The sequence below is a fragment of the Perna viridis genome, chromosome 9 (genome assembly GCF_037379345.1).
Source record: "Perna viridis isolate PV_CMFRI_1.1 ecotype Kerala chromosome 9, ASM3737934v1, whole genome shotgun sequence".
NCBI lineage: Eukaryota > Metazoa > Mollusca > Bivalvia > Mytilida > Mytilidae > Perna > Perna viridis.
In genome coordinates, this window is record NC_142453.1 from 42,410,758 (window position 1) to 42,482,846 (window position 72,089).

General features: G+C 33.3%; 2 long non-coding RNA genes across 4 annotated transcripts; both read left to right on the top strand.

The window, feature by feature from the left end:
• The first annotated feature begins 12,388 nt into the window (after nucleotides 1-12,388).
• On the top strand, nucleotides 12,389-34,530 carry LOC148608607 (uncharacterized). 3 transcript variants are annotated; one of them, XR_015915118.1, is made up of 5 exons: nucleotides 12,389-12,536; nucleotides 30,641-30,801; nucleotides 31,460-31,526; nucleotides 32,204-32,277; nucleotides 32,613-34,530. It is a non-coding gene; the product is annotated as an uncharacterized LOC148608607 (long non-coding RNA). The 3 variants fall into 3 exon arrangements; XR_015915117.1 differs by having other exon boundaries at nucleotides 30,641-31,526; XR_015915119.1 differs by lacking the exon at nucleotides 30,641-30,801.
• A 22,617-nt stretch (nucleotides 34,531-57,147) lies between these two features.
• On the top strand, nucleotides 57,148-59,453 carry LOC148608608 (uncharacterized). The gene is made up of 4 exons (XR_015915073.1): nucleotides 57,148-57,239; nucleotides 58,044-58,152; nucleotides 58,640-58,743; nucleotides 59,315-59,453. It is a non-coding gene; the product is annotated as an uncharacterized LOC148608608 (long non-coding RNA).
• Nucleotides 59,454-72,089: the final 12,636 nt, after the last annotated feature.

The following is a 72,089-nucleotide window of genomic DNA, read 5'->3' on the forward strand; positions in this document are numbered from 1 at the left end:
CATATCACTTGAATGCCAGCAAAACTTTACAGGTATACATATGTAAATTGTCACAAGGTAAACCGTATATACATGTACATGTAATTTAAATACTAAAATACCTCAATTAATCTTTGTAGACTCTCTTCATTGCTGAACCTGGATTTGGAAGACCCCCATGGACGCCACATTTACAGATATATGCGATAATGTTGACAATAACTTATTTTAAAACGGTATGGAGTTGAAACTTTTTCGCACACATATTTATTATAAAATGATAATTTTCTCAAATCTCTCAGAAAGTTCGAATTATAAAGAAAAAGATAAAAAAGAAATCTGCAACTAAGTTTACCGAAACCAGGTGCTATTCTTTTTTAATTAAATAAAACAACAACAACACGCTTGTTTGTGTATACATCAAGCCGTTTTGCATAAACGTAACCATTGTAGATCAGTGTTAATTATTCGAAAAAGATATCAAAGAAAGTGATCATCTTCAATCAACGGCTTCAATCTCATTAATTACCTCAATATTACAACATGATAGTAAGCTTTAATCTTTTTAATACGACCGCGTCAATTGTCTTTCATTAAGATGGTTTACGATTTTCTTTTCTATTTTTATTTAACACTTATAAATATCAACATGCCCCATTTCGCATATAAACAATAGTCATGCATGACGTGTTCTCTGAATTCCGACCAGCGAAATGGCACGTGTCGATTAAAGTCCTTGTAACTCAATAATTTTAGTCTTTATTACATTCAAAATCGTGTTCTTATGTAAAAAAAAATAAATATCTTTCCATTGGTACACTTTATTTAAGATTATAGATGATATTTCATGTCCTGAATGCACTCAGGACTCCTGTGCGGTGTTTAGACGCACCCGTTGACGACGTCGTGTTGCAAAAGGTATAAATTTTACGATAAATTAAAATAACAAATAGGCCTTACTTAAAAATAAATAAAATTAAATAGATAGTACTTTTTTACATGATAATAACAATAAAAATAACCCACAAAAATAGAAAACAGAAAAAATGCTCGAAGTTGTATGCTTATATGTGCATGTGTAGACAGTACAACTCATACGTGTAAATGAATGACTATTGTAAGTACACTTTATCCATGCTATTGTATACACCCGGTTATAGGTTTGATTTATGGGCAGATTCGGGATTTCAGGTTAGGAGGCATAAGTACGGTTGAAGCCGAGTACGTAAAGCGATGCATTTTCTTTTGTTTTTTGTTTTTGTTTTTGTTTTTTTTTTTTTGTTTTAGTTTTTGGTTGTATGTTTGGTTTTGTTTATTTTTTTTATGGGGTTGTGAAAATTCAAGAATTCACAGGACACAGGAAATCTCGACCAATTATACAATGAACATACACATTTAGTAGGTATTATGTTGGCTGTCTTCTTCGTGTATATTTGAAAATACATTTATGGTCATCTATTCAGTTTTTCTTACATAAAAAATGTAAAATCCAGTAACACATGGAAATGCCAAGTTTATTGTTTCATGTACCTCCTAGCACACTATAATATGGAAGAATGTCTGACTTTTAGAATTGATTTCTTGAGCAATGCAATCAATAAATAATCATGATTATCCGTGCAATGTTAAAATCCCACTATGTAAACGTATGTACAGGTACATATGTAATTCGAACATGTTTTGGTCTACGATTAAAGAAGACGATCTGATAAAGATGGTTCTCATTACAAAACCGGTCTCTTATGTTAACGGAAAACAGTTACATGTAAATCAGGGTATTACTAGATGAACACAAGTAGATTTTATGCACGTGGCGAATGTAAATAAATGGATATGGGCAATTTATAGTTTATTAACATGATATCATTTTTCAATCGCTTATTGACTAGACTAACTTAAAATGCCGCCTTTGCTTTCTTTGGAACAGCAAATGGAATCTCATCGGTAGAAATATATAATCAATTGTGTTTCTCGGGGTGCCAGCTACATGTGAACGTAATGAAATATTTTCAGTTTGAATGCTATTTTGGGATCACCTACATGTTATAAATTCTCTTCACATATGACTGCTACCTTTCACTTCATAGAATCAGTTTTGAACAGTACTAGTACTCCTGTTATAAATCGAGCTAGCAGAGACATGTAATACACATTTAGGTCCACGGTGGTAGACATGAAAATATCAACTACATGTATTTCATATCGCCCCATTTATTTTTAACGAAAACACCCCAATTTTTGCAAAAGGTGCCAATGTGTGCGTATGGTCACATATATAATTTTCTTATGATTTGTTTTTAGAAGTTAATATATTTAACATCCTTACACCCAATACACTATCTAGATCGGAATTTTCTTTCTTTTGAAGTGTATTTATTGTAACACCTATGTAGCATTTATCTTTTACTATCATAACTTCTACATGTGTAATGGTTGCTTAATAAGATTCTCTTTAAAAAAATAATAAATCCGGCCCACCAAAGGTACATATACGATTTATAGTAATATTTCATATAAATATGTGTGTTAATTGTAATTTGTACAGGTACAGGTAAGCAATCGCTTCCCAGTGAGTCTCCACATGTAGGTGTTTATTTTGAATGATTTGTTACATTTACGTCTAGTTTAAGAATGTTACACTGACGCGCGAATGAATAAAACTAAATAATGTGCACACACCTATTTTACTTGTTTTTGGTAATAAATATAATACGAAAACCCTACGGAAATTGTTTGTAGAAAGTAACTACTATTATTTTACGAACACATCTTAAAAAACTAAATAATAATAATAAAATAACAGATTTATTTAACTTAATATTATTTCTATTATATAAAACTTCAACGAGCTAATTTTAACGCAAATATCTTTAATAAATGGAATAATAAAGATTGAAGAAAACACATTTATATTTAATTTTAATATACTGTAATATCAACCTTCTGTTTTTATTTCGTTTTTCTCATTAGTTTTATTTTTACACGAACCGATCACCGTTCCGTTCATTCAATTAAATAGGCTAGAAACCACTAATTCCACTTCCCATAGGCTTCTATGCTAATTTCACAATATTCAATGGCTTCTCTGGACTTTACCTTAACTTTAACCTGCAGAGGACTATATATCAGCATGATTCTACATATGTCAGCTCACAATCCTCAGAGTGGCATGTGGGGTTAGCAGACTTGCAGTGCAGTACTGCTCACCGGAAGTAAAGGGTCTATAAATAGCATGGGAAATCCCAGTGGTTTCACAAGATAGGGGTATATTTAGAAATCATTATGGAGATTCGGCTTCACATCACAAGAAGCAAAATGCACCTATAAAATGTACAGAAATGTTTTTCCTTTCAGAAACTGTTCAATTTTTTTAAATAAGATGAGACCTTTTTTCACAGCACTATAAGGAACAGAGGTAATTTCTGCGTAGGACTATTTTTGCGTACGTTCCAAATGCTCATTGGTTGAATTGTTGGTTTGTAACCTAAATAACGCATTGAAACACTCATCGGTCTCCGATCCCACCGGTTTGCGATCAGTCACCGGTCAATCAGTTTCCGGTCATCGATCCGTCAAATAGTCGCGCGGATCGGTTCAGGTACTGTAAAAGTGTTTTCGTAATGGTATATTGACAAGCATAATAAATATTCAAATGAATTGATGCCACATGACTTCGTTCTGTACCTAAATATTAAAATAGTTTTACCAACATCTTACTTAAAAATAACGTTTTCGTGATTTGACTTCTTTTGTCTATTTTGAATAAGTGTCATCGTTCTGTTACCTTAATTCAGTTTACAGCATACCAATAAAGTTTGATCTCAATATTAATAATAAATAACTAAAGGTAGGAATGCGTATCCTTTAAATCTTTGAAAGTTTAAACTGATATGGCAATAATTTAACTTTGTAAACCTTCATTAATGTTCTATTGTAATATATTTAAATCTTATCTCATTGCACTCACAGTTACAAAAGCCTTTCATTGCTATATATGCATATTATATTTGAAATATACAGCTTTTTTCGACAGTTTCTACCAATTCAACTTTAATGATAAATAAGTAGATAGCTATGATGTAAGAAAATTAGTTTACTGGTATAAATATCATAATAACATTTGTCTGCTTTAGATACTTTTTGAAAAAAAATCAGTTTTTATATGAAAAAAAAACCACCATTATTTTTCTTGCTGCATTAGAATCTGTCCATTTGAACCACGAAAAAAAGTCCAATAAAAAGTTGGCTGTTGACTTTTGTGACATTTCTTTTTTTAAATCAACCACACAGTTATATGGCAACTCATTTTAGCTATTTATTTTTAAGAAAAACAAAAAAATAAAAAAATAAATCATTTTTTTCATATATAAGAGGCAATGTATGGAAAATGACTATTTTCAAATCCTAACCACATACTTAAAATGTGTTGTAACTTGAAAACTATCCTATATGCAGGAGTATTACTTGCTTCAGGTTACCTGAATATAGATATGCTCATTATGAATAGTCAAGATAATAATTTTATTGAACTGATATCCTACAAATTCATGAAAACAAAATGCATTTCCAAATTTGGTAAAGATTGACCATAAATGCAAAAAACCAGAGCTACCATAAAAAATCAGGTTCAAAAGTTGGCTAATTCATCTTAAAAGTGTTACCTGCATTGGAGTACTACTTATTTAGCTGGTAAAAACCACTTGCTGAATATCCAACTTTACGTGAAAAAACTGGCTTACTACTAATAAACATTTCAATATAATCATAAAAGTTGTTGTTTTTCTGTTAGAGTATTCATTTTCATACTGAGAATTCAGAATATCATTGCCCTGCTACAAACATGAGTTTTCTGTTAATTTTTTTTTATAGTACCCTATTCCAGGCATAAGACTAATATCTCAATGTTTGCCAGAAAATATTACTTTTGAGGAAAAGCTGCTGCATTAGTCAAACTAAGCAAATTTGCAATTTATTCTGACATGTTAGATACATAAGCTGTACTATGAGTTCCAAATCATTATTTAATGCCCACTTGTGAGTTCCATATATGGAAATATTAATATCCAAACCTCCTTTTTTGTCTTCAACACAAGGGAGCCTCTTGTTTAAAGTAAAGTATATGTACCGGTACAACCAACTGTTCTAAACTATAGATATGGTCATTTCAATTATAATAAACCCAGAAAAAATGATACCAATATCATAGTTTAAAAAAAAATAAAGCTTTTCATATGCAGAAAATTCTGATTTTAAGCCATTTTGGTACCCCAGGCAGATACAAATGGACCTCAATATGACAGGAAAAGGATTTTTCTTTAAAAACAGATAGCTATGATGTAAGAAAATTAGTTTACTGGTATAAATATCATACTAACATTTGTCTGCTTTAGATACTTTTTGAAAAAAATCAGTTTTTATATGAAAAAACACCATTATTTTTCTTGCCCCATTAGAATCTGTCCATTTGAACCACTAAAAAAAGTCCAATAAAAAATTGGCTGTTGACTTTTGTGACATTTCTGTGTTTAAATCAACCACACAGTTATACGGCAACTCATTTTAGCTATTTATTTGAAAGAAAAACAAAAAATAAAAAAAATGTATGGAAAATGACTATTTTCAAGTCTTAACCACATACTTAAAATGTGTTGTAACTTGAAAACTATCCTTTATGCAGGAGTATTACTTGCTTCATGTTACCTGAATATAGATATGCCCATCATAAATAGTCAAGATAATAACTTTATTGAAATAATATCCTACAAATTCATGAAAACAAAATGCATTTCCAAATTTGGTAAAGATTAACCATAAATGCAAAAAAACAGAGCTACCATAAAAAGATCAGTGTTACCTTAACTGCATTGGGGTGCTACTTTTTCAGCTGGTAAAAACCACTTGCTGAATATCCCACTTTACTTGAAAAACTGGCTTACTAGGTCTCAGTATTGTATTAATTTTCCCATAGACTTCTACAGTCAAGTGCATATTTTTAGGATTTGTTTTGAAAAATATGTAAATTGATTCAATAAAACTTTCACTTATGTAGCATTTCATACAGAAGATCAGACAGAAAAGTATTCTTGAACTATAAATGTTAGATTTTCATTTAAAAAAAGTTCTTCATCTTTCAGTGTGATGTTTTCTCTATTCTACTCAATAAGTCATTGTTAATATCTTTTGACAAAATATTAGTTTGTAGAGAGGCAAAAAGAAAATGCACTATATTTATATAGCATCCACGTTTTGATGTACACCAGCTCAGGGATATGCAATACGATACTGGTACCTCAAGAGATAACACCTAAAAACGCAGGAAGTAGTCCAATTGATACTCCTTTACCTTCTTCTGTCACCCACAAGTATGTCCGAAATTCGCCTCCGAATGTATATACAATTCCGGGTTTGAAAAACCGTCCGCAATTAGGCGAACTTCCCCTACTAGAGTGCCGAAGTAAGTTCATGTAAATAAATAATTTTCCCCAAAAACCACCCTTTTTTACCTATTTACCACATATAACACCAGAAAAAGTTTATTTTGTTTCTTTCTTCCCAAAACGAGAATAGGTTGTGGCAAAAATCTTCAAGAACGTGTATACAAATTGCTCCTTGGCGAGGTGGTTTGTTTGTAAATACAACGGAGGCCTATGGGTAGTATTTAGTATTAATAGAAAGCTGGGTGATTCCCCTTCATAATAGGCACGAATCTGACCAATGAAATGGCTTAGGATGTAAATGTGTCAGTTAAATATAGACCAGGGGTTTTCGACAATGGAAAATATTTAAACTAGATGCCAATTTTTAGAGCAAATATTTTCATAGATGAATGTTCGATTTCGCTGTTTTTTTTTTTTTCAATGCAATCCGTTCATCAATGTTTACTTTTGATGTTTCTGCATGAAGATTATCATATAAATGCAATAAAAGGAATTTATAAGGATTTTCCACTAAGAATAATTTTGCATCGTAAATGTTGACAGGGAATGCTGGGTAATATATAATTACCTCCCCTTTCCCGCGGGACAATAGAGTGGAACTCTCCTGTCAGCGTGGCGTTCCCACTGATCAATACGTATTGTCCAAGATCGATCTTGACCTCGTCAATACCAATCCGAACATACAAAAGAAATAAAAAACATCGAGGTGCAACAGCTTCGACCTTATATCACATGGGTTTTATTTACTTATATTCATGAAATGAATTGGTCAATGGAGTGACATTTATCATACATAAATAAATGCAGACCGAGCACTTAAAATTTTATGTAGGCAAGGATTTAAAACGTGGTTTTAGGGTATGTGTGTGTGTGTGTGTGTGTGTGTGTGTGTGTGTGTGTGTGTGGAGTGCTTCCGACCAATTATGTATATTCTCGAGAAGTGTCTAAATTGCACGGACGGCCCAATTTGATGGCTTTTTTTTTTATTAATTTTGCATTTCGTTCAAGTTATTTAATTATATATTACTCTTTTTATAGCGAGATCATAAGTAACCAATCATCTTCGTCGTTACTAATTCACCCTGACAACGATTAATTTCATCGTGAAACACAGTTTATCGCCGATAAATAAAGTTTAGCGGCAGTAAACTCTAGTTTCAAATCGTAAATTGTAGTTAGTGCACCAGAAATACAGTTTATCGTAGACAAACTGTTATTCGCACCACGGTAACTATAGTTTACATTGATAAACAAATATTATCGACCGTAAACTATAGTTAGCGTGAGATAAACTAGGTTGAGCGGCCGCTAACTATAGCTTACGCGCGATAAACCCAGATCATCGAATTTTTTTTACTGTCGCGTGCCATAGTTTGTCTATCGTAAGCTACTCAGGTTGGTTTATTCATCACATTATATAGGTTTCCGTAGGCAATAGTTTCCATTGTTTAATGATAAATAAATTAAAACCATATTGGACATAAAAAATGTTATCATAAATATCGACATGGTCACCGTGCCTGACGAAATCAGAAATGTGTTTTAATATCTTATTAAAAAGTGATAGAGACGTAGCATGGGTTTGGATAATAGATTGCAGAAAATTAACAGAGTTTTGCACTTAAATAATTTATTTTGGCTTGAACACATGAATTTAGAACATAAAGCAAGTTTGAGTAAACGTAATCTTAGATAACCAAAAGTCTCATATACTAAGGCGCTGTGAATATTCATCTTTATTAATCAATAAAATTGAAAGATTTCTTCAGTAAATAAAGATCTGTGCGACACCACGTGATACTGGATTTTTTAGGGAGCTCTACCCAGCCCCGTATCACTGTGTATGTTTTGACAAACAAAGTGTAAAATTAAATATCTTTTTTACCAGGTACGTAAACCGTTGAAATTTGATATTTGATTTCTAACTTTTATAATTAGAATTTTAGAAGTAAAGCTTATAGCTTAGGTCTCATTAATTAAAATCCCCTCTGACATGTGACTGTGCTTCTTCTCTCCTCAATTACAGTCCTTCTGATCATATCACTGGAGATTTGAATATAATTGAGACACTTCTACGTAAGGTAGTTTCTCATGGATCAAATTAGAGAAACACAGCGCCTCAATTGAAAACTTTAATTTCAAAACCATAATTGATGCTGTTGAAAATTATGCCAGATCATGGATAAAGAGAGAAAAGGATCAAGGACCAGAAATCGAGTCCTTGTCAATTGGACACGTGCCATCCGATCGTTTGTACGGAATCGTATTGACAATCTCCAGAAGTGGGTCAAAGTAGTCCGGAAAAAAAGTCAACCAAATAATAAATAGGAGCTGGCCATTCCACCATTTTAAGTATTTAATCCACTGTTGTTATTTGTTATTTGTTTAAACCCAAATATATCGTTTATTATGATGTTATATAGATGGTACAATATTTTACAAAATAACATAAGTAACGCTCGATGTTACAAGAGCGGAGCATGATGGTAAGCTAACTAAAGATACAAAACGTGAACAGAATATAACACACAAAAAACTCCTCCCACAAATTATAAACAAAACATCTGACCAATGGCAAACTTTCTAAAGTTCAGTCAAGCCAAAATGTTTACGTGTCAAAAGCTGTTAATTAAATCAGTGTAATTTTCAACAGGTGATAGTGTCTTAAAATGTTATCAAAATAAAACTATAGATCTTTATCCTGTGATGGTGAGATCAATCAACAGATAGTCGTGAGAAAGTCTGTGCCTATACAACATTAATCTTAATCTTGATCTACCTAATTACCATTTACTATTTACTGACCCATAATTCACCAAATACATAACAAGAAAAAACCTAAATTTACAAAGGGAAAAGCACAGCAATAGTGTCACAAAGAAAATAAAAGAACGGGTTTGGTTGCAAATTACAGACAAAAATAAATGCTTTAGGTAATGCATACTGCACCCCTTTCCGAGGTTAGGATAAAGTGGAGGAATACGGAATCGGAGGCCAAAACGTCGTTCACACAAAATAAACAAGAAATGAGAAAAACTGGAGGAGGTCCGACACTAAAGCCTGTTCCTTCCCACTTCGAAAAGGTCATAAATCTCATGAGAGAGACCGCCAGCTTCAGTGGTGTTTCCGGCGGACCAGAAACGGAAAGCTTTGAAACTGGTATGAAACTTTTTCTTCAAACGGAGACCCCGACCATTCAATTACGTATGGCAGCATAAATATGTCGCCCGCTACAAAAGTGGAATTCCAAATTCTATTTATATATTTGACCTTCACCTATCTGTATGGAACTAGTATGTCAACATACTGACATAGTTTTCTTTTTGTCCTCGCTCATTGCCCCCATACATAACTCACGCTTTTTAGATATACATGGCACCTGTGTACACAATGTAGAATTCATTTATTCTCAATCCTTTGATAAAATGTAGTATCCGACGCCTTCTTATAACAGGGCCTGAGATGTGTAAGTCATAGGGGAAATTAATAGGTTAATGAAAGAGCTTCTTCACGAAAGTCACAAAAACCTTTTCACTCTTAGATGAAAAATGTTGAAATAGTCTAGATTATTTCGTATTATATCACAAACACCATAGTGTCATATAGTTCATTTTGATTAAAATTGATAAAGTCAATTTTAATGTTGAAATTTTATTTTTAAGTTCTAAAGTTCAAAATTTAGAACATTAAGAGTTTGATTATATGTATTTGAACATTGAAATATTTTGATAATGCATAAAGTTTTAGTTTTATTCTCCCAAAATAAAATTTCAACATTAAAATTGACTTTATCAATTTTAATCAAAATGAACTATATGACAATAGCACCCATAAGTAATTTTATACTCTCGGTATATGCTGGATGATACCTACGAAATCTTAACTCTTGATCTTTTTTTTTTAATTTTGCGATCTCAAAAATAAAAAAAAAAATGTTAGAGCTACGTTTCGCAGGTAGCTTGATGATGTTCCGTTGAACACATGTACCGTATATTTGTATTACAGCCGTCTATGGTTACTCATGCTTGTTGATCCAGAATAAATTCTCCTTCAAAACAAAATATTAATAAAAACTTACTATTTTTTAATGCAATAAACTTACCGGTAAAAAGTCATTTGCTGATGGCCACACAGGTCGAAATAAAATGAAATGAATCCAGATTCTTCATGACATTCGCTGAGGCATTTTGTAATCTGATGTTGATGCTAACGAAAGGAGGCTTCCAAATAGCCAAAATGAAATGACCTATATCAATCGCTTGTAATTCTAAACACTCCATGTAAAGCATTTCATTGAAACCAATGAAAGCCCCCACAAATTATTTAAAATAACAAACTTGCCACTGCGTATGGAGTGTTCATATCACAACTCATATGTTATGCAAGAGCTTGCCTAAACTACGCAGAATTCTTGTATCGCGCCAGAACTCTAACAAATAGGCTTCTTTAACAGGGTTATGTTGCTAGTGGAGTCTGAGTTGCTCATTTGCTTTTGTTACTTTGTATGTATGATTTTAGCTACTTTATGTTCTTTGTTGTGTATGTCTGTTTTCCATGTCTGGTCTTTGTCCCTGGATTTTATTCTTTTTGATTACCGCTATAACTTTGGTTTCCTTGATTACTCTTGCACACGTGACATGATATGATATACAAATGTATGGCAAGCCAAAGAGGACAAAAAATGAGCATTTTCTAATATTAAAAAATGATTTTTTAATATTACAAATTCATTTTCTTATATTACAAATTGGATTTCATATATCACAATACACTTTTTCAATATTAAAAAATATTTTTTAATATTCAAAATTCTCAACATCAATGTTTTGTAATTTTAGAAAATGAATTTTTAATATTACAAAATGAATTTCTAATATTAAAAAAATGATTCTGTAATACTGAAAAATTATTTTCTAAAATATAAAAAAAATTTTTGTCCACTTTGGCATGCCATACTGAACTGTAAAAGACGTTTTAGACGCTGTGTATAGAAAAGAACCTACTACACTTCTACAGCACCGTGTACACCAATCTCTAGTATTGCAAGTCAAAATGGACAAAAATGCATATTTATTAATATTTATAAATAAGTATAAATATTTATAATTTATTTAAAAATATTTATTATTCAATAATAAATATTCATAAATCATTTATTAATATTTATAATTAAATTACAAATATTTATAAATAAATTATAAATATTAATAAATGAATTATAAATATTTATAAATCAATTATTAATATTCATAACTCAATCTAATGTGGACAAAAATGCCAGTTTATAAATATTCATAAATAATTATAAATATTTAAAGTTGAATTATAAATATTTATAAATAAATTATAAAGATTTATAGATAAATAATAAATATTCATAAATGAATTATAAATATTTGTAATTGTCTTCCATTTATAAATATGTTAATTTCAATTATTAATATTTATAAATGATTTATAAATATTAACAAATGAATTATTTATATTTATAAATGAATTCTAAATATATATAAATATATGATAATTATTCATATTTATAATTCATTTATGAATATTTATAAATATAAATTATAAACATTAATAATTGAACAATAAATATTTATAACTAACATCATCATTAAAAATATTTAGAAATGAATTATAAATATTAATCAATGAATTATAAATATTAATAAATCAATTATAAATATTAATAATTGAATTATAAAGATTTATAAATAATACATCTTTATAAATATTTATAAATAATACATCATTATAAATATTTATAAATGAATAATAAATATTAATAAATGAATTATATGCATGTGGACAAGCTGATTTTTATTAGTTTAATAATTATGTTTTCAATTATATTTCAATTCTTTTAATTTGATCTGTTCCCTACAGTGGTCTGAGTTTCTATACGCTTCACTGCATTTTGCATTTACTTCACATTAATTGTGCCTAAAATCTACTGACTGACTGTTATTGGTTAAATAATACTTAGATGTCCTAAATTTTCAACTCGTGAGTAGTATTTTATTTTGGTATAAATACTCAGAGTTTTGTACAGTATTTCAATGTGGAATTAGAAGGCCAAGATGTACATATTTGAAAGCAGTATAGCAAGCAGATGAGGTATTTATGATGTTCATTTTCTCATATACTTATTTTTCATTGTTCGTACTGGCATTTTGCAATTTAGAGCTTTTAGCATTTTATAGTTTTATTGTAATCTTTTTATTATCTTGATTTTGAATATCATTGATCAGTTTAATTGATTTGATGCTAAGGTACCTTGTTATAGTGAATACTTATAACGAACTTTAATGGTCATTTTGTGTAGTATTATAGTTAACTACTTGATTGTTCAGTTGTGTTCAATCTGTTTCGAATATGCAAATGTAATCTGATTGATATTATTTGTTTGAATATTTGCAGTAATGCTCATTTATTTGCATATATTTGATACTTAATTTGATTTGTGCGTGTATTTATATGTATCGTTGCTCTTATTTTATAGATCTTTTCAATGCCTTTGGAATCTGAATTCAAAGTAATTCCACATTCATGTTTTCTTTGGGCCATTAATTACTATCGAACCCCACTAGGTCACATATAAATATTTATAAATAGGCATTTTGTCCCCTTTGGCTTGTAAGTAATAGTGAAAATAGACTTGCCACGATTGAACTTATCAGTTACGAATAACAGGTAAACAAAAGTTTGTGTATATGTGTGTGGAAATGATCATGTGGCTGGCGGGAAAATCCGAGTAAAACGAAAGTAGAAAATTGTAATATGTTCTGTAAATAATAATAACCACATAGAAAACATCTGGTAGCAAATTTCAGTCTATTTATATTAATTCACTTGCGGAATGCAACTTTTATTGAGTTGTGAATAAGTCATAAACCGTTTCGCGATAACCCTTAGACGGGCCCTCTCTCTCTGATGCAATCATATTTTATACTCTTAAGCCCTTTGGCTGCACCACCGTGGTTGTCTTTGGTAGTTTTTGTTATCAAATTTATCTTATTCAATATTCAGACTTAAATAAGTTTTATTTTTTCATTTAAATGGCAAAATTCTGTACTGGAGTATTATACTAAATATAATAAAAACGCAAAGGAATAAGTACTGCATATATACTGTACATAACGCTATCGATACCAGGGGACGAATCAAAACAAGTTTTGGTGACCATTTGCAGGATAATGTATACATTACATTAAATAGCGATAAAGCAGTTTGTTACCCTGAGAGAATTGAGAAAAAAAATTTAAGCGTAACCAAGGGTGACGATGTTTTTTCAAGGGGTAACCAACTCTCTCAGTATCACATTGTGTACGTCCACTGGCATTAATCACACCCCTCAATTCAAGGCATCGGTGATGGACTTCGTCCTGCTCACGAGCAGAAAATGTCAATAATGTTGTTTTTTTTTTAATTTTCTTGTGTATGGTTACTTAAACCGACTGTTACTGTTCGTCTTTACAAGGCAGAAGTGACAAAAACAACAACAACAAAACAAAAAACAAAAACAAAAACAAAATTCAATAATCCAGTGTATAGAAATTTAACTGCAATGACGTAATCCTCCTTTGAACACTTACTTTCTTACTTTTTAGTTTGACAATACAGTTAGAAATGTTTAAGTTCATGAGATTCAAAGCAGACCTGGCATTATAATTACAAAAAAAATATGCAAGTTTCATTTATTGCGTTGCGCAAATCGAACTGGCACCAAATATTTACTGGGACCAGTTTAGCTCGATCTTCACGAGAGCGTAATAGACATGTGATAGTATACACATACTGCCTGTAGTAGAGGGTGTTACCCTGTAGTATCACACGAGGTAAATATATGACCCGAGACGAAGTTTACAGAGTGTGATACGATGCGTAACACTCTCTACTACAGGCAGTATATGTTATATTATACTGAATACGAGAGTGTGATATATCGTGACGTCGAGAGTGATGTAATGTGACGTCGAGGGTGATATATCATCCAAAATCATTGCTCAGTGGGGGCAGGGCAAGTAAGGATGTGCAAGGAAAAAACTAAAATAACTCATCACACATTACCCAATCAGAATTCAAAATGTTTGTATTAAGAATAATAAAGCAAAATATTACTCTCGTAAATATCCAGACAATTGACATGAAGTATAATTATTTTAGCCTCAAATTTATTAGTCATTTGTTAGATAAATCAGTCATAACCTATCAGACAGAACAAGGTCAATACTATGGAGTGGACTTTCTATATATCAGCAAGTACCGTGAGTTTTACCCGATACAGTCACGTTTGTGCAAGACTCGTAAGGTTGAACCTTTAGGTACAAATGGAGGATGTCGGGTGAGACTTTTTGTGCGAGGGTAATATTTTAAAATTGTAACAGCAAGCTAAATCAATCTTTTCATTTTAAAATCTGCCTTGTTAAATTATTGGGGAAATATAATTTTTCTCCAAAAGATGAGTAACAAAAGTGGTTTTTCAAAACAAACAAAAAAATTCAATTGAATTTTTAATATTAAAAAACGATTTTTTATTATTAGAAATTGATTTCCTTATATTAGAAAATGCATTTGTTGTATTCAATTAGATTTTTTAATATTAGAAAATCATTTTGTAATATTAAATAATGTGACTGATTTTGCAATATTGCAAAGTGATTTTCCAATATTACAAATTCATTTTCTAATATTACATATTCAATTTGTAATATTACAAAATGTGTGATGTTTTATAATATTAATAAATCAGGAATTTGTAATATTAGAAAATGAATTTTTAATATTATTACAAAATGATTTTTTAATATTACAAAATGAATTTCTAATATTAAAAAACCTAAAATCTTTTCTAACATTAAAAAATCTTTTCTAATATTAAAAAATCTTTTCTAATATTAAAAAAAAATTATTTTGTAATATTAAAATTCATTTTCTAATATTATAAAATATTGATTTTTGTCCACTTTGGTTTGTCATATTATTCGGTATTTTTTTAACTATGTTTATAAAAATTAATAATATGTTAACCATTATATGATTCATATCTTATTTCAGTGTAAAATTCGAAGTTCTTGCTGTTCAAAGCTGTTGTGAATTGTTGTTCACAATCCTTAACTGACAATATAACTTTTGTTTTTGGCAGTGTGATGAGATCGATATTATATATTAATACGGAAGGAAATTATTCATTCTTATGAGACAACCCCTTATATTACAAGCCCGACATGATCTGACCTTTTAATGGAGACTTTTTGTTACCATGTGTGTCATAGTTCTAAATATAGCACACTTCTGCGTAGTTTAAACTACAGTGAAAACTTCATCCTAGAAACCTCGTTTGCCATGGGTGTTCGCTGAATAGGCAAACAGAGGAGATGCACGTACGTACGTGGGTACAGGTGAGCTAATGGAATCTTCTGTCGTCTTCTTATTTGAAAAACACAACGCACGAGAAACATTGATGACGAAGAAAGTCAATCGGCCGAAGGGCATAGTCTCAATTTAAAACATCACAATTACAGTTGCGATCACTTCTAACCTCTCTTAAATTCTGTCAGGATTTCTGTTCTACGACAGCGGCTGATCCAGGATTTGAGTTTGGGGGGGGGGGCGTTAATTGAATTAAATGCTGTACATAGCAAGGCAAAAAATATTATGGGGTGAAACTTGTGGTGAAATTTGTTTTCTTACCGATTTAGGGGGGGGGGCGTACGCCCGGTACGCCAGTCCTGGGATCTGCGCCTGCACGACAGCAGATAGAACAGAAATCCTGACAGATCCTGACAGAGGCTCTCCTGGGTCAAGACACATTTTGTCCTATTCCCTGACAGATCTTGACGGAAACTGTCCTAGGTCGTGACAAAGAAAATATGAAAAGATGTTCTAAACTGTCATACCCCAGGACAGTTCCTGACACTAAATCTTTCTATTCTGTGTGCCGTAATTTAGAACAGGAAGTCCGCCGATTAATAAATGAAACTGTGTGATTAATGTAAATTAGCTAACCCGATTAGGAAACAAATCTTGATTTCAAAATGTACAATTATATATAGACAGCTCGTCGTGATCATCATCCCGCAATCACTCGAACGTTGTTCATGTTCCAATTTTCGTGGATCACGGTCCAGTCACTCATCGTTCAAAAATTATCATTGTTTACTTGTATAATGTTTTTTACATTCTGTCATACACCTGTAATATTAATTAAATCAAATTATTTAGCTATAAAATTAAAGGTCTATGTTTCTGTTCTAAGTGTAAAAGTCGTAACATAACTTTCAGATGTTTGGTAATTCTCACGAAGTTCAAGAGTAATCAAAGGAACCAAGGTTATAGCGGTAAGAAAAGAATGTAATCCAGGGACAAAGACCAGACATGGAAAACAGACATACACAACAAAGAACATAAAGTAAGTAAAATTATGGAACGCCTAAACTGTCTGTTGAGATACACATTTGTTTACGTGTTGTCAATTTTATATTACTTGCTGTGGTTTTATAATTACATGTGGTCATTTTGTATTTACCTTATGTAGGAACCTCTTCTCGTTTTGTCTTTACGTTCTGCCATTTCGTCTTTACGTTCTGTCATTTTGTCTAAGAGTAACCAAGGGAACCAAGGGTATAGCGGCAAACAAGAGAATGTAATCCAGGGACAAAGACCAGACATGGAAAAACAGACATACACAACAAAGAACATAAAGTAACTAAAATCATACATACAAAGTAACAAAAGTAAATGAGCAACTCGGACTGAAAACTGGGAGCATGGACCAGGTGCACCGGTAGGGTAAGCATCCTCTGCTTTTCTAAAAACACCCGCCGAGTTGCTAATAAAAAGTCAAGTCCGGGGTAGATAAACGAGGAAAGGAAAACTATGACCCGTTGAATATATCAGTTTTCAGGTGCTGATGGATACACCATAACGATCCACGAGTTCACGATGATGACCATAAAACTTCTGTAGTGATGACTTCAATCTTGTAGCAACATAACCCTGTTCCAGAAGCCTATTTGTTAAGAGTTCTAGCGTGATACAAAAAGTCTGCGTAGTTTAGGCAAGCTTGACAAAGTACTTTTTGAGTGAAAGGTACTTTCAAAAACATAAGGGTCCCAAATCATTCTGAAAAATGTGAAAATTGGCAATTTTGCATTAAATGGGTGACTGACACCTAAGGCTAAATATTTCGGTCATAATTCTTCAAAATGCCACTTTTAGCGAATAACATGAGTGATAACACTTCTAATTTCCCTACATAGTTTCATATGTAGAAACTAAAATGTTACTTTCATATTAGTGACTCTGACAACATTATTTCAATAAAAATTCTGGAAAATGTATGAGTGCAGGCAGTTTTATTTTTCATGAGGGTCTAAAAGTATTGACTAAAATGCTTATTTTGTCAATACAACTATCATGTGACTCATAAATTTCTGCAAAAATGTCATATTCAAGCATATGTATGAGTGCCCACACTTTTAATTTCTATGAGGGTCTAAAAATAATGACTAAAATGCTAAATTTTTCAATATAAATATCATGTGGTGGCTGCGACATATTATTTTGAGTCAAAATTCTTTAAAAATGTCATATTCTTGCAAAATGTATGAGTGCGCACACGTTTAATTTGCTTGAGGGTATAAAATAATGACTAAAATGCTAAATTTATCAATATTATTATCATGTGTGTGTGTGGCTGTGACACATTTGTTTGAGTCAAAATTCAAAAAAATCTTGTACTTGCAAAATGTATGAGTGCTATTTTTTTTGTAATATATCCACCACGTGGGTGACTGCAACTAATATATTTCGGTCAAAATTCTTCCAAATGTCCCATTCTTTCAAATTGTTTGAGTGTGAACACTTTAAAGGTCCATAAAGGTCTAAAATTTCTGTATAAACTGTTTAAAAATGTCAATATTTATAGGAAATCTGTATCATACCGGTGTCTAGATCTGCAATCACCGTCATCGATTCTCCGACTCGGGGATCGAGTTGAATATAGGATAAAAGAGCGCAATTATTTGTAATGCATTTTCCATAGGGTACCTATCTTGTTTGAAAATTAATTTCAAGAAAACTACACAAATTAGTAGAAAATGTGTTTCAGTTCCTGAAACTAGAAAAGCATACTTTTTATTTGCACAAAAAAGTATATGGTCATGCGGCAAAAGTTGACCTAAATTTCAGTTGTTATGGACTCTTGAAAATTCAGCATTTTCAAGCCATATCCAACCAATCAAGTACCACCTTGTATTCAGTACTAAGTACCATGTTTTAAGTTCCCGGTAGAATGTAAACAAATAATTGCGCATTTGTATCCTATAACGACTTAATTATTCGGGTTAGTGTATCTTCAAGAATTGTTGGGCATGCGCATGGCATCAAGTTGCATTCATTTTGTGTAAAATTTTATCAGAACTGGCCTGACATTTGCTGTTTTAATTTTATTTATTCTGCAGATATGGCGAAAATGAACTAAGTCTGGACAATGTTTTGAGATGTTTCCTTACTATTAAAGGTGAATCCTATTCTCATTGCCATGCTGGTCAAAGGAAGAACAATAGCCATCTATACACATGTATATACACAATATGTGATTTAAACTGTGCAAAAGAGTGGACCATAGCAATTTAAGTTAGTCTCGGGTGTCTGTTTATTTTTTCAATCTCTACAAAAAACTTAACTCTGCAAAAATCAGGCCAGTTTTTTTTTTATATAATTTTACATTAACTTGATGTAACTTTTCATATCTAGGGGAGGCTATGCCTTAGCAAATTTCTAGATGCACATATTTGTCTGTAGTCAGAGGGAAATTAATTGTGAATTTGATGCCATATATTTGTCGAAGTTAAGGTAATGATGAACCATAAAGCATTGTCTTATTGATATATTTCATTTCTATTTGATGGATGCGAGTGGTGTTCAAGACTTCCTGGTAACGTGGTTGTCGTTTTGGGAATCTGGGTCACATGAATTAAGTTCATGGATTCTGTGTAGTTGGACAACTCCGTATTGGATCTATCCAAAGCGTTAGATAGAGTTTTGCGATCATGGATTTTCTATCAGTTATGGAAAAGCAACATTCAACAAGAGAAATGTTGGCGAATACTACGAATCCTACACAGTATGGCATGGTATCAGGGTAAAAAATAAGCATTTAAACATATGCTTTATTCGATTTATGCATATGCTAAGATATTAAAGCGTATCCTTAATTCTAAGAAAGCATTTTCTTAAATAATTTAGCATATAGATAATTCGATTTTGGCATATGCATAAATCGAGTTTAGTATATACATAAATATGTATTGTTTACCCTGATGCTGCGACATAATATAGCTCCGTGTCAAATAAATTCAGTTCTCCGATCCATTTTAACAGGAAATGTGCTTTTAGCAAGGTTGTGTACAATCACCTACTTTATTTGTAGTATAAATAAATGATTTGATAAAGATATTAGATTGTCACGGGTTTGGTGTTGATCCAGCCGATAAATTAACAGCTCATTGTTTGCTGACGATATAGTACTCATAGCAAAGTACGAAGATGAGCTTTATCGATACTTGATATAGCTGATGGATTTGCTAGGAGGCGGAATTTAAGGTATAATCATAACAAATTATAGAGAAGCTATCTATTAACTTTATAACATAAAAACTTGGAGGGGACAAATGAAAATTAGTACCTCGGTGACTACTTCTCACGATCACTTGGTTTTAGTTTTCATGTAAATGATCATTTAAAGAAAACTTTGAGCGGTAACTGAACTTCTCTATTAGATTCTTAGGTGAGCATGGAAGTTTCAACCGCCGATCTCATAGGTTTGTGCTGTGTGGTTTGTATAATGCTGTAAAAGTGGGCAAAATTCCTTAAATGCATTTTTTAAAGAGTTTGTGTTTTCAGTGAAAGTAATTTCTTTATTTTTGATATTCGCATTTTAATTATTGAAATAACTTCTTAAAATTTCATTCAAAATTGGGATTTTAGAGAAATGATTTTTATGGATTTAAAGGTGCAGGTAAGTAAATTGTGGTAATTTGTATTGTATATGTGAGTCAAGTAGTCTTTAGCAGGTACACGTAATACACTCAATACGTCAACAATTCTAAAACAAAGTCGGAATGTGTTAGCTGAAACAAATGAATGGTACAATAAAAAATTATCGAGAAATTTTGAAGAGTTGAAATCGCAAGTCTATGGTATTGACACCACGGTGAAAACACTAGCTTCCGATAACCTAAAGCACCAATCAGAAATCGACAAAGTAAAACAAAGCAACATTTAAACAGACAAAGAGGTAAAACACATGGAGAAAATTTATAGATGAATTAAAATGTGACTTGCAGGGTATAAGCGACTTCATGGATGATTCCAAGAAGAATCATGACCAAAAGGTGAAAGACGTCAATCAAATCAAAACTAAAATAAGTACAGTTGCAAACGACTTGGAAGACCAAAACATTGAACTAAAACAAGAAATAAAACATGCCCTGAGTGATGGAAAACGGGAAACAGAAGAACTCCGCAATACCGTGATCGATTTACAATGTAGATCGATGAAATACAACCTTGTGTTTACTGGTCATTGCGAATGTGAGAATGAAAATACCGAACAACTGGTAAGAAACTTAATTCGAAATGAATTGAGAATAAACTACAGACTAGAATTAGGAAACGTTCACAGGTTCGATAGTGGTGCCGCACCCGGTAAACACGGAAAACCAAGACCAATTGTGGCAAGATTCTTATATCATCGTGACAAAACTACAGTACTTTCCAACTCATATAAACTTAAAGTCAAACCTTTTGGGGTAAATCAGCAATACCCAGAAAGCATTGAGCAAGCTCTGAGAAGTCTCTACCCAGTAATGAGGTAGAAGAGAGCAGAAGGGTATCACGTAAGAATGGTCAGAGACATCTTATACGTTGACGGATTAGTTTATAACGATGAGCAAGATGAATAATACGACAGTAACTCTGAGACGGAGCTCGTGCCACTCCAGTTGGACGTACACCTAATGACAACCCTTGTAAAAAGAGGCGTCACATTTCCATACCTAACCACCCATTTTAGGGATCTCCTGGAGAAGCGAACAAGAACCAAGGAAGATCAATAAACTGTGATGAGTTATCTAACTCTGTTAATAGCAATGATTGTAACAGTAACACTGTGAAAACCAGGTTAAATATGTTGTCTTTGAATTGTTGTGGCATTAAGAATAAATCACAATTTCCTGATTTTATAGATTTGATAAATGAGTATGATATAGTATGTTTAACAGAAACTAAAACAGATGATTTCGATTCAGTTGTAATTCAGGGGTACAAATTTGAGTTTAAAAACAGGAAAACAAACAGTATTGTAAAATCAGGTGGCATTGCCTTTGGCTACAGGGAGGAGCTCGTAAACATATCCAAGTCATTAAAACACACAGTAAACTAATGATGTGGGTGAAAGTTTCTTCAGATTTTCTCAAAACAGATCAAGATGTTCTTATATGTAATATATACATATATATACATAAGTTTAAGATTTTCAGTCAATTATAGGTACATTTTACTCACTGGTGACTTTAATAGTAGAACGGATATTGATAATGATTTCAATACTGTTTTAAACGGTTAACATGATTTCAGTGATATTGTACATACTGATTATGCCTATAGGCTTAACAATTTTAATATGTTGCATAAAGGTTACAGACCACCAATTCAACCAATGAGCATTTGGAACGTACGCAAAAAATAGTCCTACGCAGAAATTACCCCTGTTCCTCATAGTGCTGTGAAAAACGTTCTCATTTTATTTTAAAAATTGAAAAAGTTTCTGAAAGGAAAAACATTTCTGTACATTTTATAGGTGCATTTTGCTTCTTGTGATGTGAAGCCTAATCTCCATAATGATTTCTAAATATACCCCTATCTTGTAAAAACACTGGGATTTCCCATGCTATTTATAGACCTTTTACTTCCGGTGACCAGTACTGCACTGCAAGTCTGCTAACCCCAGATGCCATTCTGAGGATTGTGAGCTGACATATGTAGAATCATGCTGATATATAGTCCTCTGCAGGTTAAAATTAAGGTAAAGTCCAGAGAAGCCATTGAATATTGTGAAATTAGCATAGAAGCCTATGGGAAGTGGAATTAGTGGTTCCTAGCCTAAACGTTGTAGTCATGATATGAACAAAAATATGTATGGCAATGCATTGTTGGATATTTGTAGATCTAATGACTTATTTATACTGAATGGTAGGGTAATTTAGGTTACAGACCACCAATTCAACCAATGAGCATTTGGAAGGTACGCAAAAATAGTCCTACGCAGAAATTACCCCTGTTCCTCATAGTGCTGTGAAAAAAGTTCTCATCTTATTTTAAAAATTTAAACAGTTTCTGAAAGGAAAAACATTTCTGTACATTTTATAGGTGCATTTTGCTTCTTGTGATGTGAAGCTTAATCTCCATAATGATTTTTAAATATACCCCTATCTTGTGAAAACACTGGGATTTCCCATGCTATTTATAGACCCTTCACTTCCGGTGACCAGTGCTGCACTGCAAGTCTGCTAACCCCACATGCCATTCTGAGGATTGTGAGCTGACATGTAGAATCATGCTGATATATAGTCCTCTGCAGGTTAAAGTTAAGGTAAAGTCCAGAGAAGCCATTGAATATTGTGAAATTAGCATAGAAGCCTATGGAAAGTGGAATTAGTGGTTTTTAGCCTTAAGCTGAAGCCATGGCAAAATGAAAAGTTTCTTGAAATAGCTTTAAACTACTTGAAGATCTTGTTAACTTTGCCATGAGAGGAATACACTACAAAAATCGTTCAAAATATGCATTTTTTTAAGTTATAGGTCCAAATTATAGAAAATTGGTCTTTTTGGCTGATTTTTATGTCCTATCTTGTAAAAAGTGTAGAAAATTTAGTAAAAATATCAAATATTAAACTTTGAGGGCTATATTTACCTAAATATGGTGGTAATAAGCACTTGAAATCAAGTTTTGTGTAGATTTGAGCAAAAATTAGGTTAGAAATGAGGAAAAACTCACTTTCATTACTGCGGTTAAGGCCATATCAGCATTCCCCTATGGCAACATGGAAAATCCATTATTGAGTACTTTTTTTGCTTTAGGTGCCCTTTACTGGTCATGTTTTAATGTGAAAACACTGTATTTACAAATTTAAAGCCAAATATATCACCTTTTGTGAAAATTTAAAGATTTAGGATTTTTGACGTGTGATCAAGAAAAAGGGGGAGGCATGTCAGAAATAATTTTTTAAAAATAGACCAATTTCTCAGAAAATGATTACTTTTAAAACTATTTCTTCATTGATATTGTTAAAAAACAAATTGTGATTGATATTTTTTATTTGAAAAGTCAGAAAAAGTTCTTTGCAAATATTTAATGCATTTAAGTATGGTAGAATATTGTCACTTTTTTGCTCGCACAACTTGGTTACCCTATATTTAAAAATCAAATATTTAAAAAAGTGCTTGTCACATTTCACTGAAACTTTGCAAATGCATTCAGTATGTGTGTAGGAAGATACCTGTATAGTTATTTATTTTTTCTAAGACAGAAAGTGACACTTTAGGTTACAGACCACCAATTCAACCAATGAGCATTTGGAACGTACGCAAAAATAGTCCTACGCAGAAATTACCCCTGTTCCTCATAGTGCTGTGAAAAAAGTTCTCATCTTATTTTAAAAATTTAAACAGTTTCTGAAAGGAAAAACATTTCTGTACATTTTATAGGTGCATTTTGCTTCTTGTGATGTGAAGCTTAATCTCCATAATGATTTTTAAATATACCCCTATCTTGTGAAAACACTGGGATTTCCCATGCTATTTATAGACCCTTCACTTCCGGTGACCAGTGCTGCACTGCAAGTCTGCTAACCCCACATGCCATTCTGAGGATTGTGAGCTGACATGTAGAATCATGCTGATATATAGTCCTCTGCAGGTTAAAGTTAAGGTAAAGTCCAGAGAAGCCATTGAATATTGTGAAATTAGCATAGAAGCCTATGGAAAGTGGAATTAGTGGTTTTTAGCCTTAAGCTGAAGCCATGGCAAAATGAAAAGTTTCTTGAAATAGCTTTAAACTACTTGAAGATCTTGTTAACTTTGCCATGAGAGGAATACACTACAAAAATCGTTCAAAATATGCATTTTTTTAAGTTATAGGTCCAAATTATAGAAAATTGGTCTTTTTGGCTGATTTTTATGTCCTATCTTGTAAAAAGTGTAGAAAATTTAGTAAAAATATCAAATATTAAACTTTGAGGGCTATATTTACCTAAATATGGTGGTAATAAGCACTTGAAATCAAGTTTTGTGTAGATTTGAGCAAAAATTAGGTTAGAAATGAGGAAAAACTCACTTTCATTACTGCGGTTAAGGCCATATCAGCATTCCCCTATGGCAACATGGAAAATCCATTATTGAGTACTTTTTTTGCTTTAGGTGCCCTTTACTGGTCATGTTTTAATGTGAAAACACTGTATTTACAAATTTAAAGCCAAATATATCACCTTTTGTGAAAATTTAAAGATTTAGGATTTTTGACATGTGATCAAGAAAAAGGGGGAGGCATGTCAGAAATAATTTTTTAAAAATAGACCAATTTCTCAGAAAATGATTACTTTTAAAACTATTTCTTCATTGATATTGTTAAAAAACAAATTGTGATTGATATTTTTTATTTGAAAAGTCAGAAAAAGTTCTTTGCAAATATTTAATGCATTTAAGTATGGTAGAATATTGTCACTTTTTTGCTCGCACAACTTGGTTACCCTATATTTAAAAATCAAATATTTAAAAAAGTGCTTGTCACATTTCACTGAAACTTTGCAAATGCATTCAGTATGTGTGTAGGAAGATACCTGTATAGTTATTTATTTTTTCTAAGACAGAAAGTGACACTTTAGGTTACAGACCACCAATTCAACCAATGAGCATTTGGAACGTACGCAAAAATAGTCCTACGCAGAAATTACCCCTGTTCCTCATAGTGCTGTGAAAAAAGTTCTCATCTTATTTTAAAAATTTAAACAGTTTCTGAAAGGAAAAACATTTCTGTACATTTTATAGGTGCATTTTGCTTCTTGTGATGTGAAGCTTAATCTCCATAATGATTTTTAAATATACCCCTATCTTGTGAAAACACTGGGATTTCCCATGCTATTTATAGACCCTTCACTTCCGGTGACCAGTGCTGCACTGCAAGTCTGCTAACCCCACATGCCATTCTGAGGATTGTGAGCTGACATGTAGAATCATGCTGATATATAGTCCTCTGCAGGTTAAAGTTAAGGTAAAGTCCAGAGAAGCCATTGAATATTGTGAAATTAGCATAGAAGCCTATGGAAAGTGGAATTAGTGGTTTTTAGCCTTAAGCTGAAGCCATGGCAAAATGAAAAGTTTCTTGAAATAGCTTTAAACTACTTGAAGATCTTGTTAACTTTGCCATGAGAGGAATACACTACAAAAATCGTTCAAAATATGCATTTTTTTAAGTTATAGGTCCAAATTATAGAAAATTGGTCTTTTTGGCTGATTTTTATGTCCTATCTTGTAAAAAGTGTAGAAAATTTAGTAAAAATATCAAATATTAAACTTTGAGGGCTATATTTACCTAAATATGGTGGTAATAAGCACTTGAAATCAAGTTTTGTGTAGATTTGAGCAAAAATTAGGTTAGAAATGAGGAAAAACTCACTTTCATTACTGCGGTTAAGGCCATATCAGCATTCCCCTATGGCAACATGGAAAATCCATTATTGAGTACTTTTTTTGCTTTAGGTGCCCTTTACTGGTCATGTTTTAATGTGAAAACACTGTATTTACAAATTTAAAGCCAAATATATCACCTTTTGTGAAAATTTAAAGATTTAGGATTTTTGACATGTGATCAAGAAAAAGGGGGAGGCATGTCAGAAATAATTTTTTAAAAATAGACCAATTTCTCAGAAAATGATTACTTTTAAAACTATTTCTTCATTGATATTGTTAAAAAACAAATTGTGATTGATATTTTTTATTTGAAAAGTCAGAAAAAGTTCTTTGCAAATATTTAATGCATTTAAGTATGGTAGAATATTGTCACTTTTTTGCTCGCACAACTTGGTTACCCTATATTTAAAAATCAAATATTTAAAAAAGTGCTTGTCACATTTCACTGAAACTTTGCAAATGCATTCAGTATGTGTGTAGGAAGATACCTGTATGAGCATTATTTATTTTTTCTAAGACAGAAAGTGACACTTTAGGTTACAGACCACCAATTCAACCAATGAGCATTTGGAACGTACGCAAAAATAGTCCTACGCAGAAATTACCCCTGTTCCTCATAGTGCTGTGAAAAAAGTTCTCATCTTATTTTAAAAATTTAAACAGTTTCTGAAAGGAAAAACATGTCTGTACATTTTATAGGTGCATTTTGCTTCTTGTGATGTGAAGCTTAATCTCCATAATGATTTTTAAATATACCCCTATCTTGTGAAAACACTGGGATTTCCCATGCTATTTATAGACCCTTCACTTCCGGTGACCAGTGCTGCACTGCAAGTCTGCTAACCCCACATGCCATTCTGAGGATTGTGAGCTGACATGTAGAATCATGCTGATATATAGTCCTCTGCAGGTTAAAGTTAAGGTAAAGTCCAGAGAAGCCATTGAATATTGTGAAATTAGCATAGAAGCCTATGGAAAGTGGAATTAGTGGTTTTTAGCCTAAAGGGAAATAAGACTAGTTTATTTACGTGCAAAATCTGTAATGTTGTAGATTATTACATTTGTAGTTATGATTTATTTTACAATTTATTGTTCAAATGCAAGTTCTTGAATTTTCTGTTCTTTTCTCAGATGTCCAGTGTCCTTTGTCATTTCAAATGAATTGATATTAATACATTTGTTGCTAGTACTGGGGCAAATAAAGCTAAACATTCTGGAAATAAAAGGATAAAGAGATGGGATGATAACAAGGAACAAACTTTTATTGAAGGAATAGATTTGAATATTTTGGCTATCTCAGAAAATGACCTAGAAAGGATAGACCCTAATACTATCTCTAAAGACGACATTAATAATATTGTCGAAAAAGTTAATACAATTATTTTGGAATCGGCAGACAATGCGATGGGCAGTTATACACCAAATACAAGCAACAGAGGTAATGTGACAAAAGAAAATAAACCATGGTTCGATAAATACAGTTGGGAAAAGCGTAAGTGCTTTTGGATCGCTAAAAGAAGATATAATACTTATAAGACTGATGCTGAACTCCAAAACATGCGTAAAGCAGAAAAAAAGATTATAAGCATCAGATGAATATTTCAATTAAAGCTTACAGAAAAGAATTTAGAAAAAAGATGAAGAATAGCGATCCTAAAACATTTTGGAATAACTTAAATAATAAAAACGGAAAACGTGAACAACTTTATGGTATATCTACAGAATCCATTTTCGATTTTTTCAAAGATTTAAATTCTGCACCAGCAGACGAAGATAATATCCCTATGCAACCAGAGGCAGAAGAATTAAATGAGCAGTTAAATTTAAGAATAAGCGAGAGCGAAATTTTAAAATGTATTAAGGGTTTAAAGAGTAATCAAGGGAACCAAGGTTATAGCGGTAATCAAAAGAATATAATCCAGGAACAAAGACCAGACATGGAAAACAGACACACACAACAAAGAACATAAAGTAACTAAAACCATACCTACAAAGTAACAAAAGTAAATGAGCAACTCGGACTCCACTAAAAACTGGGAGCATGGACCAGGTGCACCGGTAGGGTAAGCGTCCTCTGCTTTTCTAGAAACACCCGCCGAATTGCTCATAAAAAGTCAAGTTCGGGGTAGACAAACGAAGAAAGGTAAACTATGACCCGTTGAATAAATTAGTTTTCATGGTGCTGATGGATACATCATAACGATCCACGAGTTCATGATGACGACCATAAAACTTCTGTAGTGATGACTTCAATCTTGTAGCAACATAACCCTGTTCCAGAAGCCTATTTGTTAGAGTTCTAGCGCGATACAAAAAGTCTGCGTAGTTTCGGCAAGCTCTGGCATAACGTATGAGTTGTGATATGAACACTCCATACGCAGGAGCCGAAGGGATGTTGCCACAGATGAAAGGAAAGTTGACAATTTTGAATGAAAAGTCATCACGTTTGTCGTAAAGTTTGGTCAATAGTTTTCCTTTACCATCGATTTCTAAGTGTAGGTAAAGATATGAGGCCGACTTCACAGTGTCTGTAGTATCCTTTATCTCAAGTTCTTTTGGGTAGATGCGATGTATCAAATCCCCGAAATTAGGATTGTTTAAAGATAATACGTCATCTATATAGCGGAAACTGAGATTGAAGGATCTACCCAAACTATATTCTTTCTTTCTGATCAAATCAGCTATAAAGTCAGCCTCATAAGAGTGAAGAAATAGGTCAGAAGTAAAGGAGCACATTTTGTTCCCATTGGAATACCGACCGTTTGTTGAAAAACACGTCCACCACACTGGACAAATATGTTGTCGATTAAAAGTTCCAGCATTTTGTAAACATCTTCATCTGTATATTTGGAAGATGAATTGGAATTATTTCTTACAAAGCATGAGGAATCTCTACCAAGAACTATATATTTGTATCTAGGTGTACTATCTTTTTTGGAAAAACAACGATGTATAATGTTTTTAAGTCGGGATTTTAACTGAGTATGGGGAATAGAAGTATACAGTGTTGAAAAATCATAGGTTTTAATGCTATTATATTCAGAAAATAGTCTTGAACTGATGAATGAAAAATGGGAATTAAAGAATGGGAAATCATGTGGTGATGATTTTATCATCAAAAAGTTTGTCAACATTATTTTTGACTCAGGAATAATACCAAGCTCGTGGCTAGTAGGCAATATTCTACCTTTTTATAAGAATACAGGAGAAAAATCAGACCCAAACAATTATAGACCAATCACCATTCTAAGCTACATGGGAAAATTGTTCACATCAGTATTAAATTTGACATTGGATTCTTTCCTTGAAAATTTTAAATTATTGCACGAGAACCAATTTGGATTTAGAAAGGGTCATTCTACTGTAGATAGTGTATTTGTTCTTTACCTTTTGTTGGAACTATTGAAAAAGAGGAAGAAAAAATTGTACTGTGTCTTTATAGATTTTGCCAAGGCCTTCGATACTGTCTGGCATTCAGGCCTGTGGTCAAAACTTCTTACAATTAACGGGAAAATGTACAAAACTATCAAAAATATGTATAAACACAAGACAATTTAAATTTGCAAAACACTGAATTGCAAATCTTGTGCCGTTTTTCTCCAACCTACCATGTCATGTGAGTAACCATTGGATGCAGATTCGCATGGGATTTAATGAAATGCATTTTATTTTACAATTTTTGATAAAATAAACTCATAGTTTCAATTTAAAAATCATGGGATTATTTTTGTCCGATGGGATTTTTTTGTCCCATAGGATTTTTTGTTTGTAAATCAATACAGTTAAAACATATAAAAATGGGTACATGTGTATGAAGAGGTATTATGATAAGATACCAGAAAGTACAAATGTGTGTGTAGATTGAATGAAGCTATAGAATTTAGACAATTTTACAAATGTACTTACGATTAGAATACTAGGAGTGTGAAATGTGGTGCACGATAGGACGTTTCCATGTGTTCTTACCTTTTGGTCCGTGATCAAATCATAGCTTGTCACATTACACCATAATTCGTTTCTTTCCCCTGTATTTCCAAACTCATTGAGAAACTCTTCGCATGAGAATAAGCACGCAAGAATAAGAACTTTCACTGCTTTCAAAATCTTGGGTGCAATTAATATTTTAAACTCGTTCTTTCCAAAATAGAAACAGGTTAGTATCATTCATTCCCGAGTAATCGATATTGTCGTTTACTAAACGAAAATAAACGCGATTTGAAGGATCACTCAGTCATAACCATTTTACTGCTACAAGTGGGGCTGCATGTACTGGACTACAAGAGCAGGTCTCACTTCCAGATAATGTTTACTAAAACCGTGTAAACATGATGGCTTTTCAAAGGGTATGGTCTGGATAAGACCCCCCTTTTTTGTTGGAATTTTTTTTTCAATATTTTGCCATTTTTTGGGCAAATGAGGCAGAGTCAAACTTTATAGTTTGCATATTTTAAGCAATGATTTTTATTTAGGTACTGCAATCGTAATTCTTCTACAAGCGATGGAATAAATATCGAGTGAAAAATGTGACTAAAACAGTATAAGCAATGACCATTTTGGAATTCTGGAATAATACATTTTGTATATGTTCCATAAGTTTATTTGTGCACGCAGTAAGACAAACTAGATAGAGGTAGGTACTTTCTCACATAAGATACTGTACAATTTTTTTTTTTTTTTTTTTTTTTTTTGGTTAAAATGTAGATATGGACAGTTATGGGTACAAATGTAACTTGTTTATGTTGTTAATCTTCTGTATTAACAATTCAGAAAGGCTTTAAATTTGAAATTAACAATATAGATATGATCATTTGAAACCATAATAGATTCAGTGCTTCTAGACCCAAATGTAGTTTTGATTTTAGCATTTTAAATATAAAAATACTAGTTTAGTTTTTCAACCTGTCCATCACACACTGAAGATTGGATGCAAGTTTTCATTAGTGGAAATTGGGGTGTAAGATTTCTTGAGTTTGAAGAGAAATTGTGTTACGATTTGGAAATGTATATATATGGCATATAAGTTGTACCGATTTCATTTTTTCTTCTCATGGACTTTCATCAGTGGACTTTGTACTGTCATATTTTAAAAAAATTGGAATATTTTTTTGGCGCCACTTTTTGCTCTTATTTCTGAACATTGATTAAAAAAATTGGTGACAGAATTTTGGAAGCCAGTGCAGCCCCTGTTTCAGTTACATGTTTATAACTCCGTTTTACTGTCTATATACAGAATCTGAAAGTTATCTACTTTTGAAATAATGCATAATAAGTATAATTTTGTTTTGAAGGTGCTCAATGTTGCTCAAGAGAGATTAGAGGATACATGAAAGGATTCTTAGTAATGACTCGTAAAAGGTGAGTGACGAATAAAGAACTTGCAAAATTAAATATTAAACCAACTATGTCTGAGGAAAGATAAACAAGCTCTAGCTAGATGTTAAGTTCTGGTAAAAATCACTATTACTTGCTATCAGGAGATATCTCTTTTTATATACAGATGCTTTTGTTATATGATTAAGCCAAAAACAAATATCTTTATTGTGTGAATATTCAATTGCAAATAGAGTTTGTCAAGTCCTATTCTAAAATTATACTTGAACTGGACCATTATTTTTAAGCTCTTCTCTTTGCACCACTAACATACCCTGTGTTTGAAAGGTAATCAAGGGAACCAATGTAATAGCGGCAATCAAAGGAATGTAATTCAGGGACAAAGACCAGACATGGAAAACAGACATGCACAACAAAGAACATAAAGTAACTAAAATCATACATACAAAGTAACAAAAGCAAATGAGCAACTCAGACTACACTAAACTTGTTCATTGTTTGAAAGTTCAACGACAGCTTTCTCCACAATCTCTTAATTAATTTTGATTAAACTTACCCCCAGCATGTTGGACTTAACATTGAATGTTACTTATGTGCATTACAAGATAACTGCTTTAAGGATGCTTGCAATGAAAATTAATTCAACTAAATTGAAAGGTACCATATGTATTATAATGCAGAATTGTTTTTCACCATTTCAGGGACCAGCTACCTGCTTGCCTCTATGGTGAATGACTAATTCAGTATATGCAAACTTGATAGCTAATCATATCAGGTATACACTGTTCTCCAGAATTTTTGTACTCCTGCTTTTTGAGACGGGACATATTATGGCATACTGGTGTTCGTCCATCTGTTCTTCATACTTTGCACAATAAATCAAAAGTGCTGCCACCAACTTATATAGAAAGCACTTTATCTGCGTGTCTGTTTGTCTGTTCATGTTATCTTTTAGATGTCTGATTGCAAGTAATTTCAGCTGCTGATATTAGAAATGAACATATATCAAGTAAGAAAAAGTAAGATCACTTTAATTACAAATAAAATGGTATTGTAAAATATTTTATATATTTTGTTTGCATAAAGATTTTTGCTTGTTTTATTCTACAGAGACGAGAAAGGAAGCATTTTTCATGGGTTGAAGCTGACCAAGAAGAAAAAGAAGTGCCAAAAAGCTGATTATGGACCTGAATTTAGACTTCCATTACAATTTTTATAATTTATTTAAATACTAAGATAAAAGTACTGCTCATACAGCATTCTAAGTTTATATTCTTAAACAGCATATTTATAGTCAGAGTGTCTTTGAATATTTATTTTCTATTTCGTTGTTTTACATTTGTGGTTGATAAGTGAATTTTCAAAGTGATTTCATTTCAAAGCTATAAAAGATTAAAAACATCCCAAAACAATACAAAAAACCTCTCTCTTTTAGTCATTCAGCTTTTTTATTCATACTGCAAAATGAAAAAAGAAAAAATGCACTAAGTGAATATGTAAGATATACACTCTCTATGACTATCATTGTATTTTAACACAAGAAATCCCATGGGAGAAAAAAATGCATAGGACACCAAAAAATCCCATGGGATTCTATGAAAATCCCATGGGATAATGAAAAATCCCATGGGATAAAAAAATCTTTATAGCTTTTTGACAGTAGGAATATTAATGGTTTAGACTCTGTGACAGAGGACATATATTCAGAATTAAATCAATATCTAAAACTTTTTGTGATACTCTATGCAGACGATACAGTTTTACTATCTGAATCGCAATCTGACCTACAGAAACAATTAGATCTGTGACTTGAATATTGTAATATGTGGAAGCTTAAAGTTAATGTAGAGAAAGGTAAGATTGTTGTATTTTGGAGAAGCAGAATGCTAAATAATTTGTCATTTACATATAATAACGTATCATTGGAAATTGTGTCTGAATTTAATTATTTAGGGGTCTTGTTTACAAGGTCAGGAAGTTTTTCAGCCGCTAAAAAAGCTCAAGCAAGCAAAGCCACACGTGCTATGTACGATGTAATTCGTAAGAACTTATCAATCGCTTGTCAACGTAACCTATTTGATAAAATAGTAAAGCCGATTTTGTTATATGGCAGTGAAGCTTGGGGATTTGGAAATAATAAGGTATTAGAGGGAGTACATCTTAAATTGTGTAAAATTTTATTGCACTTGAAAAAGTCAACCCCTAAATTTATGGTCTACGGGGAACTTGGTAGATATTCTTTAGACATCAATGTAAAACTTCGAATGATCAATTATTGGGGAAAGCTTGTACAGCGGCCAGAAAAACTTCCATCAATATTAAATAGACTTGAATTACAGAAGTACGACATTAATATAGAATGGATAAAACATGTTAGATCTATTTTAAATGGTTGCGGAATGTCATTTGTATAGAATAGCCAACCGTTTACAAATCTAACTTGGTTGTATAACAATGTAAAACAAATTTTAATTGATTAGTTTAAACAAAGTTGGTATTCAGATATAAACACATCACCAAAAGCCTTAAATTACCGTCTCTTTAAGGATATATTGGAATTTGAGAATTACATTAATATTCTTGATGACAAAAACATCGTTACGATGTGCAGATTTCGTACACTTAACCATCATTTGCCCATAGAAAAGGGAAGATGGCAGAATATTCAAAGAGAGCAAAGGAAATGTACTCTCTGTAATTCAGGTGATATCGGCGACGAGTTTCACTTTTTGTTTGTTTGTAAAATTTTGGAAAACGATAGAAAAAGTTATTGAAAGAAAAGTATATCTGCAGACAAAGCTGTTTAAAATTTAACGAAATGATGAACACAAAGAATGTTTCAGTGCTTGTTCAATAATGCAAATTCATGCAAATTATTAATAAAAAGAATCAATCTCCAGGATAAATGTTTCAATACTTGTACAAACTCTGTCTTACTTTTTACACTATATTTATATTATTTACTGTATTAATGTATCTTTATACTATTGTTTATATGTGGTTTATGAGAATAAAGATGTATATAATGTATTAATTAGTTGCCCAAGTCAATTAAAGGATTACTTATCCCGCGCCCGAGCTTGGGTACTTCTTTGTCGGAAATTTTTCATACGGAAACATTGTAGTTTTTAGCTAATTGAATTAAAAGTGTCAAGCCTTACGAGGTTCATTTATAAGTCATGCGCATCCGCACTTGACTATGTGGAAATAAATTGGATATAGGTTGAACCTCGTCTATTTTAAGGTCTGTTAAATTGTGACTGATTTTGATTATAATAGATTTTTGGTTGACGTATTTTTCTTTCAAGTTTTGAGATAAAGCTTCTATATTTAATATTTGAAGTTGGAAATATCATGATGAATTTAGGTCTTTGCAACATGTCTAGTAAACAACACGAAAAGGTTGCTTCAAAGTTCTGTCTACTTGTATATTTTATTTGCTTGTAATAATGTTAAATGGAAAAGCTAAATTGATGTCTTATTTTGTATTTATATATTTTGGAAATTACTTAAATAGACTTGACTATGTGGAAATAAATTGTGTATACGTTGAACCTCGTCTATTTTAAGGTCCCGCTGAGGTGTGTGTCCGCCGAGTCCCGTAGAAATCGCAATTAAAATCATGCGAGTTTCCTCACAAAAATAAAACAACACGGAAAAGAATCAAACACGAATCAATCGGTTACATCCGCTGAAAAGACCACTTCACAGCATGATATTAGTCACAACTGACAACGCTTGTTATATGTTAGAGTCGTAACAGTACATGTATCAATTAAGTTGCGAGATTGGTTGAACGTCTCAAAATCGTGTCTTCTACAAGAACTCGACTGGGAACCGATCAGAAATTTTATTGACAGGCTCGCGAATTGGTATCTTTCTTTGACATGCTAAGAAAGTTACCTAACACGCGATTGAGTAAAGTAGTGTTTAATGAGCATTTCCCCTCAACCCGAAGACTACATGTGACTATTTAACATGCACCAATAATATCCTTACGTCGATAGGACTTGATTGTTGTCTTACTTCAGAGATAAAAAATGGGCACTTTTCATAAAAGTTTTGAACAATATGTCCGAAATAAAGAATTTTATGAAGTAAGTAATAAAAGTAGCCTTGTGGCATTCAGGGATTTCAACATTGCACGTTGCAAAACAATTATATCTCCTTGATGTTGGGGAGAGAGTAGAGAGGTTACGAATGTCCCACGGTGGTGCGGTTTTTCTACGCTCATAAGATAAGTCATTATAGTTATATAATACACCTGATTTGCAGTAATTGAGAGATGCATTTCGATATTTGGGATCCAGATCTACTTTGAGCATGTTAATTTGTTGAGAAAATTACCCTTGTAAGAGAAATTTGAGAAATTGACTTAGTAAACAAACTTTAACGACAAGATAAAACTCCGAGGTAATCGAACGTCATACCCGAGGTGTACTCCACTAATTACAGCTCACAAAGTTCTGTGTGAGGGTTCATAGGAATCATCTTTTGTCGATTGGAGATCTGACGATGAAAAAAAAATAAACGTCCTGCTACCAGGCAACAAAAAAGCATGATGTACCGACAAAATCTGGTGATGACAGTGAGGACAACACCACTGAGGAGGAACCAGATGAGGAGTCGGAGCAGGAATTGGAGTGTAATGAATATTGGATACCAGATCAAAGTACATAGAACATCACAAACTGTGATATAGAAACTGTGGAAAGACTGGATGATAAGACTCTAGGTTTCACGGGTGACGGCCTTGATGGAGCCCAGAGTGGCGAAAGACACGGAAACGGTTTTGGAGGGGACGCTCTCCCTGTAGACAATGATAGTTCTGCAGAATCAACCCCTGTTAGTGAAGATGTTTCCGGTTCGGTGACTGCTCAGGAAGCTGATGCTGACACTTCCGTTCCGGATGAGCGTGATTCTTCACTTGATGAGGCAGATGATCCCACCAGAGCTCCTAGTATACCAGCAACACGACGGAGAATAATACCAACACCACCACGTGATTCTCCAGAGAAACAGAAAACCACCTGTATATTTGAAGGACTACATTGTTTCCAAACAGGCGATTCAACATCAACCGGAATGTTTGATGAAAATCAACTGGTTACAGTCTGAAGCGAGAAAAGGAAGATTTAAGGGCTTGGAGATGGAACTGTCCAGAACCATACTTAACATCATCAGTAGTGTTTAAGGATTTAGATGTCGAGGACGCCATTTTCATAGTGGGGGAGGATGTACTTTGGATGACACGGAAGTCATTTTTTTAAACAGACGGGAGAATGTAGCAGAGTGTTTATTTGTTAATGTTAAATAAACATATATTGTTTTAAGAAATAAATATGTATTGACATAAAATAAAATTAAAATATTAACATTCCCTTGTAGCGTAAATTTTGGTTAAAAGGGTTAATTCCTTTATTCTTGTACATGTACTTGTAAACTTGCATATGTACTAGGGTCAGAGAGTTTTGGTAGTGTTTGATTGGTTCTTGAGTGAGTTCATGCTTTTCGCGGTTGATTTTGTATTCATGAGTTTAGGTAATTTTGTCTTTGGGTTTCGAGCTGGACAGACGCTCTTAACATTAGTTCAGCTGTGCATTGATTCAGTTTCATGCAGTCTTATTCGTGTATTCTCAGTACACTCTGACCTTCGACAGAAAACGTCAGTTGCACTATTCTTTTCTATTCCATTTTCACAATTAACGATGTAATTAACAGGATAAAATTAAAGTACACTTTCTTGGCTAAACCTCTGCGCTTGATTGCACCACGACATGTTCGATTCCTAACGGCTGTGTGACATATTTTATGAGTGTGATAGGGACAATCCAAGCCAAGATGAAGGTTAATTATTTTATAACTATAAGTAAACAAAATTTTATAATTCGTAATCGCGCAGTTTGGCGCGTAAATATTTTTTTACAAATATTGTATCAAGTTACGTACGATATTTTTAGATACTGGTTATGGTGGCTCGTAATTGTGAATTCTATATTATTTGTATTTTATCAGCAACACACACAAAGCTTCGTGCAGAATGTATACCTATAATTGTATTCGTTTTTGGGTATTGAAATGATTACCACTAAACTGGTGTCATGTAGACCGGACGTATTTCAATCCACAATTGGTAGGTTTTTTTATATTATTTGTAGGTTATCGCATATGCAATTTCATAATTGAGTTATCTCCGTTATTTATACACGTATATGGTCATGAGTACATAGCACATTCCAACTGCATATTTACACCGTGTTGAAAGTGTAACTTTTAAGTTAAAAGGAAGCGTGTTTTTATAGATTTAATTGATATACATGTAGCTGTACTATTAAGCACTAATGAAATATTTCATATTATAAATACATGTAACATGTATGTGTAGATTGTGATTTTATTTCATATTGAGTTCGCATAATTCACTAAAATTATTTGTTGTTACAGATTTATTAACATCTGGTAATAAAAATCGAACTCTAGTTTGGGAGTATAAAAGTCGCCCTTAGTCCCACCTTTTACAGTTAGAATAGATGACCGATTATGTACAATTGAAAATACTATTAGTAAAATAGACGAGCTCGGAAATATTAACAATTTAATGGCCAGCCTTAAACAAATGAAAGCTAAGGTAGAAACCATTGAGTCATCAGTTCAGCAGCTGAAAAAAGACAACCGAAGCACATGAACATGATATAAAAACATTGAAAATTACAAACACAGATTAATAGAGAGATGAGCATGCGCCGACAGAGATGGTAGGGTAAAAATCGCACCGGTCTTTTTTGGATTTTTGATGCATAACAGAAATTACTACGTGCCAAAATTGATATGAGAGTCTTTGCTGATATATAATTTGAAGTTGATTTAAATTTTTTCTGAAATTTGTATCATTATTATGAATTTGTGAGCTTGTACTCACGCCCTCATAAAACATAAACAAACATAAATGCCTCTTTGAGTGACGATTATATTACACGTCCCAACCAAACCCGTCAACAGGAACGCCTAGTAATAAACGTTTAAGCCCAGATAGTCCAGACAACTTGCCTGGAACGTAGAAACAAAAAAAATGCAGATAGACGCAGAAATTCCCTAGGCGATCTTAGTGAAATTAAACTTGGTGAATCAAACTTGCCCAAAAAACAGACTGCCAGCAGAAAGAATCTTACTGATAAAGTCTTGGAAATATTGTCAAGTCCAGAAATCTTAAATTCAATAATTCCTGTCCTCGCAACCAAAATCAGTGAGTCAGTGATCTTAATGGTTGAGTCGCAAGTACTAGAACATGTAGAGGCTGCAACCAAACCTTTGCTTGAACAAACTGAAAAGCAAAAACCTGCAATTCAAGACCTTGAGCAAAAAAGTTGCAAACAATTTATTGAAACATCTGTCCTACAGAGAGCAACTCAAGATAACGTTATGTCTGTTCAAGAAAATTTCGGAGAAATGGGTGCTCAAAAACAGAAAATAGCCGAACTAGAAAATAGGATCGAAAACCAAGAGCAATACTCGCGTCGTACAAGCTTGCGTTTCCACAATGTTCGTCTGAATATAGCTGAAATATTGCTGCTCGGACGTTAAACCCCAGCAAACAAACAAAAAATCCACAATGTTCCGGTGCCTGTAGATGTAGATGGTAACATCAAACACCCAACTTGTTCTAAATATTTGTAACGATAAACTCCAACAAAACATTGGTTAAAATGACATCAGCAGGTCGCACGTCATTGGAAAGGTCAGAAATGGTAAAGCGCAGATCATAGTCAGATTTCTTTTCTACAGAACTCGTCAAGCAATTTTCACCAGTAAGAAGGCACTAAAACTCACGTGGATGGGACATTTATTACAGAAAACCTTACAAAATTTAGAACAAACTTAGTCAAGAGCCTAGCGATTTAAAAAAAAACAAGTTGAGGCATACTGGACTTCTGATGGCCGCATTTTTGCCAAAGTCACTACTGGGAGGCGTAAGATATTAATAAACAATTTCAATGACCTCAATGACCTTATAAATTGTGTCAGTTGTTCCCAAATAGTCTAAAGCCAAGTCGAGGTGGAATTGTCGAGTGTTTAAGACAAATCACCTTTACAGAAAATTCAGGTTTGTTTTAACTTACTTTAGCCTTAACTTAAGAGTTTATATTCTGAAAGGGAACTTCATTGAGTATGTACATGCACAGCCCAATGCAATAACTTCATTTTTGTTGTTATTATCATAGTTTTCTTTTTTTTCCTCTTCTATTTTATTTTAGAATATTGAAATTAATACAAAGCACATTTCATATTACTATAAAAATTGTAAATCCCATTTTTAATACATGTAACAGTATGTTTTCTTTTGTTATTTTCCTTTTATTCTCAATTACCTTTTTAGATTTTGTTGTGGTGGCGATTATGCAACACACGTAAAACATCTTTTTTTATAAGATCTGCAGACCTGGCTCCTATGGCTCATATGTTCACCCCCTTTTTTTTTAATAAATGGCAGGTAGTTATCTTGTGAGCTATAGAGCAGCCATATGTCTCTTTAACAACAGGAAAATGGCTTTTGTACATTCGGCACCCTCACATTTATCATACAATAGTATATTTATGACAAACTTACAGTGCACGTTACATTAGGTCTATTCGTTCTTCAGTCAGTAAACCTGAACATTGACATAGTTTTTTTTCTGCTTTTTGTTCTCCATTATATTTTATTGATGAGTAGTATTGAACCTAATCCAGGGCCTGACATCAACAATTCCTTTTCCAACATTCACGATAAATCCATTTCATTATGCAACATTAGAATTAGAAGTATACGAAACAAACTTGAATTCCTGAACACATTTTGTGAAGAATTTGATATATTAACAGTCACCGAAAATCACTTAGATCCCAGTGTAAAATATTTTAGAAAACCAAACTGACAAAACGCTTTGTGTTAAAATCAGTACCAAGGGAAAAACATTTCTATCAGTTGAATGAAAAGATCGTAATTACGGGCTATGGAACCTCATAACTGTCTTATCTGATCAATTATATTTATACGTGGTGCTGTTTTCTTTATATTCAGTACTTTCTTATTTATATGCGGTTGTATTATCTTTATATGTAGTGGTTTTATCTTTATATGCGGTGGTTTTACCTTTATATGCGATGGCTTCACCTTTATATGCAATGGATATGCGGTGGTCTCAACTTTGTATGCGGTGGTTTCATCTTTATTATGCAATGGATTTACCTTTATATGCGGTGGTTTTATTCATATATGCAGTGTATTTTTCTATATCAGCACTCTTCTTTATATGATGTTTATACGTCTTTATATGCTGTTCTAACTTCATTATATGCTGTAAAACGCTTTGATCATCTCACTGCAAGGCGTAAATGTTCGGAACTTTGAAACTTGATCAATTTTGCACAGCACAATGTGAAAATAATGGAGAAAATATGGCAGGAATTAAGCTTCGAGAATATTGTAGAATCATTTTGAGGGGAAAATAGCACCCGACATTATTGGATTTCTATCTATTTCTCAAATGGAATAGTTAGGTGTAGTGGATGTAGATCGGAAATGATGAATTACGTCTGAAATATTTGCCTTATGGAAGTCGAAAACTAAGTATAAATGGTGGAAACTTCGAAATTCGGAAAGAATTACTTGAAAAGTAATTAGAAAGCAACATAATCATGGACATCAGTAAGATTCTGTCGGTTTCTGAAAGTATTGTGTATAGACAAATGAGGATGTACAAGTTAAGCACGCATGATTTTGATGACGTTGCAGATAATGCACTAGACCAGGTAGTCAAACAAATCATGCATAGAAGAATGACCTCACAGTAGAGAAATAATGATAGGTCAGCTTTTACGGCAGAAAAACACAAAGGCTTTTATTCCGTCAATTTCGCGCAAACCGTTACACAATTATATTGATGCTAACGTTTTAGAATTTCATGCGCGATATGAATTAACTTTCTTTTGCCAGACGTTTATCTCCAATCTCCTATTCACTACGTTAAGGACAGACCAATTAACTTGGAAAGGGGGAGGTGGCTTGTTTTCTGTTCAAAAAATTCTTCTAATTTGTTTTTATTTGGCGAAATTTAATTGCACCCTCATTTGAGGTGATATACCCATATATCAAATATCAAAAAATGCTAGTGGAGCTTGAACTCCAGGTATTCTGTGGAAGTTTGTTCCACAGTTTAACTGTTGCAGGCAAAAAGTATTCAGAGTAGAAGTTAGTTCTTATGCGAATTTCTGAAATATTGTGTGATTGTCTAGTATAATGTCCGTGCAAAAATGAATCAGCCAAGTTTGGAATTAACGGTTGCAAATACTCTAGAGTTTCCTTGTTGATAATCTTAGATAATGATATGAGTCTATGTTTTCCCTTCTGTTCGAAAGTTTTTCCATCCCGTTTCCTCACAAAGTTTATTGATAGATGTTGATTTGCACCACCACCACCCCCCCCCCAATTTAGTTGAGTTAATTTTCATTACAAGAATCCTTAAAGCAGTTATCTTGTAATGCACATAAGTAACATTCAATGTTAAGTCAAACATGCTGAGGGTAAGTTTAATCAAAATTAATTAAGAGATTGTGGAGAAAGCTGTCGTTGAACTTTCAAAAAATGTAACAAGTTTAGTGTAGTCTGAGTTGCTCATTTGCTAGTTCTTTGTCACTGAATTACATTCCTTTGATTGCCGCTATTACATTGGTTCCCTTGATTACCTTTGAAACACAAGGTATGTTAGTGGTGCAAAGAGAAGAGCTTAAAAAATAATGGTCCAGTTCAACTATAATTTTAGAACAGGACTTGACAAACTCTATTTGCAATTGAATATTCACACAATAAAGATATTTGTTTTTGGCTTAATCATATAACAAAAGCATCTGTATATAAAAAGAGATATCTCCTGATAGCAAGTAATAGTGATTTTTACCAGAACTTAACATCTAGCTAGAGCTTGTTTATCTTTCCTCAGACGTAGTTGGTTTAATATTTAATTTTGCAAGTTCTTCAAACGTCATTCACCTTTTACGAGTCATTACTAAGAATCCTTTCATGCATCCTCTAATCTCTCTTGAGCAACATAGAGCACATTCAAAACAAAATTATACTTATTATGCATTATTTCAAAATTAGATAACTTTCAGATTCTGTATATAGACAGTAAAATGGAGTTATAAACATGTAACTGAAACAGGGGCTGCACTGGCTTCCAAAATTCTGTCACCAATTTTTTTTTAATCAATGTTCAGAAATAAAAGCAAAAGTACATGCATATATTTCAAAATCACTGGAAATTTCAAGGTGATGCGTAATTTATGTAGGTTCCTTTTCCATGTATTTACAGTCTGAACTTAATTACTTTAATTATGATTGTGTATTTGCATTTGTAACGTATATTATCTTCTGTTCAGTTGTTAGAATACTGGGATATGTACTGTTGTTTGTTGTAACATTGTACTGGTGAGCATGATTGCCTTACTTAGCTTATACAGATATTGATTTGAATTGATCTTTACAATGAATTTAAAAAATCAAAATCTGCAGTCAAAATGTATACGTAAAACTCAAATTTTCGTTTATTACGAGAAAATGACTACAGGTATTAACAGCTCGATATTCCGTTTTACTGTTAATTAAGTACAATATACAGGAAGTGGTCGGTTTAGCTGGGGGCACTTATAATCTAGGTAATAAATACATCCCGTAATATGGCTTCGTACGTGTTTCGTGTGGCAGATCAAGATATTTACAAAATAGAAGCTGACATAGGACCCTAAATTTACCCAAGAAAATTATGAAAATGATACATTCTATTCACTTTTATCGAAAATATGTGAAGCAACTATTTGTTTGATTATTTCTTATGCACAAATGTCACATTAAAAAATCAATTTATAAGGGGACTAAGGACAGCCGCCATAAAACCTGGTTTAATCCTCAATGTCCAAAGGAAATGAATGTACCGAGTGACCATGACCATTGCAATGGTTGCAAACTTTCCGGTTGTACTTTGATAATACCATTTAAATTTTATGCAGACTTTTCATTTTGACTCTTATATAGAGTTTATCACTACGATAACTTTGTTAATAACCATTCATTTGTTATGGACAAATATTCATGTTTGTCTCTCACCCTTTGTTTTACGGTAATATTCTACACATAGCACGGAAACCTCGATACTCGTCCAATAAGTAAACTAAACCGTTGAATAGGTTTATTCGTAAGGGATATAATGTTATGATATTCTTGTCAGATCTTTAAGAATGACATTTTTTTGGTATTTCATTGATTCGCTCATGGAGTCTTTAAATAGAAATCGGACCACTATAGGAGAGTTCGCCAATTTCATTAGTGATGTCATATTCACTAATTTTCATATCATTAAGTGTCAAATTGGTTGGCAAATAAACAACGAAATAAACAATTAGCAAATTCATGATTAGAATCCCAATTTTCAAAACTTTATAACTTTGTTATTTTATATCCAATTTTAATTCTGTAAAATGTTTCACTTAGATAAAATAATTCATATTTTGTGTGTAAATTTTTTTACTCTTTTACTTAAAAAATAAGTTTGAAATGATATTTATATGTAAACCTCTATTATCATTAAAAATTATTTTAAAATTTGTATGCTCACATAGTCTAATTACTGAATATTTATTTTAAAATTCCGTGGATAAAAAGATTGGCAGTGTAGAGAACCAAAAGAATTTTTCAATTATCTTAAAAAACGAAAACGTTATGATGATATAAAGGTGATGCCCCATGCCACTCAAGGGATTTTTTGCCAACCAAATCCAAATCACAAGTAAGTGATGACATCACGAAGAACTCTCCTATATTTTAAAACAGTTTTTGGCATGACATGGGTTGTGTCCTTATTGATGACGTGTGAAGCACCGTGGCTCAACCGCGCATGGGAAAAATTGAAATTGATTTTACATTTGATAGGGACATCCAGACTTGGGACCGGCAAGTTATCCGGGCGGAGTTAATGTCCATTTAAAATATTTTTCAATACTAGATCCAATACAAGGTAAATCTATTTAAGTGCAGATTACATCTTTTTGGCATTTTTTGGATATATATATTATTAACTTCTATTTTATTTTCATATTTTTATGAAATATTTGATATCACTACCTTTTACAGGTAGACTGACACAATTAGTGTCAGTCTTTTTAAGCGCAATTCAACCACGGGGAAATATGTTGGGACAATTAAACTAGTTTTTCATCCAATTGGCGCAAAAGTTGAATCGAAAAACGCGCAATGTACACTTTCATTAAACTTCAACGTGTAGACACTTGGTAACCAATATGAACTGTACAAAATAGTATGTTCGGTGTACACCAGGTATAGACTGTACATATAGATTCCACCGTATAGTGTTTCGAAAAGTAGAATGGGTGAATCTTATTACACGTATGTACAATGCAGTTTAATGCATATCATATAAATTGTAGCTATAACCAGAGGTATGACAAACTTTAGAGCTTCAGTTTCCCTACATGTATGTAGGCGATTTTGAAATTATACAATTAAGGATTTTTACTGTAATGTTGGAATATACTAGTATACCTTTGTCATCATCTCATCTGTAAAAGCTTCTTGTATATAACAAGAACGCACTTTTGTACACTATATACACACGGATGATCAGAACTGTACGGGAACGAACATCTTCTACTGCAATATTGGACAGGTAAATCCTGTCACCTGTTGAGTCACCTGTTCTGTCTGAGCCATAAAACAATTATTTTTTTTAAAAATTACCTCAGGGCGATTCTATTCGTCACATGGCCTGTGTAGTGTCGTACGTGAACTTAACCGAGATTTTTGGGTTCTAAAAGGGGTGTGTCATAGTATAATATTTCCTCATTTTCAGCAAAATTTTGCATGAAAATATCCATATTAATCCAATTATATCATTTTAATACTTCTTTTTTAAATATAACAACCAAAGGATTTTGATATGCTATTATAAACGTCCTTGTATATAATTATATTTACTGAAAGGCTCTGATTACTAGTGAATGAGTTTTTTTTTCTTTTAATTTATATAAGGTTTTTATAATCTTACTAACGAATTAAAACCGTACATGTAACAGGGGGTTATAATTAATTACAGGTCTATGCGTGTAACTGTCACCAATGATTTTACAGTCCATGCTGTAATTTACATTACAAAACCGAATTACTGCAGCCCGTGAAAGAGGTTCGCTTGCATGGAAGTTATTTTCTGATATGGCACTATCTTATGGACGAACGGAAATGCCAGCATCTTACGTTAGATCTGGGTATTAAAATGTACACGTACTATGTTTAATCAAGACAAAGTGACGAGAAAGTGCAGTTTCATTCGTTAGCCCAAGGATTTATATTATATATAGCATTTACCTAAATTTAACTCCTTCGCTAGCTATGAAATAACTTATTGTACAACTATTTACTACGTTACTGGAATGCTCATCTTGTGCGTTCCTGCATCGATAAAACAACAAGTGTTACACGAAAGGATAATTACAGAGGAAACCTCGGATATGTATTGTCAGTCAGTGGCGAAACAGGGTGCCGAAATCACGAATGACACAAGACGCTTTTATATACGGTTCATTCCCCGCTATGACCTCGTCCCAGCAGCGAGATAAGTATTGAGGTACCAGTATCGTATTGATATTCTTGAGCGGGTGTACGTCAAAACATGGAGGCTAATAAAATAGAGTTCCTTTTTTAAATATCATTTAGCTCACAGATTTATGTATATGCTTGTGCATGATCTTTTAGATATACCCCCGCACTTGCATGTTTCGCACATTTGCCATAACAGTTTATGTATTAACGCTGAACATTTGTCCCTTGAACTGCCAGAAATTAATAATAGTAGACAAATTTGTAAAAATGTGGACCCCCCAGCATGCCAGCATCATTCAACTTACCCAGATTGTGTTTTTTAGTTGCAGAATGTAAGTTTTAAGTCCTAACAAAGTCTTATTTTCCTTTTGAATATCCATGTTCATTGCACGTTTTCTTTCGTGTTTTCATTTGCATCACTTCACAAGATTCAGAGTCAGCTAGTCCTTTTTTATATGTATCAGGCTCATCTGGTATTGAGTCATAAGTCTTAAAATTCCTGATTGCAGAATCAATTCTAGCTTTTTTCACCTTTGGTGTCTTTTGTCTCTGTCTATCATATTCATATTTCTCATTCTGTCTTTTCAGCTTGGTGACCGGACGCGAGTTTGGTGGAAGTGGTACACCAAGAGCCTCACACTTCAGAAGTGCAGATTCCCCTGGCCCATGATTAATCCTGTGTGCACTTGAATGAGTACGAGCAGAATAGTTCCTCGGGTGAGTAGATTCTTTTGGATCTGACTTGCGATAGCCTCGGTTTACGGCCTCACACTTTTGTGTCGTTGTCCCAAAGCGAGTCTTAACCAAGTTTGTCCGACCAAATCGAATGTTTATTATATTACGCACAAGTATCTCATCATCATCTGTCATGTACAAGCATTTTGCTTCCTCATCTGGCATAAAATCTTTGCCCCAGTGATCTTGCTCAGTACCTTTACATACATAGGAGTATGATTTGCACTTTTCTCCACAATGTCCTGTATAACATGCAATGATACTGTCTGCTGCATAGCTAAGTCTGTTCACAAGCTTGTTCATGTCTCCTGCACACTCCTTCAGAGCAAAGTTGAACTCTATTGTGCATCTGTTGCTTAAGTCAATAGCAAATCGTCTTTGGAGCATAGTACGGTCTGCCTTAGTTACAAACTGTAGCATCATTTCACTGAATTTGGCATTGTCACAGGCTCGCACTTGTGATTTGGCTAAGTGTCTGGTGTCGCGAAGGTTCTCAGGTATGAAATTTAAATTTTCTTCTTGTTTCCGGCTAAATCCTCTGAATGCATGGCTGTCCCCATCTGTTGTTAATTGTCCAATTATAAGTGGTTCTTCATCTTCATTTAGCATATCAGCCAGTATTTCACCATATCTCTCTTCATTGCTAATTGTAGCACTCCATTTCATGTTTCCTGAACAGTGACCAGGGTGGCCTGGACACTCTGGATCTCCTCCAAGTGATCTTAAATAGCTTGCTGTCTTACAAAGCTTGTTTGCATCATGAAGTCCAATAAGTTTCTTCTTTACTGTCACATTTTCTGCTAGTGAGCTTGTAGCCTGGGTAGCAGGCTGAAACGGTGTTGTTTTACGGTGACCGAACAAGGATTTGTTGTATTGTGTGTCAGTTTCAGCTGGTATAGGTGTGTTTTCTGGGAACCCATGTCTTAGAAGTGTCCTTTTTACAGTTTTTCTTTGTTCCTTCATGTCTTTTTTGTTCATTTTCACAAGTTCTTCTCCAGTGGTGTTTGCTTGTCTCTGCATGTTTGTACTAAATGGTGCGGGATGACTGACAGTGCTCATAATCTGGCACCATGCACTATTTGAAATGCTACTGTCTGCTAGTGCAATCTGCAGTCTGATATTTGGTGCACCTGCCTTTCTGCCTCTCTTGCCTGAGTCTACTTCTTCATAAAGAGGAACCATTTTAGTTTTGTATCAACACAATGTACATACCACACTTTCCATCCAGCACATGGTATGCTGTCGCTCTTTTGAGTAGTCAAACTGGAAATTGCCTGGACAGTCTGGAAATTGGTTTACATGTTCATGAAATGCTTCAGTGAACAGCTTACAAGTCTTATCTGCATGTAGAAATCTGTAAGTGTCCTTATTGCCTTGTATTTTAGGGTGCATGTACTTTTCAAATATGTTCTCCTCCCCAGGTTTTTCTCTAAGTACTGTGATTTTTGGTGGGTTTTCCATTTTTTTCACATTCTCTTCCAAAATAGGTAATGCTTGTGGGTTTAATGTTTCCTCTGCTCTAGTGTTTGCATCTGGTCTATGAAAAACAGTCTTTTGAGGCTCAGTTTCCCATTTTATGGTAGGCACTTGTCTTCTTTTATCATGTCCATGCTTGAAATAGCCACTTTTTGACTTGTGTACTTTTGGCATTTTTGCACTTTGAATGTGGATTTTTGGAATTCTGTGTATATATACTTTTCTAGAAATATTTGTATCATACTTGCTAAGTGCCAAGAGGTTGCATTATTTCAAAATTTGCATTAATGTGCCAACAGTGTCATTTTTACTGGTATGATTATGAGGCTGATGAGTGACCCGGAGCTCCAACATCTAAGCAGTTTAAGTGGCTATTCTAGCCTAGGTGTGAAGTTTCATAAAATCATTAACCATCACAGTTATTCAGCATTAATTGTTCTTTTAAATGTTCAGTAATATATTTGGCTCAAAGAAAACAAAAAGTTAACAGTACAACTTTTATTTTGAAAAAAGTCAAATATTCATACATGACAATAATAAAAAATCACATAAATTACATAATACAGAAAAGGTCAACAATTTTCATAAATTTCAAATATTTAGAACATCTATTACAACTTTATGACAAATTATCCCAAACATCTTAAAAATTGTGTTTGAAATTTAAAAATTAAAAAAACTAAAAATTTCACTATTTCCATTGAAATTTCTTATTTCGCAGAATAGGGTACATGTATAAATTTGTCCGCTACAACCATATTTCCCATGGAAATTTAAAAAAAAATTACAAGGTATTTCAAAACATATCACATTAACTGTTAAATTTTTTTAAAACTTTTTCGCAAACTTTGCCTTTAGTAATAGGTACCAGTATCGTATTGATATTCTTGAGCGGGTGTACGTCAAAACATGGAGGCTAATAAAATAGAGTTCCTTTTTTTTCTTATTTTTTTTTAAAGAGCTGCATTTAATTTTGAACTTGAATTTTGGCCATATTTAAAGATGTATCCAAGTAGAAAAAATGTGTGATTTTTATTTACAGATTCAAAGACAGGAAAGAGGAAGGATATCCAGTTGATAGGGAGTACTGCAGCACAACAACAATACCAAAGTGAAAGTAGAAAACATGTGCTTTTGACTTCAAGGTTTGATGATTTTCCAATCTTCGTGGACTGGTCTAGGTTTTTTAAGTTAAAATCAAATTTGAACATTTCCTGAAACATGATATATGTATGAAAGTTTATTTGAATCAACTTTTCAATTTTTAAAAATTTTTTGAAACATGCACCGTTAGCATTGGAGCCAATGGAGAAATCTATACGATACTGAGACCTAGTACCACTACTTTCGATTTAAAGTTAGAAAAAAAATATGCAAATTATGTCAGATGCTGCAACTAATTTACATAACCTGGGTAGGTACTAGTCACATGGCATTTCCAAAATGGATCCCCAATGGAAAATTCTGCAATTAGCCAAGCTTAATTCTAAAATTGATCTAAATCAGCAAAATTCCAAAAATTGTAAATTTTGGTCTACTAGATTTGCTGTTAATCAAAGAGAAAGAGGCTTTACTAGAGGCCCTAAATATGGTCGTTTGAAAGTTAAATGGCCTGGTGGCAGGATTAAATATCATTTAGCTCACAGATTTATGTATATGCTTGTGCATGATCTTTTAGATATACCCCCGCACTTGCATGTTTCGCACATTTGCCATAACAGTTTATGTATTAACGCTGAACATTTGTCCCTTGAACTGCCAGAAATTAATAATAGTAGACAAATTTGTAAAAATGTGGACCCCCCAGCATGCCAGCATCATTCAACTTACCCAGATTGTGTTTTTTAGTTGCAGAATGTAAGTTTTAAGTCCTAACAAAGTCTTATTTTCCTTTTGAATATCCATGTTCATTGCACGTTTTCTTTCGTGTTTTCATTTGCATCACTTCACAAGATTCAGAGTCAGCTAGTCCTTTTTTATATGTATCAGGCTCATCTGGTATTGAGTCATAAGTCTTAAAATTCCTGATTGCAGAATCAATTCTAGCTTTTTTCACCTTTGGTGTCTTTTGTCTCTGTCTATCATATTCATATTTCTCATTCTGTCTTTTCAGCTTGGTGACCGGACGCGAGTTTGGTGGAAGTGGTACACCAAGAGCCTCACACTTCAGAAGTGCAGATTCCCCTGGCCCATGATTAATCCTGTGTGCACTTGAATGAGTACGAGCAGAATAGTTCCTCGGGTGAGTAGATTCTTTTGGATCTGACTTGCGATAGCCTCGGTTTACGGCCTCACACTTTTGTGTCGTTGTCCCAAAGCGAGTCTTAACCAAGTTTGTCCGACCAAATCGAATGTTTATTATATTACGCACAAGTATCTCATCATCATCTGTCATGTACAAGCATTTTGCTTCCTCATCTGGCCTAAAATCTTTGCCCCAGTGATCTTGCTCAGTACCTTTACATACATAGGAGTATGATTTGCACTTTTCTCCACAATGTCCTGTATAACATGCAATGATACTGTCTGCTGCATAGCTAAGTCTGCTCACAAGCTTGTTCATGTCTCCTGCACACTCCTTCAGAGCAAAGTTGAACTCTATTGTGCATCTGTTGCTTAAGTCAATAGCAAATCGTCTTTGGAGCATAGTACGGTCTGCCTTAGTTACAAACTGTAGCATCATTTCACTGAATTTGGCATTGTCACAGGCTCGCACTTGTGATTTGGCTAAGTGTCTGGTGTCGCGAAGGTTCTCAGGTATGAAATTTAAATTTTCTTCTTGTTTCCGGCTAAATCCTCTGAATGCATGGCTGTCCCCATCTGTTGTTAATTGTCCAATTATAAGTGGTTCTTCATCTTCATTTAGCATATCAGCCAGTATTTCACCATATCTCTCTTCATTGCCAATTGTAGCACTCCATTTCATGTTTGCTGAACAGTGACCAGGGTGGCCTGGACACTCTGGATCTCCTCCAAGTGATCTTAAATAGCTTGCTGTCTTACAAAGCTTGTTTGCATCATGAAGTCCAATAAGTTTCTTCTTTACTGTCACATTTTCTGCTAGTGAGCTTGTAGCCTGGGTAGCAGGCTGAAACGGTGTTGTTTTACGGTGACCGAACAAGGATTTGTTGTATTGTGTGTCAGTTTCAGCTGGTATAGGTGTGTTTTCTGGGAACCCATGTCTTAGAAGTGTCCTTTTTACAGTTTTTCTTTGTTCCTTCATGTCTTTTTTGTTCATTTTCACAAGTTCTTCTCCAGTGGTGTTTGCTTGTCTCTGCATGTTTGTACTAAATGGTGCGGGATGACTGACAGTGCTCATAATCTGGCACCATGCACTATTTGAAATGCTACTGTCTGCTAGTGCAATCTGCAGTCTGATATTTGGTGCACCTGCCTTTCTGCCTCTCTTGCCTGAGTCTACTTCTTCATAAAGAGGAACCATTTTAGTTTTGTATCAACACAATGTACATACCACACTTTCCATCCAGCACATGGTATGCTGTCGCTCTTTTGAGTAATCAAACTGGAAATTGCCTGGACAGTCTGGAAATTGGTTTACATGTTCATGAAATGCTTCAGTGAACAGCTTACAAGTCTTATCTGCATGTAGAAATCTGTAAGTGTCCTTATTGCCTTGTATTTTAGGGTGCATGTACTTTTCAAATATGTTCTCCTCCCCAGGTTTTTCTCTAAGTACTGTGATTTTTGGTGGGTTTTCCATTTTTTTCACATTCTCTTCCAAAATAGGTAATGCTTGTGGGTTTAATGTTTCCTCTGCTCTAGTGTTTGCATCTGGTCTATGAAAAACAGTCTTTTGAGGCTCAGTTTCCCATTTTATGGTAGGCACTTGTCTTCTTTTATCATGTCCATGCTTGAAATAGCCACTTTTTGACTTGTGTACTTTTGGCATTTTTGCACTTTGAATGTGGATTTTTGGAATTCTGTGTATATATACTTTTCTAGAAATATTTGTATCATACTTGCTAAGTGCCAAGAGGTTGCATTATTTCAAAATTTGCATTAATGTGCCAACAGTGTCATTTTTACTGGTATGATTATGAGGCTGATGAGTGACCCGGAGCTCCAACATCTAAGCAGTTTAAGTGGCTATTCTAGCCTAGGTGTGAAGTTTCATAAAATCATTAACCATCACAGTTATTCAGCATTAATTGTTCTTTTAAATGTTCAGTAATATATTTGGCTCAAAGAAAACAAAAAGTTAACAGTACAACTTTTATTTTGAAAAAAGTCAAATATTCATACATGACAATAATAAAAAATCACATAAATTACATAATACAGAAAAGGTCAACAATTTTCATAAATTTCAAATATTTAGAACATCTATTACAACTTTATGACAAATTATCCCAAACATCTTAAAAATTGTGTTTGAAATTTAAAAATTAAAAAAAACTAAAAATTTCACTATTTCCATTGAAATTTCTTATTTCGCAGAATAGGGTACATGTATAAATTTGTCCGCTACAACCATATTTCCCATGGAAATTTAAAAAAAAATTACAAGGTATTTCAAAACATATCACATTAACTGTTAAATTTTTTTAAAACTTTTTCGCAAACTTTGCCGTTAGTAATAGGTACCAGTATCGTATTGATATTCTTGAGCGGGTGTACGTCAAAACATGGAGGCTAATAAAATAGAGTTCCTTTTTTTTCTTATTTTTTTTTAAAGAGCTGCATTTAATTTTGAACTTGAATTTTGGCCATATTTAAAGATGTATCCAAGTAGAAAAAATGTGTGATTTTTATTTACAGATTCAAAGACAGGAAAGAGGAAGGATATCCAGTTGATAGGGAGTACTGCAGCACAACAACAATACCAAAGTGAAAGTAGAAAACATGTGCTTTTGACTTCAAGGTTTGATGATTTTCCAATCTTCGTGGACTGGTCTAGGTTTTTTAAGTTAAAATCAAATTTGAACATTTCCTGAAACATGATATATGTATGAAAGTTTATTTGAATCAACTTTTCAATTTTTAAAAATTTTTTGAAACATGCACCGTTAGCATTGGAGCCAATGGAGAAATCTATACGATATTGAGACCTAGTACCACTACTTTCGATTTAAAGTTAGAAAAAAAATATGCAAATTATGTCAGATGCTGCAACTAATTTACATAACCTGGGTAGGTACTAGTCACATGGCATTTCCAAAATGGATCCCCAATGGAAAATTCTGCAATTAGCCAAGCTTAATTCTAAAATTGATCTAAATCAGCAAAATTCCAAAAATTGTAAATTTTGGTCTACTAGATTTGCTGTTAATCAAAGAGAAAGAGGCTTTACTAGAGGCCCTAAATATGGTCGTTTGAAAGTTAAATGGCCTGGTGGCAGGATTAAATATCATTTAGCTCACAGATTTATGTATATGCTTGTGCATGATCTTTTAGATATACCCCCGCACTTGCATGTTTCGCACATTTGCCATAACAGTTTATGTATTAACGCTGAACATTTGTCCCTTGAACTGCCAGAAATTAATAATAGTAGACAAATTTGTAAAAATGTGGACCCCCCAGCATGCCAGCATCATTCAACTTACCCAGATTGTGTTTTTTAGTTGCAGAATGTAAGTTTTAAGTCCTAACAAAGTCTTATTTTCCTTTTGAATATCCATGTTCATTGCACGTTTTCTTTCGTGTTTTCATTTGCATCACTTCACAAGATTCAGAGTCAGCTAGTCCTTTTTTATATGTATCAGGCTCATCTGGTATTGAGTCATAAGTCTTAAAATTCCTGATTGCAGAATCAATTCTAGCTTTTTTCACCTTTGGTGTCTTTTGTCTCTGTCTATCATATTCATATTTCTCATTCTGTCTTTTCAGCTTGGTGACCGGACGCGAGTTTGGTGGAAGTGGTACACCAAGAGCCTCACACTTCAGAAGTGCAGATTCCCCTGGCCCATGATTAATCCTGTGTGCACTTGAATGAGTACGAGCAGAATAGTTCCTCGGGTGAGTAGATTCTTTTGGATCTGACTTGCGATAGCCTCGGTTTACGGCCTCACACTTTTGTGTCGTTGTCCCAAAGCGAGTCTTAACCAAGTTTGTCCGACCAAATCGAATGTTTATTATATTACGCACAAGTATCTCATCATCATCTGTCATGTACAAGCATTTTGCTTCCTCATCTGGCATAAAATCTTTGCCCCAGTGATCTTGCTCAGTACCTTTACATACATAGGAGTACGATTTGCACTTTTCTCCACAATGTCCTGTATAACATGCAATGATACTGTCTGCTGCATAGCTAAGTCTGTTCACAAGCTTGTTCATGTCTCCTGCACACTCCTTCAGAGCAAAGTTGAACTCTATTGTGCATCTGTTGCTTAAGTCAATAGCAAATCGTCTTTGGAGCATAGTACGGTCTGCCTTAGTTACAAACTGTAGCATCATTTCACTGAATTTGGCATTGTCACAGGCTCGCACTTGTGATTTGGCTAAGTGTCTGGTGTCGCGAAGGTTCTCAGGTATGAAATTTAAATTTTCTTCTTGTTTCCGGCTAAATCCTCTGAATGCATGGCTGTCCCCATCTGTTGTTAATTGTCCAATTATAAGTGGTTCTTCATCTTCATTTAGCATATCAGCCAGTATTTCACCATATCTCTCTTCATTGCCAATTGTAGCACTCCATTTCATGTTTGCTGAACAGTGACCAGGGTGGCCTGGACACTCTGGATCTCCCCCAAGTGATCTTAAATAGCTTGCTGTCTTACAAAGCTTGTTTGCATCATGAAGTCCAATAAGTTTCTTCTTTACTGTCACATTTTCTGCTAGTGAGCTTGTAGCCTGGGTAGCAGGCTGAAACGGTGTTGTTTTACGGTGACCGAACAAGGATTTGTTGTATTGTGTGTCAGTTTCAGCTGGTATAGGTGTGTTTTCTGGGAACCCATGTCTTAGAAGTGTCCTTTTTACAGTTTTTCTTTGTTCCTTCATGTCTTTTTTGTTCATTTTCACAAGTTCTTCTCCAGTGGTGTTTGCTTGTCTCTGCATGTTTGTACTAAATGGTGCGGGATGACTGATAGTGCTCATAATCTGGCACCATGCACTATTTGAAATGCTACTGTCTGCTAGTGCAATCTGCAGTCTGATATTTGGTGCACCTGCCTTTCTGCCTCTCTTGCCTGAGTCTACTTCTTCATAAAGAGGAACCATTTTAGTTTTGTATCCACACAATGTACATACCACACTTTCCATCCAGCACATGGTATGCTGTCGCTCTTTTGAGTAGTCAAACTGGAAATTGCCTGGACAGTCTGGAAATTGGTTTACATGTTCATGAAATGTTTCAGTGAACAGCTTACAAGTCTTATCTGCATGTAGAAATCTGTAAGTGTCCTTATTGCCTTGTATTTTAGGGTGCATGTACTTTTCAAATATGTTCTCCTCCCCAGGTTTTTCTCTAAGTACTGTGATTTTTGGTGGGTTTTCCATTTTTTTCACATTCTCTTCCAAAATAGGTAATGCTTGTGGGTTTAATGTATCCTCTGCTCTAGTGTTTGCATCTGGTCTATGAAAAACAGTCTTTTGAGGCTCAGTTTGTTTCCCATTTTATGGTAGGCACTTGTCTTCTTTTATCATGTCCATGCTTGAAATAGCCACTTTTTGACTTGTGTACTTTTGGCATTTTTGCACTTTGAATGTGGATTTTTGGAATTCTGTGTATATATACTTTTCTAGAAATATTTGTATCATACTTGCTAAGTGCCAAGAGGTTGCATTATTTCAAAATTTGCATTAATGTGCCAACAGTGTCATTTTTACTGGTATGATTATGAGGCTGATGAGTGACCCGGAGCTCCAACATCTAAGCAGTTTAAGTGGCTATTCTAGCCTAGGTGTGAAGTTTCATAAAATCATTAACCATCACAGTTATTCAGCATTAATTGTTCTTTTAAATGTTCAGTAATATATTTGGCTCAAAGAAAACAAAAAGTTAACAGTACAACTTTTATTTTGAAAAAAGTCAAATATTCATACATGACAATAATAAAAAATCACATAAATTACATAATACAGAAAAGGTCAACAATTTTCATAAATTTCAAATATTTAGAACATCTATTACAACTTTATGACAAATTATCCCAAACATCTTAAAAATTGTGTTTGAAATTTAAAAATTAAAAAAACTAAAAATTTCACTATTTCCATTGAAATTTCTTATTTCGCAGAATAGGGTACATGTATAAATTTGTCCGCTACAACCATATTTCCCATGGAAATTTAAAAAAAAATTACAAGGTATTTCAAAACATATCACATTAACTGTTAAATTTTTTTAAAACTTTTTCGCAAACTTTGCCTTTAGTAATAGGTACCAGTATCGTATTGATATTCTTGAGCGGGTGTACGTCAAAACATGGAGGCTAATAAAATAGAGTTCCTTTTTTTTCTTATTTTTTTTTAAAGAGCTGCATTTAATTTTGAACTTGAATTTTGGCCATATTTAAAGATGTATCCAAGTAGAAAAAATGTGTGATTTTTATTTACAGATTCAAAGACAGGAAAGAGGAAGGATATCCAGTTGATAGGGAGTACTGCAGCACAACAACAATACCAAAGTGAAAGTAGAAAACATGTGCTTTTGACTTCAAGGTTTGATGATTTTCCAATCTTCGTGGACTGGTCTAGGTTTTTTAAGTTAAAATCAAATTTGAACATTTCCTGAAACATGATATATGTATGAAAGTTTATTTGAATCAACTTTTCAATTTTTAAAAATTTTTTGAAACATGCACCGTTAGCATTGGAGCCAATGGAGAAATCTATACGATACTGAGACCTTGATGCTGCAGTCGTTCAGAAACTAACGAATTCAATACAGCAATGAATGCATACGTCAAGTTCCGACTACAGTAAGTTAGGGGTTGTACTGCTCCAGAAAATCTGCATGATTTGCTCTGACTACTCTGCTCCTGAAACAGTCTCCTCCTTCCACAGTCACACTCACAGGTTGGGAACTACAGCTGAATTCTCGTGCGGTGTTTACCCATTATAAAATTAGAATTTTTTTTAGTATTTTATTTGAAGGGGGAATACTTACCAAGTTTATAATATGGAGTAGGCATTGCCTAAGTCAGCGAGCACTGTGAGCTTTACTGTATATGTACCGTCTGAGCAAGACTTATAAAAATAATAATGGACATTACAAAGCGGGGGGGGGATGAAAATTTTTGCTTCGCAAGTTCAATATTTTTATTTATATTTAACCAGCTTGCAAAATCAATATTTCTATTTGAAAGAAGAATTAAAGTATTCGTAATCAATTCAACCTCATTTGAACATTCGTTACAAGAACAAGTCACAAGTTTTCAGTCAGTAGAATAGACTTACAATTTGTTTACGTAAAATATAGTACAAAACAGGCACTACCTGACAATCCTGCAAAAGTTTTAACTGGATTTGTTGCTTAGTATGTGTTCCTAATACATGTTAGTTCTTAAAAGTTCTTGAATAGAACTTAAAATAAGATATGCTGTGTGCAAAGATTGAAATATGTTAATTGGCATTTGTTTTTTGGGTTTTTTTTGGAGGGGGGAGGGTTCAATACCAACAGAAATTTTTCAAAAGAACCATATTCAACTCAATCTTTACACATGTGGCTGGCATTTTAATACTTGTACAACTAAATTTGTCTAGCTGTATTTTCATTTTTTCAGAACTTTAAGTGAAGACTTGTATTTAAAAGAGAGACACTTACACATTTCTTAGAGAAGAATATTGACCAATTAAAAAGAGCGATTATCATTTGACACATTTACTGTAGCAGTAAGTACTTATACATGCAATACTCAGTGATTATTAAATAATTAAACAATTTTTTTTTCATCCACAGGTATGCATTTTTTAACATAATCTTGATGACACCGTCAATAGGCTGAAACGGTTTTGCTTTGAATACACAGGAAGCTTTCATGACACACATTTTAATAGAAAGCACACTTAAACTCGCAAAATAGTAGTGGAGATGTTTGATTTTGTTTATCATTTCACAGACAATCAGAAACTTTCATGCATACTGTTTGAATGATTAAAAAGTCACCTAATTTTTTATATTATTAAAATTGGAAAGTTAGGCTTTATGTAAATAGACCCATAAAGGGAGATAATTAAACTGATTGATTTTTAATGTGAAAATGTGAAAATCTTGTTAGCACAGCTCCTCCAAAACCACTCAAGGTATTTAAAAAAAAAATATGTGAAGAAATGCATCAGTAGAGATTCAATGCAGTACTTTTAGCTTTGTATACTGTAGAGACAACCTGATAATACCAGATGACTATTAATACATTGACCAACCTGATGGATTGGGTTTTGGATCCTGTAGTGAGAGCAACATGTGATAACTTGTAATGACAGGTATTCCTATATATGCATGGTAAAGCATTACTTGTACATGATTTTGATGTTTTTTTAGGTAATCAGTTTACTTCAAATTGTTATTAATGTTGTGCACTCTGTTACTTAATTGAGCACAAGAAGCATATTACTTGTAGTTAGTTTTTCAACTTAGCACAGTAAGTTCTGTCTTTATACATGAATGAGTTCCATATAAATCAGAATATATTAATAAGTTAGAAATATTTGTAAGAAACCTTCAAGAGTTGAAGACCTACAGATTATGTTTTGCATGGCTTTGAAAAGTGAGGGGATGGTTGTTGCCTGCTGAAACTGACCAATCACCCTCATAGTAATTAGTCAGCCAGTAACACAAATCATGTTTACATTAGGTTGTTACTTTATTATCTTTCAAGGTAGGTTTTTGATAATTGGCATGTTGTTAAGCATTTTTAAGATGTATAGCCTTCTACATGCTCTAGGGTTAATTACCATTGACCTTGACATCACATTTTTGTGCTTTGTTTGCATTTTTTTAAAATTAAAAATCTACCCAATACTATGACATTTTTAGTTCTTAACTATTTTTTAGGTATCATTATTGGTTGGGATTCTATGGTCAGAATAGCTACTGGTATACAGCAAGAAACTCCTGCAAAATTTTAAGAGGATTTTCACATTATATTTAAGAGCAACACTATCATGATCAGATCATCACTACAAAGTGTGCAGTACATAACATGAGCTTTTACTATCATTACCATCAAATGAGAAATTGAGAATCTTCTTTTGGTGATACTGGAGTACAGTTGTAAAGAAATCATCATTGCTACCTAAATATGATATATGTACATACATGTTCTTGTGACTGCTAATATTATTCCCACTGAAGCTAAAGTATTGACATTCAAGAAATAGTTTAGATGTATCAGCCTCATTCACAGAAGGGTAAAATTGGAGGAAACTGTAGGGGTTTAGACATAAGCAACAAACATGTAAATTTTGAAATAGGAATGTAGTTACACGTTTATTCATCAACAGAAATCATTTCATTTTATTCAAAACCCCACCATTGCAAAAAAGGTTTTAATTTTTTTAAATAATCATTAATAAATGTCTGACGATTCAGGAAAAACTTAGAACATACATTATTGTACCTTACTATGATTTGATGTGCTGTAATGTGTATCTAGCATTCATTTTCTGTTTAAGTAATTTTATATCTGTTTACATTCATGACAATATTAGGTGTTTTTATTATGTCTATGTTAGCCAGATTGGAATAGTTTATATGAACTGTGGTTCTTGCCCATGATATAAGGTTCAAAATGATAAGTTAGACTTTGATTCAGACATTTAATTCCTGTCAAATTGCATGGGCATCTATTTCATATCCTTGGAAATTATGAAAGAAGGTTTAGGCGTTTTTCTGCCAAAATTTTGCACAAAATCAACCCAATTTTTGCACAAAAGCGGGGGGGGGGTGTATTAAATAAAGTTGAATTTGCATTTTAACACTTTTTGTTTAAGAATGGACATAAAATGCCAAAAAATACAGATACTTTTGTGTTGAATGTGGATATGGTTATGAAATGTGATGATAGACTAACCTTTTTGTAGTTTATCAACAATATCAGTACTTTTGTAATGCAAAAAAAATGAACTATATTTTGTTATAAAGCATGTTCAAGAAATAACACTTATCAAGATAATTTAGCTTCAATTCTTTTTTAAGTTGAATAATTTAATACATAAAAACATGCATATTCCTTATAAAATTTAATAAAGTAATAAATATACTTCCTAAATGTGAGAATGCATTGGTTATTACTTGCTTATAAATAATAGAGATGTAAAATTATTTAAATTCTATAGCTTTATTCAATCTACACACACATTTGTACTTTCTGGTATCTTATCATAATACCTCTTCATACACATGTACCCATTTTTATATGTTTCTAACTGTATTGATTTACAAATAAAAAATCCTATGGGACAAAAATAATCCCATGGGAGAAAAAAAATCCCATGATTTTTAAATTGATACTATAAGTTTATTTTATCAAAAATTGTAAAATAAAATGCATTTCATTAAATCCCATGCAAATTTGCATCCAATGGTTACTCACATGACATGGTAGGTTGAAGAAAAAGCAGCGCCAGATTTGCAATTCAGTGTTTTGCAAATTTAAATTGTCTTGTGTTAAATAATTTTACTTTGTATAAAGGTGGTCATGCCAAGAACAATTATTTGAAAAAAATGATACCAAGATGTTTATGGGATTCAACTTCCTGAAGATCCTGTCCATTCATCGTCAAGGGTGGGTGTAATGACTTTACTGATTAACGTGAAAAAAATAATTGATTCAGTTTTTTTTGTGGATTAAATTTTACTAACCACTGACATGACCAACGGTGTATCTTTTCTAGGTCACAGTTCAAGATCCCCGTAGTTTTTTCAAGAGTATCTACAATCACGTATATACTAGTGTCATCTGCGAAGAGCTTGATCGACGCACCAATGTCAGATACTATATCGTTGATAAATATTACAAACAATAAAGGTCCCCGAATGGAGCCTTGCGGAACACCCGCTTTAATTGGTCTCCAATCTGATTTACTTCCGTGTAAGACAACCCTTTGAACCCTCCCCGACAAATAATTTTAAAAACCAATGTAGCAGTAATTCCGTATTTTTCCAGTTTAAATAAGAGTCCATCATGCCAAACTCGGTGGAGTGCTTTATTTATATCACAAAATATGACTACTAACAAGAGCTCGACCAATATCATTCGAAAAACTTATTGATTTACACATGAATCACCCTTTGTAAACGCATAGTACTGACTTGGTGTAATCTAGTTTTCCAACAAAACCATGTGGACGTGTTTATAGACACATCTTTAAAAGCATTTAGAAAGAATACATAATAATGAAATTGGTCTATAATTTTTCACTTCACAGGCGTGATTATTCTTAGAAATGGGCGCTACATTTGCTTTCTTCCATTCAGAGGATGAGAGTGACAAGTTAAAAAGTTTACATAATGGAAACTTTAACACCGAAGCTGCTTCTATGAACAAATGGGGGTTTATCAGATCAGGACATAATGCTTTACTTGTATCCAATTTTTTAGCACATCTTATACCTGACTGTCATTAAGAACAACTTAACTGAGTTGTTCTTCAGAAACAATACGAGGGGAAATTCAGCATCGAGAAAGGTGTGCAAGAGTTTGGCCTTCCTTTGAGAGTTAAATCGGACAATGGAATGGAAAATCTTAAAGTAGCAGAGTATATGGTAAAAATGCAAGGGCTGATGGACAAAAAATGCATGATAACAGGAAAGAGTACACACAACCAGGGCATAGAAAGATTATGGAGACATTTTTATGAGGGACTGCTTTGCTTTTATTATGACATTATTAAGTCGCTAATATTGTTAGCGACTTCTTGCACTTGTATTTTTTGTACTTAATATCCGCATATGATTTGCATAAATATGTAGTTATACGCCATTAAAAGTCGAAATGCTGCAGATCCTCGCCATGTTCACCATCATAGCGTCATAGTTTTAGCTTCATACGAGATCAAATGTACCTCTTAAGTTTTACACACGTGTGTTCTACGTGTGTTTCGTGCTTGTACGAGAACGGAAAATTTTCATGAAATGATCGGTAAGCTTTAAACATTACCCAGTTTCCGATACAGGCAGTAAGGCTCGTTACAAGACTATATAGGTCATAATCATTAGCACGACCCGATATTCATTACCAGCTGCTTAATCGGGTTCATAAAATGGTTCACTGGTCAACATCATAGGCGACTCAAAGATCGCTACAACGTACCTTTTATTTAAATATACACATGTCCATGTTTATTTGCTTGTATTAGAACGGGAAGTTTACATTAAAAGATAATGATAAGTTAGCATTGAATTTATGTAATATTACCCAGTTTCTGATTCAAAAAACAGCCGTTCGTTACAATTGATTGTAGAAAGGTCATATACATTATCAGGACACCGATATCTCTCTCTCTCTCTCTCTCTCTCTCTCTCTCTCTCTCTCTCTCTCTCTCTATATATATATATATATATATATATATATATATATATATATATATATCCATTCGGGTCATAACGGTTACGAAAGAGTTCGCAATAATATCAAGGGAACCAAGATTTTAGCAGAATTCATCCGATTTTAGAGCATATCGCAATTTTATCATTTCGGATGTTGAAAGTATGCCAAAATCAGTGACAGTGAATATTTGACGATTAGCGACTTTGAAGACTTCAGCCTTTGATTTTCTTAATCGATGCCTCCTACAATGACAAACCGCCATCGTAATAGCTTGTGATTTGTGCCTATATGCCACAAATGACACCACCCACGTTATAAACTCGTTGTCGACTTCTTTGCGCTTGTATTCTGTCTTCATCTAGCCTGTGTAGGCTGTCATTAAGTTGAAATTTTAGAACCTGAATTTGTTTTTTAGATATATCCTTCAACTATAACATGATCGTGCTGATATTTGGTATGTGGGTATATCACCTCAAATGAAGCTACGATTTAATTCCGCGAAATAAGAATTTTCGCGCGCTACGCGCAAAAATAATCTGTCTAAGAAAAACTAAACAGAAAACAAGCCCCCTCCTCCTTTCAACGTTAAATGGTCTGTCCTTAACGTAGTGAATAGGAGACTGGAGATAAATGTCTGACAAAAGAAAGTTGATTAATAATATCTGCGCAGGAAATTGTAGAACGTTAGCACCCATATTATTGTGTAACGGTTTGCGAGAAATTAACGGAATACAAGCCTTTGTTTTTCTGCCGCAAAAGCTGACCTATCATCACTTCTCCTCTATGAAGGAATTTCTTAATACATGATTTGTTTGACTACCAGGTCTATACTGCATCATCTTCAACGTCATCAAAGTCATGTTTGCTTAACTTGTACATCCTCATTTTTCTATACACAGTACTTTCAGAAACCGAAAGTCTTACTGATGTCCAAAATTGTGAAGTTGCTTTCTAATAAGTTTTCAAGTAATTCTTTTCGAATCTCGAAATTACCACCATTTTTACTTGGTTTTCGACTTCCATAAGGACGTTATTTCATCATTTCCGATCTATATCCACTAACGCCTAACTGTTCCATTTGAGAATTAGATAAAAATCCAATAATGTCGGGTGTTATTTTTACCCTAAAAATGATTCTACAAGATTCTCGAAGCCTATTTCTCACCATATTTCCTCCATTCTTTTCACATTGTGCTGTGCACAATTGATCATGTTTCAAAGAGCCGAATATTTAAGTCTTGCAATAAGAAAATCAAAGATTTTTACAGCAAATAATGAAGTTTGAACAGGATATAAAGATGTATAAACATCATATAAAGAAGAGTGCAGATGTAGAAAAATACACCGCATATATGAATAAAACCACCGCATATAAAGATGAAACCACCGCATATGAAGAAAAATCCACCGTATATAAAGATAAACCCACCGCATATAAAGGTCAATTCACTGCACATAAAGATAAAGCCATATGAAGGTAAAAACCAGCGCATTTAAAGATAAAACCACTACATATAAAGATAATACAACCGCATATAATTATGAAAGTACCGAATATAAAGAAAACAGCACCACGTATAAAAATCATTGACCAGATAAGACAGTTATGGGGTTCCATAACGGGCGATCTAAATTCTGACTTACTGGTGTCCAATAACAAGCTTGTTGATATAAGTAATATGTTCAACTTGAACTATAATATAAGTAAACCCACTGTAACGGCAGCGAGAAGTACTTGACCCGATTATACTGAGTGATACAATGAATTATAGTTTTTCTGATGTATTAGATATACCCAAAGATATTAGTGACCACAACGCGGCTGTTGTTTTTATAGAATGTCCGTTAAAGGGCTATGGTCCTATTCAGAGAACTCTTTGGTTATATGAAAAAACGGACAAAGATAAATTTTCATCAAAAATGGATGATTTAGATTGGAACGCACTCCTCAGAGACGAAGTAGATGTTGATGGCATGTGTCGTGTATCTAATACTTTTCTCTCCGTCGCGAGGGAGTGTATTCCAACAAAAGTTGTAACAGTTCGGGAAAATGACAAACTCTGATTTAACCATGACTTAAGAAGAGAAATACGAATACGCGACCGTTTACGAAGGAAGGCAATTAAATCAAAGTTAGAAAAAGATGTATTAAGATACAAGCGACAGAGAAATAAAGTCAATAATAAAAAGAAAAATAGCAGAAGAGCAATTGGAAAGTAATCTTGACAATTTTATTTTGGAAAATGCAGGAAACCCCAAAACCTATTGGAAAATAATGAAAATGCTACTGAAATCAGGTAAAGCTACTAATAATATGTTCCCCATTACAAAATATAATAAATGATATCAATCTAAATGAAATGGCATATTCAGATGAAGAGAAATGTACGCTTCTGGATAAATATTTTTGTTCTATTTCAAAACTGAATGACGAAAATCATAAGTTGTCAGACTTTGTCAGTAGAACAAATAATCATATTTTTGGTATCAGGATTGAAGAGCTTGAATTTATTGATATTCAAATTCTAAAACCGAATAAAGCACCGGGTCCCGATACCATTAGCCACAAAATGCTGAAACTATGTCCTGAAAAAATTGCAATTCCATTGAAAATCATTTTTAACAAATCATAGGAGCTCTGCAAATTTCCATCTTGCTGGAAGATGGCTAATGTCATTGCAATATTTGAAAAGGGTGATTCCTCTTTACCGTCTAACTACAGGCCTATATCATTAATTTGCTGTGGTAAAATAATGGAAAGGGTTGTGTTTAAAATTATTTATGACCATCTTCATAAGAACAAGTTAGTTTACAGTTATCAATCTGGATTTATGCCAAACCATCCACCGTGCACCAGTTGTTAGAAATGTATAACTGCATTCTAAATTCTTTAGAGAAAAAAAAAGATATTAACTGCTTTGTTTTCTGTGATTTTTCAAAAGCTTTCGACAAAGTATGGCACAAAGCATTAATATTTAAACTAAAATCTTATTGAATTCGAGGATATTCTGTAATGGTTCCAAAGCTATCTGAGTGATAGAAAACAAAAAGTCGTTCTAAATTCATCAGCCTCGTCAGAAAACAATTTCACATCAGGTGTGCCTCAAGCTTCAGTACTTGGACCTCTCTTATTTGTTGTTTTCATTAATGATATACTGAAAATCTTACCTCTTTATGCAGACTTTTTGCAGATAACACATCATTTAACTACTTAGATCGCGATAGTGAGCAAATAAGAACGGTCATTTGTTGATATTGAAATGAGTTTGATATATGGGCACAAATTTGGCTCATGCCTTTTAATGCTGAAAAACTGAGATTATGTTAACATTCTCAAATATCAAAATACCGAAGTTTATTTTTTTCTTTAAATGGAGTTGAAATTCCAATAAAAATCATCATAAACATTTAGGCATAACATTTACTAGTGATGCAAAATGGTCCTTGCATATTGAAAATATAATAGCTAGCGCAAAAAAGCATCTTAACGTATTACGAAAATCAAAATTTCAGCTGAATCGTAACATTTTAGAAAAACTATATTTATCTTATATTTGCCCCTGAAGTATGGGACAATTGTAATGCTTCACTCATTGGAAAATTAGAGCAAATCCAAACAGAGGCGGCAAGAATTGTAACTGGATTACCGGTGTTTACAAGAATTGAAAACATATATAAAGAAGTGAAATGGGAGACAATACAAGAACGTCGAAAACGTAGAAAATTACAAAATATCGAACAAAAGCATCCCCGAAGTTATTTTTCTTACATTCCCTTCTTTTTTCATTTCCTCGAACATTTTACAAATCCACCCCGAAGTTATTTATTTCAATTCTAACTTTCAAGTTAAAACAAAAAAAAATATAACTTCGGCCTCCAAATTTGTAATTTCGGGGAATGGAATATCTATCAATTTGTACCGGGGATTGGAATGTCTAAATTTGTAACTCCGGGGTTTGGAATGTGCCGAGCTTACAAATTGTCATTCCACGCATAACGTTCGGCTTTTGGTTATCCTGGTTCCCGGGACTACGTTCAAGGTATTAGCTACTAGCACTACACTCTCACGAGTGTGATAAAGCATTAAATATTTCACATGTATATATGTGTGTGTGTTTGTGCATATAATATGTTTCCTGGTTGCTTTTCCTAAGGCTAAGCTACATGTGCATGTTCATTTTTACCATACATGATTTGTAGGAATAAATCTGGTCCCTTTTGAGGTTCAGTGTTGGGAGCTATTTTCTGATTTTGCAGCAGTGGCTTCCAGCAGGGGCTGCTGTAGCTTCTGTCGCCAGAAAAATCGCCAGTTGCCATTTTTTGTCACCAATTTTCAGAAATTAGAGTAAAAGGGTGCCAAAAACAATTATCCTTTTTTTAAAATATGACATTGTTAAGTCCACTGATGAATTATTTTCGTCAATTCATCAAAATTACCTATCCATCCATGACATACATGTACATGTACCCAAGATTCACTCTTGATGCATGTACATGTATAAAGCCAGTTTAAGCTCTAGTCTGTCACTTTCATATGCATAACATAATAAAGGACTACTCCAGAAACAGATATTTTATTTCTATCAAGGACTTTTATATTATTATTCTCATATAGTCCCTGATTTTAAAACATGATCACCCCAGTCCTTTATGGTCTAATTTATCTTACAATATAATTTGATTTTTTTAATATTTTGTTACAAGAAAAGCAGAGGATGCATACCCTACCGGTGCACCACCTGGTCCATAATCCCAGTTTCTCGTGCTGTCCGAGTTGCTCTTTTGCTTTTGTGTCACATTGAATCTCGAAAGGGATTAGAATAAATCATGTGTTTCAAGGCAGCAGTATTGTCATTTCCATAAAATAAAAAAAAATATGAATGATTAGCTGTCTATTCTGCAGTCTGAATGTCATGTGAAGATCCAGGAGATGGGGTATATGTAGATGGACCCTCTTATGCTACAAACTGAAAGTAATTAGTGTGAGCCCCCTAAGACTCAAGTCAATCAGCACCCTTTCAGAAAGTCTGGTAATTTCTTATTACCATACACTCCTCCTTCTTTTTTCACTTGGAAGTTGGGTATTGATGTGTCAATACAAATATGTCTCGTGGGGGTCAGAACATACAACAAAAGTAGGATTCTTTTTGTGATACACATTACACTTCAAAGACATTTAATGAACTCAGTAAATTCTTGTGTATTTCAAGTTTAATCTTAGCTACATGTATATGTACACATGCTACATGTTCAATGTACATACATGTATGTACATTTCTACATGTATTCCAACTATACATCTGCACTAGCACATCATACAATGTACATGTATGTATCAAAGGCTGTTCTATTACATTGTAGCTCAGAAACCAAATGTCTTAATGCATGTCAGATATTTTTGCACCAGTTTTGTCATTTTTTTTTAAGTTTCATTGTAATGTAGACTTCCTTTACCTTCTCATTTCAGTGCGCCACCAAAAGTCATGACAGATTGTTGAGAACATGGTACTAATGATACACATGTTGTTTTGATGCTCATTTATTAGAAGTTGTGCAATGTGTTTGATGAGGACCTTTGAATGTCAGCTGACCATATAATATGTACATGTACAGATGTATATGCACATGCTGTTAGTTCTTTCTATGTAAGTAGATTACATGTACATGTGTAAAACGTGAACTTGTCTGAACCTGTGGTCTGTTGGTCTGTAAATTTTAATAAATTTTAATAAATTTTATAGTTACACTGTACATGTAAGTTAGGCATGATGCATCGTACATTTGTGTATTTGATTCTAATGCTGTTGATTACTCCTTGAAACGCCTCTACAGCATATCCAAATGTGCAATATATACATGTATGATTGATATTTTTGTAGAGTAGATGTACTTATAGAAATTACTCAGCCATTTATCTGACACTTAAAAAAAAACTTCAGACGCAGAACTTTCAAAGGAGACTTTTGCTCATATTGTAATGATACTTGTACATGTACAATAAACAAAATAGTTCCATCAACCAGTTACAGATGTACAGCTAATAAAATAAACTACATGTTCATACGTTTTACATGTACATTACCTGCACTTTTAATAAGGCTTTATGGTTTATAAGTGTAAACTGCCACAAACCAGGTTTAATTTATATAACCTGTTCAAAAATCAGAAAAAGTTCCTTCAAAGTTGTTTCCCTCTCTCCAATGTACAAATGTATATTTGTATTTCTTGTGAGAGTTTTGTACATGTCCACCTGCATATATGATAGTGGATGAATCTATTTAAGCAACACTGAGAAAGTTCACTTGTTACTTCATGACAACTTGATCCATGATTGGTTTTTAATTATTGCCAACTTTGTTAAGATTCTATTGTTATGTAAATGTGTATTGTAACTTTTTTTCAGATGCTGGTAGCAGAATATTGGCATTTGAGGCAGATAGAAGATTTATTTTATCAAATAAAATGATGTGTAAACTACAGAGGTTCTTCAATTTTCCCTAAATTATAAATCATCAATTATTAAGTACCAGACCATATAAAATTCAGCCACTGCCTATGGTAAAGTGAATCATGGTGTAGAAAAAACAAGATAAACCCATGGATCAGATGATGCTTTTTTGGTGTACATATGCAATTTATTTTTTATGTGACAATAGTCCTTTATGCATTTACATCTGTACTTTGGAGGAAACTACACCTTAACACCCCACTAAAACCAACCAAATCAAGAATGAACAAGGAATTAAAACTGAACTTTGTGGGTTTTGACATGCTTGAATCACCTCCTGTCCGATTTTTATAAAAAAAAACTGCTACTTAGTAAGATCCATCATGGCTGTGCAATGCTTCAAATTCATAAAGATAATATTTTAATATTGTGGAGCTATTGCTTTAAATATTTAAGCTAATAGAATTGGAACATAAACCGAAAGGGGGTGGGGGTGTATCCCACTTTTCAAACAAGAGTCGATTATGATCTGAAGGATCATAACGAATTCCCAAAACCTGTCTCATCTATGATTCCAAACAGTTTCTAAACTGCAAAAATTTAGATTGGGTACATCATCTCCTCTCTAAAAACTAACTTTCATCCTAATTGAAGTATTTTAAAATTCTGGTGGGAGTACTATAACAACAGCTCTTTAAGAATCATCTCAAAACATCAAAATTTGGACTCGGCATATCATTCTCATCATTAAAACCTAGTTTTATTCAAATCAAAATATTTTGAAATTTTGGTTGGAAAATTCGTTTCCATAGCAACAACGGCTTTTGAATTGTCTTAAATTATAGAAATTCAGACCTGTGTATCATTTTTATACTAAGAATCTAATTTCATGGAAATCAAAACATTTTGGAATGAAAGCAGGTAAATTAGTCACCATGGCAACAGTGACCCAAGCATCATCTCTGAACCTCAAAAATTTTGACTTGGCTTGTCATTTTACACTAAAAACCAAATTTCAGTCAAATCGTACAATTTTGAAATTTTTGCGGTAAAATTGGTTGCTATGGGATCAAGAATTATATTTCAATTATTTTGGAGTATGTCAACTGTGAATCTTCAAAATTGAACAATCAGAAGCTTATGTAACCTCTGGCAGACAACTTGTTTAATCAAGCATAACTTTTATCCCGTGAATAATGTGTCCCTTTCATTTGGACCCCATAGGCTAAGTACATTGTAAAAGCAAAGATGAAGGCTAAAATGTGTTTACCTATAGGTTTTCAATGGAAACACTGTGTGGCCGCAGCCACCTGATCCACATTAAAAGTGGATTGAAATTTAATAGTAATTTGTTAAGATGTTGCTTTAATTGAGAAGGTAAAACAATTTATAAAAGATGTTTAATTGAGTATGACTCAGCTGAGGTTAAAAACCCTGATAAGGAGTGTGCCATTGATGCCCAGCTTTAATTGGAAATCCAGACAATTAAAATTAGAGGTGTAGCCATTTGCTTTTCCTCATACGTTAAGAGAGAAACTGATGAAATAGATAAACGCTTTACACACTATATGAATCTTTAAGAAACTAAGGAGTTGGGCAGTGAGAGGTTAGAAATAGAAAAGCTGCAGAAAGAACTTTAAGCTCTTCGTGAGAAAATAATAAAAGGAATTATTACTAGACCAATGAAGAAGGAGAAAAAAATATTAGATACTTTTGTAACTTGGAACTTGGAATAGAAAAAAAATCTCCATACTGGTCATTGACATCGGCTTACTTAACAATTTAAACACTGAACGATACATACAAATAATATTTTAAATGATAACCTCTTCGTCACAAATCCAAACCCTGAAGAAATTGAATCTTGTGAAGGAGAGCTTCCTCTGCAAGAATGTTTGACTTTTTATAAGGGAACCAAGGTTATAGCGGTAATTAAAAGAATGTAATCCAGGGACAAAGACCAGAAATGGAAAACAGACATACACAACAAAGAACATAAAGTAACTAAAATCATACATACAAAGTAACAAAAGTAAATGAGCAACTCGGACTCCACTAAAAACTGGGAGCATGGACCAGGTGCACCGGTAGGGTAAGCGTCCTCTGCTTTTCTAGAAACACCCGCCGAATTGCTCATAAAAAGTCAAGTCCGGGGTAGACAAACGAGGAAAGGAAAACTATGACCCGTTGAATAAATTAGTTTTCATGGTGCTGATGGATACACCATAACGATCCACGAGTTCATGGAAAGAAGGACACTGTTTCAGGAGCAGAGTAGTCAGAGCAAATCAGATTTTCTGGAGCAGTACAACTCCTAACTTACTGTAGTCGGAACTTGACGTATGCATTCATTACTGTGTTGAATTCGTTTGCTTCTGAACGACTGCAGCAGCAACACTTATCTCGCTACAGGGACGAGGTCATAGCGGGGAATGAACCGTATACTAATGCGTCTTGTGTCATGCATGATTTCGCCACCCCGTTTCGCCACTGACAATACATATCCGAGGTTTTCTCTGTAATTATCCTTTCGTATAACAATTGTTGTTTTATCGATGCAGGAACGCGTAAGATCAGCATTCCAGTAACGTAGTAAATAGTTGTACAAAAACTTATTTCATAGGCTAGCGAAAGAGTTAAATTTAGGCTAATGCTATATATAATATAAATCCTTGGGCTAGCGAATGAAACTGCACTTTCTTGGGACTTTGTCTTGATTAATCATAGTACGTGTACATTTTAATACCCAGATCTAATGTAAGATGCTGGCATTCCGTTCGTCCATAGGATGGTACCATATCAGAAAATAACTTCCATGCAAGACAACTTCAC